General features: G+C 51.6%; 1 protein-coding gene and 1 long non-coding RNA gene across 3 annotated transcripts; one reads left to right on the top strand and one right to left on the bottom strand.

The window, feature by feature from the left end:
* Window positions 1-15,565: 15,565 nt before the first annotated feature.
* On the bottom strand, window positions 15,566-21,762 carry LOC134476035 (uncharacterized). Its single transcript, XR_010047463.1, has 3 exons — window positions 21,632-21,762; window positions 17,214-17,303; window positions 15,566-16,525 (listed from the first exon to the last, which is right to left on the bottom strand). It is a non-coding gene; the product is annotated as an uncharacterized LOC134476035 (long non-coding RNA).
* Window positions 21,763-51,044: 29,282 nt separating this feature from the next.
* On the top strand, window positions 51,045-61,839 carry Nkx2-2 (NK2 homeobox 2). Of its 2 annotated transcripts, none has more exons than XM_063248613.1 (3): window positions 51,045-51,184; window positions 58,930-59,615; window positions 60,422-61,839. In XM_063248613.1, exons 2-3 carry the CDS (start codon window positions 59,357-59,359, stop codon window positions 60,982-60,984), a joined length of 822 nt encoding a protein of 273 aa, XP_063104683.1. In that variant the 5' UTR covers window positions 51,045-51,184; window positions 58,930-59,356; the 3' UTR covers window positions 60,985-61,839. The 2 variants fall into 2 exon arrangements, with proteins under 2 accessions (XP_063104683.1, XP_003476493.1); XM_003476445.5 differs by lacking the exon at window positions 51,045-51,184 and adding an exon at window positions 51,879-52,004.
* Window positions 61,840-70,907: the final 9,068 nt, after the last annotated feature.

Raw genomic sequence — 70,907 nt, forward strand, 5'->3', positions numbered from 1 at the left:
AGGGGCTCTGCACAAGCATGTTACACATGCACCTGTTCTTTCCACCAATCGCTGTGCTAAGGAGGATGTTAACCCTCTCTCCTGTGTGCACCAACAGCGGCTGAGAGTGCACGGCAAGGCCATGGGCAACAGAGTGCCCACCACAGAGCCAGCCTCCCCTCGGTTCCACAGCAGGGAAACACAGACAGTGCGACAGGACACAGTTGGCACCAGCTTTAGACTGGGATGCTGTGTGTGCAAGAAGGTTTTGTTTGTTCGTTCACACACAGTGGCCTGCAGGAGGATGCTGATGACACTTCCTCCCAGAAAAGCACAAACCATGTGGCTGAAGACAGGAGGAAAGAGGGGTTATCATGTCCTCTCGTTGTCCTTGAGTTTTAGATCAGAGCACACAGTTTCTCTATTTCAAAATAAAAATAAAGACAGAAACCCCACCCCTCATTCATCTGTAGCCTTTCCTATCTACCTCAAGTTTATAAAATGCCCCATGTTCTGACGCTTTCTGATTGGACATGCTTTCCTGTCTCAGATGTGGTTTCAGTATGATGCAAGTCAGGAGGGTTGGGTGTGGTAGTGTTATGGTTTGTGTCTGGATGTCCCCCAAAGCCTCATGTGGTCGGGAGACAGGCTTCTAGAGTTTGTGATTAGTTCATGGTCCAGTGCTAGGATTATGGATGTGAGTGCTACACCTAAGTAGGTGTGACCTACAGACAATATAAGGGACAGAGTCTTCTCTCCATGTTCCTCCCCTTGGTCTCTCATTGCTTTGCTGTGTTCCAATGCCATGAACTGTTTCCCTCTTCCATGTGCCACCCTGTTTTGGAGCCAGCTGATTACAGACTCAAATGTCCCCAAACTGTGAGCTAAATAAACCTTTCCTTCCTTAATTTTGGGTGTCAGGTGCTTTGTCTCAGCAATGAGAGAAAAGTAACCAAAACTGGTGGGCACCATTGTTCAGCAGACATCACCCTGGGGCAGCCACAGCAAGGGTCTCCCAGAAGTCCATGAAGGGTACCCAAATGTGCCATGTCAGGAGATTAACTCAGGCATCAGGTTACAGTCCCCATGCACCGCACTGCAGCAGCAAAACAGCTGGGTCCTGATTACCTGTAGAAACTTTCCACATTTTCAGACTTTTGATGATATGCAGAAGTATATCACCAATACAAGCTTTATATCATGTTTATTTAAACATATTAGTCTAATATTTTCTTATTGTATACAGTATATTTAAAGTTTTAAAGCAGCTTTTACATTTGTAGATATAAAATGTATACATGCTTACATGTAAAATTCTGACTTCTATGGATACGTACAAGACATACTATCATACATGCACACGTAACACAGGCTTCTGTCTGCAAGTCCACATGCACAAGCAGAAATGCATCTGTACCCACACACCTGTGTCACTGAAACACTTAGGAAAATGTGGAGACCTCATCCGGGGGCAGCAGGACAGGGAGGAAAGAAAGAAACACAAGAGCCTTGAGAGTTGAGACTTTTACCCTACAAACTTTCTGTGTGGACAAAAACCTTATTCATGCAGGTTTCTATGACACAATCATTAAATCCATCGTGGGGAATTGCTACGGAGCCATCTCTGCTCACTTCCCTTCTCCACCACGCCTATTTCTTCTCATCTCTCCTTTAGCTTGAATTTTAGATTATTTATAGTTTGGGCTTCTCATACAGGGGAAACCATGCAGTCTGATGTCCCCCAGTGTCTTGGAGACCGTCCTAACACACACACACAGAGAGAGAGAGAGAGAGAGAGAGAGAGAGAGAGAGAGAGAGAGAGAGAGAGATGCATGCACCCACACTCATGTCGGCGCCTGGCCTGACACCGCTGGCCACTAGAGGGCGCCGGAGATTGCAGGCCTCGGCCGGGGTCCTCCTCCGCCATGCAGGGGACCACAGCCCGAGTGACCCCAGGGGGCAGCCTAGGCCACCTCACCTGCCACCTGCCGGCCCTTGGGCTGTTCTGGGCTCCAGGATTCTGCGTCCCCGTTCCCATGTTGCCACCCAGGTCTGCAGGATGCAGCTGTGGAGCTCCCCTAGTGACTCACTGACAGCAGAGCAAGACCTAGTACCTGGGGTCCAAGAGACCAGCACCCTCAATGACCCAGACACAGCCTGACGGCGGCCTCCTGTGCAGTCTCTGGGGCCATCCCAGGACCAGTGCTGCAGGATGCAGGCTGACCCAACATCTCACTGTCTGGGACCCTGGGAATTGCAACCTCTCAGCTGGTGGCATCTTGTTCCCAGGTCCCTCCCTCTGGGGGTCTGGAGCCTGGGATCCCTGGGTCTGAGGGAGAAGGAAGTCCCTTCATTTAATACTACTATGTTTCCAGAAAGGATACAGAGTAACTCATGCCCTCTATGAATTTCATCTCAAGATGGAAAAGAAATTACAACAAAACATTTGTGGAGGAGGCACATGAGGAAGAGATTCAGACCCAGGCACAGTGGTGCTCACTGGCTGTGCTATTGGAGAAGTGGAGGCAGGACGATCACTTGAGCCCAGGAGTTCAAGACCAACCTGGGCAACACCATGGGACCCTTCTCAAAAAAGAAGTGAAAGGGATGACTGAGCACTTTGGTGGCTGTCATTCCAAACATCTTTTGGAGCAGCAGTGCTTTACTAGGCCTCACACTGAGCCTCCCGAGAGGCTGTGAGAACACAGACGCCTATGAGCCCTGTGGGACCTTATAGGGACATGTCCAAGTCCTCAGCAGTGGCTGTGTCCTTACAGCTCCCAGCGGATTCTGACAGAGCCAGGCTCTGGGGACAGATGAGTGACTCCAGTGACACCTTGCGATGAGTTCAGAGCCAATTGTGATCCTACCCATCTGAGGCTGAGGCCAGCAGCTTTGTGCCTCCCTGACATGTCTTTCATTCCACTTAAATTCAGCTCCTTAGACAGAATTGACCGGAGCAAGGGCTGGGAGAAATGGCTTAGCCAGTGTGGCCACCTAAATGCAAACGTTAGACATTGTCTTCAAAACAAAACAGGCCCTCGTGGTTGTGCAGCTGCTCCTGTTCTACGCTTCTCTCCAGCGCTGATTCATTCTGCGGGATCCTGGGTTTCCCTGTAACGAGTCCTGAGAGAATCATCCGTTCCCTCTCTGGCCCCAGCAGTTCCCTCCTGGGGCCACGGCTGAGGGCAGCACTGTCCTTCTGTCCCCTGGTCCTGCATTTCCTGAGTCGGTGTTCCACCTCAGCTGCATGATCAGACAGAAACCCTCAGACCAGCAGTCCCACCTTGGAGGTGGGGTCTGAGCAGACAGGGACTCCCCTATTTGTCCCACGGACCAGCAGTGTGTACCTTGCACTGACACTCACAAGGGCGTGTGTTAATGAGGCACAGTGAGAGGACTGTACTCATGGAAGTCGGGGATGATCAGCATAGGGGAGCTGGCTCGGTCACCTCAGCATTCACCACTCCTTGGTAGCAGGGCATGGTGACCCTCTCTTGCAGCTCTTTGGAGACACACATGCTGGGCATCACTGTTGGACATGACACCCACCGGGCCCAGAACACCCGCACCACCCACTGAGCCTCTGCACAGGCTTCCCCACTCCCACAGGCTGCAGCCTGCGAGCCTCTTCTGAACAGCAGGCCAGTGTCCCAGTCTTAACTCACCCGAGAAGTCTCCCAGTTGCTGATTTGCTCTTTGCCCACTGTTTTTATTCACACAAGTGAGGTTTTTTTAAGAACTGGACCTAAAAACTCTCAAGAGGCTCCAAATGGATCCGCACTGGGGAGAGGCGCACTGCTTTAACGTGGAGAGGCATTCTGCAGTGGAAGCCCACCCAGCCTCCTCCAGCCTCCAGCGCCACACGTGCAGTGGCTCTGAACTTGGCCAAGACCCTGGGCATCCAGATGGTGGAGTTCACCCCTCCTCTGCCTGCTTCCCTCACCCACCCTTTGGCACTGCATTGGTGGGCATTCATCCTTTAGTGATGCCCACTTCCTCCGCATCGATTCTGCCCACTGGCATCTGACACCCCCACAATGGCAGGCTTGGCGGGAAGCAGGCAGGATGCCAGTGCTTCCCCTGGGGCCCAGAGATGCCTTGTCCCCATCCCAGGGCCAGTCCATACCCAGCTTAGTTACTAGCAGGTAATGTACAAACATCCATCCTGCTTTCTCTTCCAAAGTCCTGTGGCTCCATCATAGTTCTTTTTTGTTTTTAATCGTCCTTGGGTGGGCACGAACATAGTTCATTTTTAAAATTACTTTTCCAACACTTCCCATGTAAAGCAAAGTTTAGCATCCTCTTTTTATTCTGTAAATAAGACTAACAATGAACTCACATAAATATACAGAGCACATAGTGAGCAGTCATTACTGTTGAAATATTGAGTGAATGCCCATGTGTGGCATGCTTATCTGTGCTGTGTATCTTGTCTGTCTGGAGCTGTGTCTTCAACTCCTCATTCACAGAGCCACAAGTCTGTATCCACATAAGAATGCACTTGAGCCATCCAACCAGGCAACACATCAACTAAATAAGCCAAGTCCCATCTATGCTCCTATTCCTCAGCAGACCCAGGAGGTAAGCGTCATCCTGTGGCCGTGTTACATGGTCCAGGAAACCCATACTGGGGAATCAAAGTCATATCTGCTGGGAAACAAGGCAGGGTGCCACGATTTCCAAGAGGTGCCATGGACCCCTGAGTGTCACTCAGATGCAAGAGAGAGCTGTGTCCTGGTGGGGGGCGGTTAGACCTCAGGCCCTGGTTCCACTTTTAGCTGGCCGTGTTCTGCCTATCCTGCCTTCTGTGGCCTCTGAGCTTCCAAAAGCAGAGAGAAGCTAGGATTCTGGAGAAGATTTTGTGAAAGACAAATGTGATGGAAGCCAGGAGCCCTTGTCAAGAAATGCATCCAGGGCAGCTGGCTCAGGAAAAGCCAGGGGTCTGCACCCCACTTCCTAAAGAAACGACCCTTTCCTCTGCCGCTGCTTATGGGACTCTGGCAGCCCCCAGCAGAAGTAGCTATTTCTTTCTACTCCTTCCGGTCCAGCGCAGAAGGGGAGCACAGCGGTGGCACGAAAGATTTCTCAGCTATGTTTCCATGGAGACATCAACCTGCTGGGACAGCCTCTGAGCCCAGCATATGAGAGGCCATGTGCAGTTTTGCTTCCTGTTGTGCCCCCAATGCCCACATGGGGCCGGGCCTCAGCAGATGCCTGGTACCTGCAGACATGGACAATGGTGTCACAAACACATGTACCAAATGCTGACCTCGCATCAGCTCTAGGCTGCTGGTGCACATGCAGGTGTGCCTTGGTGAACTCCTGATGCCTTCGGGAGGTGGAGGGACTGTTAAACTCGTAACAGGCGACGGCACAGAACATGGGGACATCCACAGAGACAGCCCAACTGCAACAATTGTTTTGGGGAATTTTTGTAATCTTGTATTTATGTGATTTTTGTTAAAATGTATCTATGCAATTTTCACATGTGTAAGTTTCATAATTGCTAAAGTTGTGGTTTGTAAGTGTAATGTGACACTTTTACAACTTTGAAAAATTGAAACTTTGTACATCCATCAATATTTTAATGTAATTCCAGAGTTATCCTTTTATGTAATGAGGTTACAAATGTATAAATTTCACAAAAGAGTTAAGTAAAGAAATAATGTGAATGTTTTAGGATGTCTTTTGGAAAATGGAGCAAAGTATGTTCTTTAACTCATCTTGTGAGGCCAGCACAGACTTGACACTCAAATTCATAGTAGAAAGAAGGAAAATTGCAGATGACTACTATGTATGCAGGTAAATGCAAAAATCCTAAACAAAAAAACAAACAAACAACAACAAAAAAAAAAAACCAATCTGGATCCAGTGGTATAAAGCAAGAAGACACCTCATTACTAAATTTAGCTTATCTCAAGTATGCAAAGCTGTTTTAATGTTAGGAAGTCAATTGATGTAATTTATCACATTAAGAGTATAAAGCAAAAATAAATGTGATTCTTTTATAAATGCTGAAAAGCAATTGATAAAGCATAACACTTACTTTTGACTTGAAACAGACATGATCAGCTAACTAGAAAAAGAAAGGGACTTATCAGCCAGGCACAGAGGAGCCCAACTCTGTCCCAACTACAGTGAAAGCTGAGGCAAGAGCGTCCTGTGAGCCCAGGAATCCAAGGGCAACGAGCAAGGAACTGGGGAGGGGATTAAGAGCTCAGTTAGTGTGGAAAATGCCACCTACACTAAACCTGCAGCAAATATCAAAATTAATACTGAAATACACACAGGGCTTCCCCTCGGCAATCAGGATGGAGACAAATGTGCCCACAATAACCACTTCCTTCCACTACACACATTTAGGTGTCATCTGAGGAGGTGAATGTGTTCCAAGAAACATGTCCTTAGATGGTGCCATCACGCAACCACCTCAGAGTGAGCTTATACAAACCAAGGGCTCTGATGTCACCAGGCAACATCATTTTAGGTCCCACATCGTATATTCCATCCGCCCTTGGCTGAAATGCTATGTGGCATGTGACTACTATAGGTCTTAAGAAGATTGTGTTCAATTTTTTGTTGTTGTTGTACAAATCTGCAGGGCATCGTGGTTGCACTCACTGTGGGCAGCTGGTGCAGAAATATAATTCACCTTAATCCTCTTCTCATCCCCTTCCTCCTTCCCCTGTCCCCCATCTCTTCACACATCTGTAGAAGGTCTACCTCCCTGTGTTCTTTTATAGATTTTTTATTTTGAGCTTTTTGTCTCATTTATTTCAAAAGCAACCAAACAATAATGTGATAATGTGATTGTACACAAGAGATACAGATAATGTGATTGTACACAAGAAAACTGAAAGAACCCTTGAGATATCAGAAGTTGTACCAGAGTTCCACAAGCTTAGAAATTACAGAATCAATATGGAGAAATCAATTACATCTCTCTATGTTAGCAACAAAAATCTCAACCATGAAGTTAAAAGTTAAAATATCTCTTTTATTAACATTTAAAAGAATATCAAGTACCTGGGAATAAATCTAACAAAAGATTTCAAACGGTAGATTTTGATTAAAGGAGACTTAAATAAATGAGGAACATAATCATGAGCTGAAAGACTCAAAATCATAAAAATACCAATCCTACATTAAACTGGTGTATAAATTAATTTCATTCCCAATTAAAACCCTATAAGCAGATTCATAGAGAAATGGAAAGGACCAAGTGTAGTGATAATACTTCTGAAGAAGAAAGAAGAGAGTGAATTTACTTTACCCACTGACAACAGGTAACGTAATACATTAATTAGAGCAGCAGGCTATTACTCAAGCACTAGCGCCTCAGACCCTGGAAGATATGAACATTTGATTTATGACAAAGAAAAAAATTGAAGGACCATTGAGAAAGAACTGCCTTTCCAGTATGCATGACTATAACATCACAGTATCCAGATGAAAAATATCAAGATGAGATCCCTACCTCAAGCCATATACAAGGGCCCAGGTATCTTATCAGTGAAACACAAGGTGAAAAACAGAAAGGCAAAATTTTAGAAGATACTATAGGAGATCTCACCTTTCTAACATTAGAATAGAAAAAGATTCCTTTACATGCACAAAAATACCAGCCGTAAAGGAAAAAGCCTACAAATTAGACTACATTAAGAATAAGCCTTTAGGAGTTGAGCGCATAGCTCAATGGGAAAGTGTATGCTTAATCTGCATGAGGCCCTGGGTTCAACCATCCCCAGCACCACAAAGAAGAAAGGAGGAGGAGGAGGAATAACAAGAGAGAGGAAGTGAAGGAGAAGAAAAAAGAGTTGAAAAGGAAAAGCTAGAGGGAGAGAAAACATTTGGGGTGCATAAAACAAACAGAGCACTAACTACATAAAAATGCCCGAACAGCAACAAGGGCAAAAAAATCTCAGAAAAATGAACTTCCCAATCCCTGTATATTCACATCAGAAAAGTGAACCCAAAGAACTGATAGACATTGGAAAGATGCCAATTCCTATTATTAATCAAGCAATTGCAACATAATATAAACAGTAGTCAAAAACTGGAATGACCCCAATATCCATGAAATGTAATCAAATTGATAGGAAATCATACTACTTAAGCCTTGATAAACAAAAATAAATGAACTATAATCATAACACACTAATATGAATTGCAAAAAAATAATGTGAAATGTAAAATAAGGGGAAAATAAGTGCAAAATAGTATTCATATACAGCTCCATTTTTAGGAAGATCAAAATCAGGCAAGAGGACTGGGGATTTAGCTCAGCGGCATAAGTGCCTGCCTTGCAAGCAGGCAGTCGTGAGTTCGATCTCTGGTACCGGTAAAAAGGAAAAAGACAAAAAAAAAAAAAAAAAATCAGGCAAGAGCAAAGAACATGTTTAGAGATTCATGCTTTGTTGATAAAACTATGGGTCAGAGCAAAATAATGATTACAATGAGTCAGGGCTGTGGAGGCAGATGTGAGATTTTCTGAAGTGTGGACAGGTTCCTTTCTTGCCCTCTTTGGAAATCACACACACACACACACACACACACACACATACTCACCTCTGGTGGTTTCTGGTGCAGGATACAGGACACGAAGCCACAAAAAGGTCATTTATCTGCCTCAAAGAATCAGAACCTCTGCATAAATGCCCAGCTGCATCTACACAGAGCACCACATTTCCACCCAAAAGAAACCCAGTCTTTCCCAGTGTGGGGGATTTGGTTAGACCTCCTTCCCCTGCTTCCTGAGCCTTTTTCCTTTTACTGAGTTAATTTCTCGACACATGAACACTGCAGGTCCTGAGATCGTTCTTCCTTCTGGTGACCATGGCTCCCCAGGTCCTCCCCAGACCACAGCCTGAGAGTGCAGGAGGCAGTGGGGACTGCGCACAGCCAGAGGGGACCAAAGGGGACATGGACAGGTATGTCGTGGGCTTCGTCCCCAGGACAGCACAGTGCAGTGGAGGCTTTGGGAGGTGGAGCTCACAGAGATTTAAGACACTGGGGTGACCCCATCTGGCCTTCACTCTGTTTCCTGGCCTGAGGTGTCACCAGACACTACTGTGTGCTGCCTCAACAAGGGGGCAAACAACAGGAGGCCCCAGCCTCATCTTGGAATTGGACTCTCCAAAACTATGGACTAAATAAACCTTTCTTCTTCGAAAGTTTTCTGACTCGGGTGTTTCATTAGAGGGGTGGAAAACTGACTAAAGCAACAAGAAAAAAGGAGGAGGACTGGGAGGCAGACTGCATTTGGGGGAAGTAGAGGGAGATGAGGCTCAACCAGGGCAATGGTGGCTCCACAGAGGCGAGATGCTTTTCTAAGGCCCTGTCTTGCCCACCCATGCCCTTCCTCACTCTCCAGTGTGGGCAAGAAGCAGGACACATTATGTCCTCATCCCAAGCCGCCAGGCACCTGGCCCAGCCAACCATCCAGATTCACTCTCCCATCCTCTGCCACATGTTCCACCTGCACCTTCTCAGCTTTTCGTGTCTGTCAGGACCTGGTTTGTCTGTTGCCAAGATCTGGAACTGAGACACCTGTTCAGGCTCCCGAGTCCCCCTTTCAGACTCATCCACCTAGAATATCTCCTGTCCCTCACCAGACTCATGTTCTCCTGTCACAGAGCAACATGGTTTCTCACCCATCCATCACCACACTCATGTCCTCTTTCTCTTGTCAGAGAGCAACATGGCTCCTCTGCCATCCCTCACCACATTCATGTCATCCTTCTCCTGTCACAGAGCAAGATGGCCTGCCTGCAATGCCCTCCAGGCCAGGAGTCATGCTCACCAGCATCCTGTGTGCAGGCATCTAATATGGCCCATCCCTCCCAGCTTGTGGAGGCCCATGTCACTCTACAGGTCCACTCATGGGCACCATCAATGAGTCACACTGCCTCAGGAAGTGTTCCCTGCGCCAGGGACACCTGGAGCCATGGAGTCCTCCACCCACACACTGGGCAGGGGTCCAGGAGGCCTGGCAGCCTGCACCCTCCACCCATGCTGCCTCTGTGAGGATGGCAGGCAGGACCTGTGCACATAGACCCACATGGCTGCACTCTTGGGTTTTCCCTAGCTCCCTCCGTCACTCGATGTTCAGACTCTCACTGTGCCAGTTGTCAGTGTGAGCTTGGTGCAAATCCCCCAATGCGGTGGGGTCACATCCGAGGCCCCAGTGCACCAGGCCTGGCTGTGAGGCCTCCATCTCCCCCTGATATGTTGCATGACATTGTGAACATCCCTTTTGCGCAGCTGTAACAGTAACTGCAACATGATTTTTTCATTAAAAAAGTTAGTTTGCCATGCAATAATTTATTGTCACAGAAGGGCACACAGGGCATTCCAATCACCCCATACCCAACTCACTCCACATCCACATTGGGTGCAGTAACCACACGCGGTGGTCAAAGCAGCACAGTGTAGACAGTATTGCACCCCTCTTCCACAGAGCTCTCTTCCGATCCAGGGTCAAATCCAGGATCCCTGCTGTGTCATTGATGGAGTCTCCTTGTCCTTGTCTTTCATGACCCTGATGGTTCCTCCGAGTCCTGGCCACAGCTGCAGGAATGCTGCTCTGTGTGCATCATTTGCAAATTAGCTCTGTGACAGCACCCAGGGGATGCTCGTCAGGGGAGTCCTTGGCCGGTCAAGCTTGAGCACGGATGCCAGTTTGATTCTCAGATGACTGGGACCATGATTTCCCTTCCCCTGAGTACCTGCACAGAGAGGAGGCACTGCGGCAGTCTGAGAGCATCTTTAGCTTGGTAATAGCCCAGAAAGTTTGACCTCCAGGTGGGAGGTCCAGGGGTTCTGTGTCCTCATGTCTTACTGATGTGATCATTCCAACAAGCATCTTGGCTTTCATGTGCATTTCCTAATGACTAAGGAGGTAGCACTCTGCTTGGACTTCCCAGCTCCTTATGTATCCTCTTGGTCCCTGGCCTGTCCTAGTCTGGGCCTGCATACCATATCACAGGGAGAGCATGGCAGAGGGAAGTGCTGCCCTCAGGGTGGTCAGAAGCTAAGGAAGGGACTGGGTTTCAAAGTTCCTTCAGGGCTCCGCCTCTAGTAACCTGGCTCCTCCCACCAACCCCTACCTCTAAAAGTTCCTCCACCTCCTGATAGCACCTCCCACTGGGACCACACCTTTGACATGCAGGACTTTGAAGGACATTTATCTGAACACAGTGCTCCCTTTTAATACAGTGTCCCTTCAAAGCTCTTCCCCCTAGTTAAAAATTGAAAACTTGGATGGATTTTTTTATATTTTCAAGAGAATCCAGAAATTTAAATTTTTACATGGAACTTTCAGATTTTTAAAATAAGAACCCATTTTGAATATATATAGAGAATTCTGCTTCTCCTTGGTCACATGTTCTCCAGGGTAACATTTTCAATCCCAGATCTTCTGAATCCAAACCCAGTGCTCTTGCCTCCATACCAGAATACTCAGATGAACACAGAACACCATATGGACAGACCACATCCCAGTTTATGGTAGCTGCAGCATGCTGGAGACACCCAGCTCCCAAATACCGTTGCTGAATGGTGAGACATTTTTACCCTCATTATGACCTCCCAGAAATTAGTTGTAAAAAAGTTGGCCTCAAAAGTTGCATGTCAAACTCATGCACACAAAAAGTACAATGGTGGTTGTGAGGAGCGAGGGAGCGGGAACAGGTAGCTGTTGCTTGCTGGGTGTATTAGCATTTCATCACTAAGACACAACACCCAACACCCACAACTCAAAGGAAGAAAAGACTCATGTGGCTCACAGTTTAAGGGGGCTCAGTCCATGATAAGCTGCCCCAAGGCAGGAACATCATGGTGGAAGGATGTGGCAGACCAACTCTGCTGGGTTCACGGTGGCCTGAAGAGTAGGGGAACAGCACCAGAGAGGAAGTGGCCAAGGACCATGTAAGTACCCACAGTCACTTCTCTATGACCCACCCACCATGCCTAGGAGCAGTTCTTCTACCCTGCTAAGAGCTTCTTGATTCAATGAAGTCAACAGATCAGGAATACTGGCTGCACAAGGTGTGAAGTTTCTGCTGTGGAAGGTGGAAGGAGCTGGATGTGGTGGTGGCAGCATGACAGTGTGATACTGAGCTGCACACCTACCATGGCTAAAGTGATATATTTTTGTGCATTTTACTACAATTGTTAAAAGTGCAAAGCAATGTCAATAACAAGGAGGAACAGGCAAAGAAGAAAGCAAACACATATAATTCATTGCTCCACCTCAGAGATGTCACATCTACTGCCAGGCCATCATTGTGTCCTGCTGTGTAGTCAGAGGGGCCTCATGTGGTTAAGGCACCTTTGAAATCCATGATGTCCCCTGCCCCCAGGGACTAAAATCTCTCCGGAGCTTTTGTGCTCATGGGTGGCATCTTGGAAGTGGATGCGGGGAGATGCGCCAGCTGCCATTGTCTGTCACAGGCGAGTCTGTGTCTCCTGTCAGAGAGCCATCCAGCCATGGTTAGAAAAGGATCTGAACCCTTGAGGAAAGCAGGCTCCACAAAGCACTCCGGGCCCCTCTTCAGCGGGAAGGCGGTTCGCCGGCGGCAACAATGGTTTTCATGGATGTGGGCCAAGGCCGTCACAGCCAGATGTGTCAGACTCACCAGGGACAGCGGCTGAGGGCGGGGCTGGGGACAAGCGTGGGGGCCGCCTGAAATCCACGTTCACATTGTCAAGGAAGCCACGTGAGTCCCTGGTCCTCCTTCAGAATCCAGTTCAAGGTCGTTGCGGAGGCTCTGTGATTGTGAAGATTGTGGGGGCCCCAGCACACCCACCCGAGCACGTGACTGCTCTTCCCAGGGACGGTCCCACCATGGGGACCAAAAGCTAGTGCTTTATCTGCACAAAGGGGAGAGTCCCTCAGTCATTGCATGATCATCCTGAAAGATAGGAAAGGTCCTTCGATTTTAAAGTTTCCAACTCAGAACAGGAAAGTGGATGTTCAACCTCCATGTCCCTCGGCAGAACAAACACAGAACCATGAAGTTCCACCTGCAGATCCTGGGGGCTCCCAGACCGACGGGGTGCAAATAGCCCTTTGGGTGGGGCAGGCCATCCTGCCATTGAATTGCCATTTCTCCAGAGGTACAGGACAGCATGGCCATGAGTCCAGTCATTCTCACACAGACTTCTCTGTTTTTGTTCACAGATCACTTGTGTTTACTTTGCATTTTTTATCACATAGTTTTTGAACTCTCGTTTTGCACTGAATAAGCTGCAGGCAGGGGCTTCCTGCCTGGGTGGGCGCATGAACACCCTGGTCTCACTGGGCAGACTACTGCCCGCTCTGAATCTGTGGGTCTGAGGTGGGCTGAGAATTTGAGTCTCCACTACAGGCAGTGCCAATGCTGCTGGTCGGGGGACCACACTTTGACAGCTGCTGTTCCCAGCATACCAGTCTAGAAATCTCCAGTTCTGGGAATCAAGGCAAGGCCTTGAGGTCACCTCCAGCCCCCTTAATGGGCATTTTTATAACATTGCAATTAGAAAGACTGCGACATTAGGACAGGACAAGGCCCTTTCCACACAAAGGGAGCCCCCGGCCTACAGCAGTACGCTGTGCTGTGGCACTGCTGTCATCTCAGAGCACTGGGCCACAGGAGAGACCCTGATGGCTTTGTTGTATGCATGACTCAGGGCAGGTCCCAGGTTTTCGCATGTAGACCAGGGATAGATGGAACTGTGCAGCCTGAGAGAGTTCTGCTGCTCAACTCTGGGGCCCCACGGAAGCCATGCCTGGGTGCAGCCCAGGTCACATATTTTTGGGCAGATGTGCCATGATGCCCCATCTGACCAGTGTGCTCTGAGCTACCTGTGGCAAAGTCCTCCCCAAACTGGTTGAAGTGAAACAGAGTACATGAGCTCTTGGAAGGGAAAAATGCAGGCCTAAATCCAGGCATGGCTGATCATGGCATAAACAGCTACTGGTGAAGATGGAGTCCTGGGTCTCTGACTTTCCTTGTTTGCTCGACCACTGCCACGTTCTGCCCCAGCAAAGACCCAATGGTGCCCTGCACTGCAGCCTGATGTCCTGCCTGCTCACGCCTTGGCATGGGCTCCAGCAGAAGCCCTGGCGTCAACTCTCATCAGCCCCCTTTTGGGTCAGTCAGGTGGGGTCGTGAATCTTGCTGAGAGGTCAGCCAAGCTGAGCTCCTGCTTGTGACACCAGGCAGTAGGAATAAAGCCAAGGGTTCCCCAAAGGCATCAGGGACTCTAACCAGTCCAGGCTCCCCTCACTACGTCTGCTAGAAAAATCCAGAAGGAAGGAATTCATCTGCCTGGCAGAGATAGTGAGCACTCTAATTTGGAGACCGCCAGAGACCAGCATTTCTAATGTAGAAAGCTGGTTATGGGGGACTATGAGGGGACGCCCTGAAAGGCAGTGATCTGAGGGGGCATACCATGCTCCACGTCAGAGGCCTGAGACGCATGGCAGTTCTTCGTGATTGGCAGCACAACGGAGGAGTCGCAGAGGAGAGCTGCTCACGGTGTGGCGGGCAGGAAGAAGAACCAGAAGGGAGGACTGGGGTGGGGACACCCTCTGGGTCACGCCTCCACCTCCCAACATCAAGCCGGCTGCATCTCCCCCATAATCTAATCATCTTCCAAACATACCAGGCTCCAGGCACATTTTAGGTCCAAACCATAACAAACACCCACAAATCACCTTGAAGAGCTACCATCCCCAGGAGCAGTGCTGGAGTCATAGATTGAGGGGACAGAGAAACCATCTTCAATCACACAGCTCAGATTCAAGGCAAAAACCCAAAACCACTCCCCAGGCTTCCTATTGCCCAAAGCGAAGGACCCCGGGGCCATCTCTGCCACCCCAGCAGGGGCCAGGGCTTTCCTAGGTTAGAATTTAATAAGAAATGCAATCTTTACTGGTACGGTTTGTATCTGGATGCTCCCCCAAAGCCTCAGGTGGTCAGAGGCAGGATTTGTGAGGAATATTGGCTAGTGGGAGATAGGGCTTGGCCAGAAGAGGGGATCACTGGGGCGTGACCTGGAAGTTGTTCTTTCCTTCCAGGGCTCCTCCTTCCACTCTCTGGTTCCTCACCACCATGATACAGGCAGTTCTCCTTCACCAGACCCCTCTGCAGTGCTGCTGACCATGCACAGACTGAAGCTTCTAAACCCTGAGCCAAACTAAACCTCTCCTCCTCCAAGTAGTGGGTGTCAGGTATGGTGTCCTAGCTCTGAGAAAGTGACTAAGACACTTACTCAGGGTGGATTTTAGCCACATAGAGCCAGGGACAAAGTTAATAGCTCACACAGTTGTTTCTTGGTCTGGTATGAGCATTTATTAAGCAACTGCCATGTGCCAGACACTCATCACTGAGTGAACAGACTGGGATACTTGCAGGCAGACCAGGGACCAGGACACATGAGTAACAGGTGGGTGGAGAGCGGGTCCGAGTGTGAGTGGGGCCGTCAGCCCTGCAAAGTCCCAGGGGGCAGTGAGGGACATGGAGGGCTGGAGGCTGGGCCGTGTCGTGGTTGAGGACTAGTTCTGGTGTTAGCTCTGGCCACTTGAAGGCAGGGAGTGCGTGGCAGGCAGCTCTATGACCTGTCCACAAGGGAACCAAGAGCCGAAAGAGAGTCAGGGGCTCCACTCAGATGGAGTCTTCCCAGGGCCGAGACCTGCAGTGCAGCCTGGTTTCCAGCCGAGCGTGTTTCCCGGGGCGTCCTGTGGACTCTGCCCTCCTGTCACACACTCGGGCATTTTTCCTGGATCATTGTGTATATAACTTACTTCCCCCTGACTTCACCAGAGCAAAACAGTGCACAGCAAACACCGTCCTCAGCCTGGGGACGGGCACCCAGGGGTGCTACACAGGCCCTCCACCCCGCAGAGGCTCCCATTAAGCCTGAACCAGAGGACGGGGGCCCCTAGGGAGAAGCAGGGCTCTGGCATGAACAATGTTCCCAGCCTCACTTTTCCCTGGGACACAGGAGGGGCACAACCTAGAGGAACAGACAGAACACTTCCCAAGGGCCAGCACCACATACAGAATCCCCGAGCACCGCTCATCCCACCACAGGACTCCGGCCAGCCAGGGTTTTTTGGCTTCCCTCTCCAGTTCTAAACACACACTTAAAACTCAAGGCCAAACTTCAAATTGAAAGCTGTCCTTCCGATCTGGCATTTCTGATTCAAACTCAATTTTGCACATTGTAAACTCAGTAAAGTCCCTCACAGCTGGACTTCCATGGCACCATTTTACATTTTGAATGTGAGTCACCATCCCTCGAGGCCATGCAGCATGGAGGTGACTGGTCCAGCTGCCGCTGTGGCTAGCACAACTGTAATGGGGGACTGGAACCTGAATTGGCGCATAGCTGAGCGAAACCCCCAGGTTCAGGGACCAGGGCTTTGCCTTCAGGACAGTGAGCCCCAATCTCACAGCTCAGGAACTTGCTTTCCCCAGCTTTCATCTTCTTTCTGATGGGCATGTGATAGCTGTGTACATCCGCAGGGCACACCATGACGTGTTTGCTGTCCACGCTGTGTAAGGGTCAAACCAGCAATGAGCACGTTTGTCATGTCGAATGCTTATCATTGCTTGGTGGGGAGAATGTCAGGTCCCATTTGCCTATGGAGCTGCTTAAGACATTACAGTGCATTCTTTCTCACTGAGGCACCCCAAGTACAAAAGGACTCGGGACTCACCCTCTGTCCAACCTTCGCTTCCCACCCCAACCCACCCCTCCCTGTCTGCGTCATGCCTCTTCCCAGTCCTGCTGGATTTTATTCTATACTCAATTTCTAGGAGATCTGCTTTTTTAAGATTCCAGTGTTCACAGGTATAGAGTCAACCTTAGGACACATAAATGGAATACTGGATAAGGAAAACCTGATACACACACCACAGAATACTATGAGGCTGTTAAAAACAATAAGAAATGCATTAGTGGCACATGCCTGTAATCCTAACACTCTGGGAGGCTGAGGCAGGAGGACTAAAATTCAAGGCCAGCCCCGAACAACTTAGCAAGACTCTATCTCACAGTAAACAGTGAGGGCTATAACTCAGTATGGAAGCCCTAGAGTCCAGTTCTCAGTACTGGCAATAAAAATATGAACCCCAAGAACTGTCTCAAAATTAGTCATAGAATGGGACATCAGCTCAAGGATAGGCAAAGGGGCCAGCAGGACAGAACAAGGAGCCCAAAAGCCCAGAACCTCACCACACCTGACGCATGTCCTCCAGCAGGTCCCGTGAGGGTGCAGAGCAGTTCATCCATATGCAGAAAGAGATCTCACACTCCACTGGCATTTAATCCTAGACAGAGCAGAGAAAATGAGCACAGGCGTAAACACTTTTCAGAGAAACCGTAAGACATCCGGCCTCAGTGAGGACAGTTTTCCACAAAAATAGTGCTAGCTGGCTAAGTCTAAAACATAAAAGGTGCATAGTTACAAAATATAAAATGCCAGCAGCTCAGGAGGCTGGGCCAGGAAGATCACAAATTTGAGGGCAAGTTAACAAGACACTGTCCATAAAACTGTTTTTCTTTTTATTAGTCCACGTTTGCAGGACATAATGATTACTACCATCGCAGAGCTGGCATGTGTCCACAGCACAGTTTAGTTTTTCTTGATTTGTTTTCCCGCCCTCCTGCTCTCTGTCTCCTTCCTGTTTGCAGAAGACCTGCATTCCTGCTTCGAAGGCCTGGGGTGGAGCTCAGAGGTAGCACTTGTTTGGCATGCCTGGGACTCTCATGTCAACCTCCAGCACCACAAAAGGCTTTAACTTCTAATTGGTGGATGAAAATGCAGCTGACTCCCCAGAGCAGCGCAATGAAGGCTGCTGTCTAGAGAATGAGGGTGAGAGTGTAGTTTCCTGAGAATGGCTGAATGCTGCCAGGAGGGTCCAAATCGGTGGAACCACTTTGGAAAACAAGTGGGTGCTGTGTTGGAAAAACCAAGTCCACATGTCCTGTGGCCAGCAATCCCATTCCCAAGATGGACCTCAGTCCTGTCCCTTGCCCTTCTGGGTCCTCACCATACTGCTCGCCTCAGCACCTTTTCAGCAAGCTAGTTCATACCCTCAGCTCAAGGTCAAAGGCCTTTCTGAGTCCAGAAAACCTAAGTCCCAAAAGGCTTTCCACTAAACAGCAGGAAAGACCACCGCACCCTCACCTGCCCCGGGGCCCAGCGGTGACATGGATTTGTACCAGCCTGGGATGCACCAGCGCCAGCACCCGGGACAAGCCCTCCTGTGAAGAAAAGACACCTAACACCACCTGGAGCCAAGTGCCTGAACCCAGTCCCTTTTGCAGAAATCGTGAGGACATTTACACCCAAATCACAGCAGTGTTTACCAGGGAGAAGGGGCAGGGAACACATGCCACGTAGCTTCATTTCACTGCATTTCTTACATTTTAGAAACAGAAGGTGGTGAGGGAAAGAAGCCTCCCTTCCACATGGGCTTCAACTTTAAAGGTCACAATTCAAGGAACAGCCTTGGGGAGGGGGCCAGGGTGAAACCGCCCAGACGAACCTCACTGGAGAGGGACGCTTTTATAGCATCGTCGCCGCGCTCATTGTTCGGCCTGAATTGCCCCTATTTCCGCATTCACCGTGGACAATGAGCGCTTGTGACATTCTGGCATACATTATAGTGCAGGAAAATTCAACCTGCTTTATTTGTTCCATTTTCTGCTTTTAGGCGTAATGGAAATGTTGACACGCGTGACACCCGCGCCCCCAGGAGGCTCGCTTCACTTTTGGTGGTGGCTGTCGCAGGAGGAGAGGGGCCAGGCGGGCCCACACCCTGCGCCCTGCTGGTTCCTTTCAAGGCTTGCACGCGGAGCTGGTCTCCATTATGATTACAATGATCTCCGCTGTCCTTCGGAGAAGAATGTCGGGCTTTGACAACATGCACCAGTTCAAGGGAACTCTCCCAGGAGTCCAAGACGTGGAGATCTCCTTCTTGAACCCTTTTATGGGCCCTCCATGACACCTGGTTCCATGGTGCTTACTCCCCTTGGCTGGATGGGTTTCCCATACATTAACTGACAGCACCTGAGTGTTTAAGCCCACGTTCACACCCAAGGTGAGAGCCTGCTGAATGAAAGATTTCAGCCTCACAGAGGAGAGGGAAGAGGAGGGGGAGAAAAAAGGAGAGGGAGGAGGGGAGAGAAATACCCTTCCCTATATTTCTTTGCAGGACCATCAGAATGGCCATTCCATTGCAAAGGCCTGCTTTTCCAGAGAAATGGATGTCAACGTTTTTTAAAAGTATAGAAACATGTCCTGGAGCCAGAACCCCACACAAGCCAGCAAGCAATATTTACTGCTAAGCTGTTTCCCTGGCCTTTTGCCTTTGGTAAAGGGGAAGTGCCCACCTGATAACAGATACTTCTTTGATGGTGACTCTCGTTGACCATATTTACAAACCTCTCTACCATCACTCAAATAAGGGGTGCATTTGTCACTTCCTGTCTCCAGGACACAACACCTGACCCCTGAAAGAGGGATTTTCTTTGGCTCATGTTGCAGAGGCTTCAGTCCATGGTCAGCTTCAAGGCAGAAGCACCATGATAGAAGGTTCTAGAAAGCTGCTCATCCCATAACAGGCAGGAAACGGAGAGAGAAGCTGGGAGCAAGAATCCACCCTTCTAGTGCCCCGCTGTGACCACTCTTCAGACCAGGCCCTAGCTCCCAGCACATGCAGCCATGACTTCCCTGGAGCTGAGCCAGAGAGGGGCACGGCGCCCATGATCCAGTGCCTTCCCAAAGCCCTGCCTGTGGGGATGAGCTTTCAGGCACAGTTTAGATCTCAACCCCAACAGGATCGAGCTCACTACATGTAAAACCTCATCACACACACAGAAGCCTCTTTTTTGAGGCTCAGACAGGAAGCACGAGGACACTTCTCAGCCCCCACACACCAATGCAGAACAGATGAAGCCCAGAGGGCACTGTGCTGCTGGGTGGATGGTCAAGTGGCTCAGTCCTCTCAGGGCTTTGGTGGGTCCCCAGGACAATCCAGGCACCTGGACTTGCAGGTCTAATGAGACCATATAGTCACTATATAGAAGTAAACAGGAATATTACTCAGCCTTGAACAGGAAGGAAACTCTGACCCAGCTTGCAATATGGACAAACCTTGAGGACACTGTGCTGAGATCAGCCCACCACAACACAACAGACATCAACTCCACTTACACAACGGACCTAGAGTCACTGAACTCACAGAGTCAGAAAGCAAAACAGCATCTCCCAGGGACTGTGCCCATGGGCAGGAAACAGGAAGTGTTTCATGGGTATAGAGTCCCATTTGGGGAGATGAGAAACCAATGGTGATGATGGTGGCGATGGTCATACAGCACTGTGGCTCTACTTGAGGTTACTGTACTCAACACTCGGTGAGGGTCAGGGGTATCTAACCACAGAGCTGTGTCTGAGGGCTGGGGGATACAGCTCAGGGTGAGCACATGCCTAATGTTTGAGACCATGGCTTCCATCCCCAGCACCACAAGGACTATTAAAAAAAGAAAAGAGTACATAGGTGTGACTTCCACTAATAGGTATTTCCCCAGGATTTATGGTGGCTCTGAATTTCAAGCCCCATCTTGTCCTTCAGGGTGGGCCCAGCCCCAGCCCCAGCCCCAGCCCCAGCCCCAGCCCCAGCCCCAGCCCAGCAGCCCCTGGCAAGGAGACTAACATGGCTCTCCTGCCCTCCCTGGCCCACCCTTGACTTCATCCTGGGTTCTGCCTGTGAGCTCCCGGGGCTGACTGGCCACTAAGTGGGCACAGAGATGTGGCACTTCCTCTTTGCCTCAGTTCTGCTGTCTGTAGGAGCTGTGTGCAAAAACACCAGGGTTGCATAGCATAATACTAAAACACACTGAGCACGTTATAAATCCCTGTCCCGTGAACATTGCAATATGTTACAATCAATGGATGCATGCATGTCAGCCAAGGCTGAAAAGAGGAGGCCAGGCCCCCCACTGCCCTTCAATCAAGGGCACAGCCCCTGTGACTCGAACCTTCCCAGGCCCTTCTTAAGGCTTTGCTGTAGTCAGAGGTTGTAAGGAGAACAATTAGAATCAGGACACAGAATTTATAATATTGTTTTAAGATGGTCACCCACCCTTAAACACAGAAAGTGCAGGACATCTGTCCACAACACTAAAGACTCAGAATATTCAACCCACAAAAATATCCTGCATGAGTCTAGATGAAAACCTAGAGCCCATGACAATGCCTCCCATGAGGCCAGCTGGAGATCCAGAACCTATGACAAGGATTCACAACAGTCTGTTTTATGGATCTGCACTGGGAAGGCCCGAAGTTCAGCGGTGGAAGCTAGAAAGTCTATGCCAGCAGGGTGAAGGAGCTGTGTTGGTCGGTTGAGGATTCTACACTGGAGCTGAGAAGTCACGCTCATAATAAAGACCAGGGCTATCCTGAAAAGTCCCACAGCCATCTTCAGCGGCACGGAGGTCCTGAGCTCCTCTGACAATACCAACAGTTGAGTACATCCCAGAAAGCCAGCATGACAATGGAGATTAAATGGCACACGTCTTCCCTCTGGAGCCAGGAAGGAATGCTCGATGTAAGGACCAGAGCGCCCCCAAAGTGAACCACAGCCACTCTCACCAACAAGATCCCAAGCTCCTCCAGTGACAACGGTCATTCTCACACTGGGGAAGCTAGTCATGACGAGCTCCTCCAGGAGAACCAACGGCTCAAACAGCAACACAGAGAAATCTACAGCACCTTGCTTGTCCTCGCCACATCTCTATTTATGCTGGCAACTTTCCTCAGGTGGAACAGCTACACTCAGCACCATGCTGATTTAATTCAGCTGGCGTCAAGTTGACCACCAGTTTTTAATCTGTAACAGACTTCGGCTCCCAACAGCACCCAGCTGGGCCTGAGCCTTTCACACATGGGCTTCTGGGGGACAGTCAGGACCCAAGCCACATCACTCCAGCTTCCAGAGGACCTGGGCCTCCGCGGCCCTCGGTATGTCCTCTGTCAGCTCTTCCGCCACCTGGATCCTCCAATGTCGCAGGCGGTCCTGCTGGCACTGCCCTGCCTTCCTGTGCATCTGCCCCCCACACACACACCTCCCTTCTGCAGCGCCAGTTCCTGAGCCTGGCTATTCTGTGTGCTTAATTTGAGAATATTTGTTCAATTTGAGTATGTTTTTGACCTGCCAGGTATCTGTGAAACAAAATAATTCCTCCTGATAGCTTCTTATCAAGAGTAATTTGAAACATCCATCATCGACTGCTGGATGTCAAAAGAAAGGTGGAGAGAAATTCCCGTTTCCCTAAACATGTTTTCCTCTTCAGTCTCGGCAGAATCACTGTCAATCCTGAAATTGCAGTGGCCTCGGACAGCCTCAGAAATTGAGGCTGCAGAATTGGTACGGAATTGCTACGGCAGGGACACAGGAATCAGCCATAGCCCAGGGCCCCATAGCCCAGCTGGAGGCCAGAGCAGCTGGCCCTGAGGCCCAGCAGGAACTGAGATAAGGCGGGCCCTGGGGAGGCGTGGCCCTGCCTGGGGTCCTGCTGAGAAGTCCTCTAAATCAGTTATGCCCAGCTCTGGGGATAAGGAGCTGCAACGCCCCCTCCCCTCGTGAAGATGAGGAAAACAGAGAAGAGCCCTGTTGGTAGCACCTGCTACTTAAATGTGTCATCACAGGCTTGGAAGCTGTGGTTTGGTTTTTTTTTTTTTTTTTTGGGGGGGGGGTTGTTTGTTTGTTTTTTATCTTTTTCCTTTTTATCAGTACCAGCAATCGAACTCACAACTGCCTGCTTGCAAGGCAGGCACTTATGCCGCTGAGCTAAATCCCCAGCCCCAAAGCTGTGTGTTTTTAGTTCTTTCTTTTTGTTGTTTGCTCATTTGTTTTGAGATACAGCCTTTCTATGGATTTCCGATTAACCGTGAACTCACTATGTAGCCTGGGTTGCCTTAAACTCAATGTAATGCTCCTGCCTCAGCCTCCCCCGTGCTGGGATCACAGGTGTGCGTCACCACGCCCAGCTGTGCTTTTAGTTCTTTCTCTTGCCTAGGAAGCCACTAAGTGTCCTCCAGTGCAGTGGTGCAAGCTGGGTTTGGAGGGAGAGACAGCACAAAGCCTCCAGCCCTGAAGAGCTGCTGTGTCACAGTGCTGGTGTCCTCAGCCCTCTTGGGAGACAGCCCAGCCTACCTGTTCTGCCAGACAAGTGCCACCCTTTCCCGGCCCTGTATGCCCTAGCATAGCCGGAATCCTCAGGCCCACACACAGCTGCTTGCCCAGAGCCGCTCTAGACCTTGGCTTCCCAAAGTGACAGCCCTGTCCTCCCAACATGTGACTCACTTGTCACCTTCAGCACGTTCCTGGCCCCTCCTTCCTGGGACTGAGCTTCCCAAGCTAAGGGCACAGAAGTGACCACAGTGCCAAGTGTAGTCTCTGAGGACACACTAAACCAGACTACACTGCTTTTCCTCGGTGGAGCTATAAACGGCGGTTTATCTTGAATTGTTGTTTAAATAATGCACTATGCAATGTACAGACTTAACTGCTCCTAAGTGAGCAATTCAGAGCAACAGGTGCATCCACATTGTTATCAACTCCTCCCGCTTGCAAAACTCCCCACGTGCACGTCTGCTAGAGCCTGGAAACCACCATTCATTTGATGTCCTGCTTCCCTGAACTCAGCTCCCACAGGGCCTCCCATGTGCCCTTTTGTGACACTTAGCCTAGTGTCCTTAAGGCTCACCTGTGTTGTAGCAAGTAGACTCTCCTTTTAGGGCTGTGTAATATTCCATCGCTTGTCTGTACATTTCTTAATCCACTCATCTAGTGATGGACATTTGGAATCTTGTTTGAACAAGTTTTCATTTCTTTTATCTTTCAACCATCAACCCTCCTGAAACTTGCAGTCTGGATCTTCTCTCAGCCCACAACTGTTGGCTTCCATTTGTTGAACATCACTGCCAAGTGTTTAGGATCACAGTACAAAAGCAGGATGCATGGAGAGCCAAGAGCACCAAGGTCGGCAGCTGCGAGCTTTCTAAGCCACAGAGCTGGGAAATCAACCTACCATTTCAAGACAGCATTTGGGATCGCTAACCCCTGGAAGTGACTGTGTTCTGTCCTGTTCCCTGAAGTTAAGAGTGTGCTTGCAAGTTACAGGGGATTTTAAAACAAGGCCATCCATGTGGTTCCTTCGCAGGAGGGGGTGTCTCTGTCCCTGTCCATGGCTCAGGCCGGCTTTGACCAGTGCAGGATGACATCTTCCACAACATGGGGCTCAGAGGAGAGAGCATGTAGCAAGGGACTGTGATCCTCTAGAGGGCAGGAGCAGGGGCACGTCCAGGGATTGAGGCGGCTTGGAGTTTGCAGGAAAGCTGAGCTCAGGCTACACCCAGGGGTGGGCACCCACAGGACTAGCGCCAGCCACACCCACCCCAGTCCTGAGCATGGAGGAGCACAGGGTTTCAGGCCCTGTGTTGGGGGCAGCTGTTCCCCAGCAACGGTAAACTCAGACTTGACGCAGGTGCAGAGTTATCTCGGTGCACATATTGCATTTTTAAATACAGTTTGTTTTTTGTTGAGTAAACAATAATATATGATGTTGGGCTTTTAAGACAAGGATCTTACCAAGAGCTATGAATTTGTCCTTTATATGGCTTTCTTCTATGCCTAAGTTATTTTCACTCTAAGAACTACAAACCATGTGAGAAAATGGTTTTCTAGAAACTAACATGCTTGATTGGATTTGTTCTATCGACTACTCTATTGTGCACCCACTGGTTCTGAGGGCTGGAGCGCAGCTCAGCAGTGGGTGCCGGCCTAGCATTGTGACACCCCAGATTCTGTTCCCAGCCCTGGGGGGACGGGGTCAAATGTGCCATCTCACCAGCCTCGGGCTCAAGCCAGCCAGGACCTACAAAGCCACTGTGCTACTCACTATAACAGGAACAACTTCCTGGAAGTCTGCTTCCTTGGTTTTAAAAAGGCAATGGCATTATTTGTGGAATTATCGAAGCTATGAAGATGACAGTGTGGGGAAAACCTGAGGCTGCAAACTTGGAACAGAATCAGCATTTGACAGGAAACCCTTTGGGTACACGCAATCCTGGGGCATCAAGATCAAGGCAGTTGGGCTCGATAACCCCAGCCAGAGCCAAGGTCCTCCAGCACAGAGGCAGCTCTGCTCAGAAGATTCTCCCCACATGGTGCCAACATCCATCCCGCCCTGGCTGTCCACTCCTCTCTCCTATCCACCTTCCCATCTGAACAAAGTGAGCATGGTGAGTCCCGCCCCACTCCCCCAAGGGAGCTGCATGCCCTGTGCCACCCCTACAACTAAGGAATGGGGCCTTCGGTTTAATTTTAATTCATGTTCCTAGTCCTCGGGCTGGTAGGTCCACCACTGCTCAGCACAGCTGTGGACACAAACGAAACAGGAGCAGCAGCGTGTCTGCCATTCCCTGCGCCAGATCCTCATGTCACCCGAGTCTTTCCTGTCCTCCTTCCTGTCCCCATGAGTGCATTGCATCCGAGCTGAACCTGTCTGTGCCTCCCAAGAGGGATGCCACACTCCAGGGATAGAGCAGTGGTGCCTCTCCAGGGTCACCAGGTGTCGTCCTTTTGTGTCCCTGGTGTCCAGCACAGGCAACAGTTGGTGGTGAACCATGAATGGGGCCAGGGCGGGAGATGTTGGCTGCATTGACCTAACCAACCCCCAGAACCCCATCCTGCCTGTCATCTCCACCTGGTGCATCTACTGTGCCAACCCATGCCGTGGGGTCTGTGGGTTTGGGATTCATGCTGCTGCCATGGTGTCCCTGAGCCTCCACCAAACAGATGTGGTACTTCCCCTTACTGATAGCTCTCGGCTTGCCAGTGAAGAGTGCCCAGGAAGATTTGGAAAAGGCACCCTCTCTAGAAAAATGCTGCCTAGTTGCTTTGTGCAGGTCCCACATCCCCTGAGAGGTGGGGTTTCATGGCTCTGAACAGACACAGAGTTCCAGAGAGCTTGGCCTGGGAATGGACGAGTAGTGACTGGCGGCAGCTCTAAATGTTCCTGGGGAGAAGGACAGTGAGAGGATGACAAAGAAGAGACAAAGCTGGAGCCCTCACTTTCCTGATGGGATAGAAGGAACTACTCAACCACTGTAGCACATTTATTTATATGCTCCAGAGGAAGATGCCCATTCCAACCCCACTTCCTAGCAACCTGTTTGCCTGGCTGGCCTGGGCCCCTTGCCTTCTTGGTGCTGGAACAGCTTGTTTACGTGGCTGGGTTTGAGCTCTCTGTGTTTTCAGGGCTGGTCTTGCTTTAGCCCCACACATGTGATCTATTTCCAACTTCCCACACATTCTTCTTTGTGTTTTATTGTAGCATAGACAGGTGGTCAGTTAAAGCTGGAGGAGTTGTGTTTGAAGAACTCTGAAGATCTTTTACTTGAAATGCAATTCAAAGATTTTAAGTCCGTCCTTACATTCTGGAATTGAAACCCTGTGCAATCCATTAATCCATAACAGTAGTCCACTACCAGTGTAGTTGGCAACTGTCACAAGGTGTTACTGATTTGAATTTCTTTTATAGCATATTACTTTAGCATTGTTTTATATACCTCTAGAAGTTATATATTTTCTGCAGGATGTTCAAGACCAAATTAAGGTGAGACCTGTTTTAAAAACAATTAGTTTTTTGGTTATCTATCAAGGTCAGTTCAGTCTCTTCGGGAAATTCCTTGGAACCCTACATAACACCTCTTAGTTCTTCCATCAATGTCAGCTGTTTAGATTCATTACAGCCACTGCTTGACCAAGTTGCTTTCTGTGAAAGCCTGGGAGATCTTTTCTACTGGTGACTCTCCTTTGGTACATCACACACGGATGATCACTTTCCTCTGTGGTCTCATAGTCCTCTTGATCAGAAGATCAAGGACTTACTGAGTATTGGATGTTACAGGAGAGGTTCTCTTACGTCCTGGGTTCTCATTGACCTCAGAGAGCTAAGGCCAAAATATTGGTTATCCCTCTAGCCCATCTATCTCTCTAATTTTTGGTCTCTAACCCTCAGTTGTTGAACAGCTAGAAGAAAAGATAATAACAGTACAGTGCAGTAGAGGCAATAAGCTTAACAAAAGTCAAGGTGTCTCCCATAAGGCTATGGACATCACTGGGGCTCTGATCAATGAACAAGAACTGGTTAAAAATGTTACCAAGCAACTGCTTTCTTATTCACCAATTGAAGTCCTGTCCAATAATTTCCCTCCACCCTAAGGGGTTTTGTTTAAACATCTTAATAATTTTTAATGACTTGTGAAAAACTCAATCACAACATTTGATTTATTATTCTTGAACAATGAGAGACTCTCAAGTTATGATAAACAATGTATATTACATTTATATAACCAATTTTAGCATCATTTTGACTAACTGGGAACACCAGTAGAAGCATGTTTTTTTCTTTTTTAAATCTATGATCCAAATTGAACTTTGATTAAATGATCCAAAAATGTAAAAGAGAAAAACTTGTTGAGCTCAAATAAAAGGAACAGCTGTTCACAGACAAATGGACAAACATGAACAGATGATCTGTACAGATTCAAACAGAGTTGGTGTTATCTGCAAGAACTCTCCAAGTTCCCAGGGGCTATTATGTCCCTTTGATGAACTAGCTCGCTTCTTACACCCTGTGTCCTTGGGCTTGGAACACCTGTCACCTCCAGCATCCCAGCCCTCAGGGTGTTTCTTAGGCACTCCGAGCCACTTGGGCACTCCTGTATGGGCACTTGTGTTTTTGGGTCTGCATATGTGAATGATCACTAGCTCGGTGACTCCCAATAACAACTTAACAAACTGAACAACAGATACACAGGCAGACTGACAAACATCTTACACAATCAGAGTGCACTCAAATATATTTTAGCCAAATTGAATTACACTAATTTTTTTACAATTGTACAATCTGTAACTATAAATAACTAGTCAGATTTGTAGTAGATTGATTAGCAGAGATCTCTCTTAAGAGATTTTTGGGAAGTACAAAATCTTATCTATAATTAACATACATGTTTGTCATAGGACTTAGCCTATACCCTTATCAGCTATTTAGACCTTTGGTTTTATTTTTGGTTACCATCTCCTGGGAATCCTGGATCAATTAAGGTAGGTGCTAGCTTCATCTTTTTTTATTGGTTGTAGTGTGGTCTCTGAGGCGTCTCTGTCATAGAACTGAGCATCTACTTCTCAAGAGGTGAAATCAACTCCTTCTCTGGGTTTGGGTCATGATAGAGCCGGACACACTGGCATCCAGGTAAGGCCATTTATCATTTCCTAGAAAAACACAAGCATACCCTCAACCCAAATTAGCCCTGAGCAGGATCCCTTCCATTGTCTAGTGTAAAGATCTTTCTGAAGGACCCTTCCTAGTTTCTTTCTTTCACTTGAGTGAATTGTCTTGCTGCTATTGTAGTTTCATCCTTAGTAGGATTTAAAAATTTAACATACTGCCCAATGAAGTCTAGGTAAAAATCCTCTTTGTTGTTTTTGTAATTAAACTTTAACCAAGTTTAACAATTTTTAGCTTGTATCCTGTTAAATGGTGTTGTTTGCATAAGGTAGAAACACTTTGCTGCAAGGTGGCATGGGAAACAGAAGCCTGCTGAACATTGTCTGAGGGAGTAAGAGTTCATGGCAATGGAAGGCAGCAAAAATAGCAAAGGCAGGAAGCCCTAGCCTCCCTTTTTCCCTGCTACATTGTAAGCAGGCAGCAGAATATCATCTCTTTGCTCTGCTCAATCACAGTGCACTAAGGTCTACAAAATGAGAACCCTCGCCCATCCCCAAAGGAAGTCACTTTGCCAAGCTTCCAAACTTCAAAGTGACACAATGTATCAACCACTCCAAGTCACCACTGTCAACTTGGCAACCAGACACATTGCTTTAAACCAATTTCTAGCTACAAAGGCATGCTTATTTTTTAACATTTTACAGCTTGAACATTTAAACTCTGATTTAACAATCCTTAAGAACCAATATTAAGTTTATCAACACTGTATTACATTAGAACTCTGAGGTTTCCACCCTAGAGCTGAAACAACCAACATCATTTCTCTTTGTGGTCTAGCAAGCTCAGGGCTGGTGGAGCTCTCTGGTTTCCTCCCCTGTTTGAGGGCCTGTGAGAAGTAGTGAGAGGGGCAGAGAGCTGCAGTTTTTCCCTGTTAAATAACACTTTAAAGCCTACAGAGGTTCAGAGAGATTTGTGTTGGTTTGCTTTTTTCTAGCCTTGCTCTAAACTGTTTTCCCTTTTTCTCCCAAGTATGTAAATTTACAATTTCTTCTTTTGGAACAAAAAAGATATTTAACAAGCTGTGTAGTGTCAGTGAGTTGAAAACTAAAGTTGACTTGAGAAAGCAAAAAAGACCTAAATAAACATAGAATTACATTGGTTGCCAATTTGAAGCAAGCGTGCCTGTAGTAAACAATTTTGAAAAACAACAGAGTTTGAGAATTTACATTCCCAGATATCAAGACTCACTGAAAGGCCACAGTGAAAGAGAGTGATATGCTGGAGCCAGCCTATTACCAGCTCGTGAAAGCTAATTGTTGAATTTTTAGAAGTTTTACAGGTTAGTTGTTGTCCCAAGAAGCTTATGATTATTAAGATCCTGACTAATCCAAATCCACCACAAAAAAGGGAAAAACTAGGATCAAGCACACAACCAACACTTCCATATACATTTGTGATTTCTTAGAATGTATTTACCCCACATCTAACAACTGGTAAAATCTATACATGTCTTCCCTTTGGTTTCTAGTGAACCAGTTTTCTCCTTGAATTCTCTTAAGTCTGTCTGTCTCTTTGGCTTCTCTCAAATATGTCTTCAGCTTTTTTCTTTTTGTTTTTCTAGCCCTAATGGACTCATTTTTTTATCCTCAAGGGTTTTCACATGACAATGTCAACATCAGTTCACTCCAATGATGAATATTAACCACTACCTATACCTGTGTTGCATGCAAATGAGAAGTGTTCCCTCATTCACTGTTTCTTCTTACCCCAGTCCCTGTTCAGTTACCATATGTAGCTGGCTGCAGCTCTAGAGGTTCCCGGGGAGAAGGACAATGAGAAGATGAGGAAATAAAGAAGAGAAAAATCTGGGATCAGGGGGCGCTCTTACTCTCCTGATGGGAGAGAAGGAACTGCTCCCCAGTATAGCATATGGATTTATATACTCCATACACTCCGGAAGAAGAATGTCAATTTCCACCCCACTTCCTAGCAACTTGGTTGCCTGGCTGCCCTGGGCCCCTTTCCTTCTTGGTGCTGGAATAACTTGTTTACCTGGCTTTTTTTGATCCCTCTGTGTTTTCAGGGCTGACCTTGCTTTAGCCCCACACATGATCAATCTCTAGCTTCAACTGCTCACTACAGACTAGGGATGGGTCCGACTCCTGTCCTTGTAAATGTACTCGTCCCATCCTTCTTGCCACTTTCTGTAGAGGCTCTGGAGTCCTTTTTCACGGGGGTCTTTACACAGTATTATAGTCGGTATTTGCATGGGAAATAGTTTTAATGCAGACACAAAAATTCATCAGATTAGCTGACAGTATCTGCCCAGAGTCAAATGTAGAAAAGTGCAAGAGATCTGTCCTAGCAAGACCCAAAGAATCCAGCTGAAGACCTGGAGCTGGTGGCAGCGTCCATCCCACGCAGTCTACTGAAGGCCTGGAGCTGGTGGCAGCGTCCATCCCACGCAGTCTACGTCGGTAGCGGAGGAATCTGTGATGGGAGACAGAAGGGGTTACACAGAAAGCCTGGGAGCCACGCTGGAGGCTGGAGAGCCCACGCCACTGCCAAAGGCAGTGCAGGAAGCTGAGGAATCTGCTTCAAAAACCAGGAGACCACGCTGCATGCTGGAGGAAAAGGCGAAGACTGACACTCCTCCCAGACCCTCCTCTCTGGGGCTCCTCTCCAGCCCCTCCTGACCAGTCCCTCCTCCCAGCCCTCGTCCCACCCCTCCTCCTGCCTTCCTCCTGCCCAGCTGCTCCTCCCCGGCACCCCCCTCTCTGGCTCCTATTCCCCAGCTCCTCCTCCCTGGCACCCCTCCTCCCTGGGCCCCCTCCCTAGTTCCCTCCCACCCCACCGCACCCCTCCTCCCCACTCTGCCTCCCTGGCCCCCATTCCCCAGCCCCCCTCACCATTCTCCTCCTTCCCAGAGTCCCCTTCCCCAAACCTCGTCCTCCCAGCCCCTTCTCCCCGCCCTCCTCCCACTCCTCCTCTCCAGCACTCCTCCCTGACCCCTCCTCCCTGGCCGTCCTTCCCAAAAGCGGAAGACCAGGGCTCAAACAAACAATTCAAGCTTCTCTGGAGAAAGCACCCAGAAGGAAAGCCAGCAGCAGCGAGGCCCTTCCAAGGGAATTGGGGTGAAATCCTCCCCTTTTATAGCGTTCTGACAACAGAGCCCCTTAAGTGAGTCTTCCACGCCCAGGACCACGCCCACTGAGATCAGCTGGGCGTTCCCACTCCCGCTAACAATTAGTCAGTTAACCAGCATATGAGGTATGGTCAAAATTCCCTGAATACTGCCGCCAAGTGCCATCCAGCAGAAGGCAGCTCAGAGAAGCATCACCCTGCTACCTCATCCACCTTACTCACCGGATGTGGCACCACGAGATTCCTGCTCCTCCCCAAATCAAAATGACTAAAAGGTGAGTGTTGGAATCAGCTCAGGACAGTGACAGAACAGCTAACGACTCATGGAAGGGGACTTCCAGAAGTGTTCCAGAAAGTGGCAAGAATCACGGAGTAAGTGTGTTCATTGCAAAGGGCGTATTCTGAGAGGGACTTGTGACAATATGTCCTCTAGGGTACATTTTAAAATATTTAAACATACACTATTTCCCAGTGAAACTAGAATGTCACCCTAATTGGACAGACAGCAGTATATTTACCTGGCACAGCACAGAGCTAAACTGTCTCTAGTTTGGCCCTAATAACACTCAAGGTAGGACAGCCAGTCCACAAAGGCACATTTCTAAAAGGGAAAAGGAAGTCTTTAAATTATTTCGAAGGCTTCACCATCTTCACTTTAAATTCCTGTTTCACAGGAAGCAAGGAAGGCTTCATTTTCAAAATTCATTTTAACCCTTGGTCAGGAGCCAGTTATAAAGCTCTGGTCTGTAAAGCTGGAGGCTTGCCAGTAGCAACAGGTACTACTCCTATGGCGAGGTCACAAAAGACTGGCTTCTGTCTTTGCTCACGAACTCTTCCTGTGCTGGTTTTGCTGAGCTTCATTGCTGTGCCAGGCAGACCCATGGGGTGAGGAAGCTTGCACTGACCCACGAGTCCAGAGGCTAGAAGGGTCCTGCCAACAGCTCCAGCAGGAGATGGACCCTCCTCCAGGGAGGCATCAAAAGAGACCCAGCCCCAGCCCATGCATGGACTACAGCCCGGTACCCAGCTGAGCATGTGTGGGCACCCATCCACAGGTGAGGACCACGTGCATGTTCCTGGAGGCTGTGAGATCTGCGGCAATTGGTGGCACAGAGTCTTTGTGCCTTCTCTGTTGTTTTAGCGGATGACCTGCGGCTGGGTAAACTACTTAAGACTGGAGTCTGACCTGGCTGGCAGTTCTAGACACTGGGCATCCACAAATGGGCAGCACATTTCCCAGACTCCTGCTGAGTCCTCCTGCTGTGATGAGTCAGGCAGAAGAGCAGAAAGAGCTAGCGCTCCTTGCAAAACAGCGGGAGGTCCCAGCCTCCCTTTCCACCACACAAGACAGCAGTGCCCACCTTCCACCACCACCACCACAAGGGGAACCACGTGGCCACAGGTGTGGCTGCGGGGCAAACCATATTTCCAAAGCATAGCATACATGACAGGTAACTAAGGTAGATTTTGGCACTGGAAGTGGGGTCCTTCGCAATAGATCATTAAAATGTGGGGCAGCTCTGGAGGCACAGCAGTGGTAAGCAGAAAGGAAGCCTTGGAGCAGCTGGACAGAACAGTCCAAACATAAAAGATCTGGCCACTGAGGGCACTGCCAGGGACGTTGGAAAGGGGAGTGAGGGGCACAGCAGCTGGAGGAAGGAGACAGAAGGCTCAGCAAAGCTGTTGTCTGCTACTGCGTGGAGAGAACTATGTGCACCTGATGAATCAGCCACCCAGGAAAAGACTTCCAGGCAGAAAACTGAAGGGACCACCGGTTCCCATCTTACTTTTAGTAAAAGATGAGGAGAAAAGTGTCTATCACCTGCCTCGAGAAGGGCTTATCTGCTGGCTGGATAAGCCTGGGACCCGAGAGGATGCCAGAAGAGGCAAGCACCTGGCAGTCCTTATCCTCCACTGAGCTGGAGCTGGAGCTGGAGGAGCCCAGGGAGCTTCCTGGGGTGCTGCTGGGCCCACCCTGCCACTCTCTCCTGCAGCTCTGTTTTAGTTACTTTTCTCTTGTTGCTGAGACAAAATATCTGATGCTTAAAATGAAGCAAGGGAAGGTTTATTTCTCACAATTTTGGAGATTTCAGTCCATACTCAGCTAGCTCCAAGGCAGGGTGGCATGGCAGGACTACCATTCATGGCCACCACAAACAGCAATGTCAGCTCCACCTCTGGGCAGGTGCAGCACTTACATCACCAATCCCAGTGCTAGACAACAAACCAATCACAAATGCTAGATTCAGCCTTGTCTATGATTGCATGAGGGTTGGGGGCATCGGAACACAAACCATAACAAGCTCCCTTGGCCCAGCCTTGCAGCTCTGTGCCCAACAGCCCCAGCCCAGCTCCCTCAGCCCCAGAGACTACCCAGGCTTACATAGAACACTAGCATTGATTCAGTGCCTCTGTCAACTTGGGGTCCTAGCACATTTTCCCTGTATTGCTTTATTAATAGAGTGAACCCCATGAGGAGATTTCTGCTATATGAAAATGGGATTTCCCTATATGTTAGTATTTTTAATTAAATAAGTGAAAGTTTATCTGCCACTAGTTGTTTCAATAAATGAGTACTGGGTTTTATTTTTTCCAGTGTGGTTGGTTTACTGGTTTCTGATTCACTAATTTCTGGTGTTTTATTTTCTCTAATCCTGCCCTTTATGTTTTTTTAAGTTTTGTTAATCTGGTTTTTCTAACATTTTGAAGAGAATTCGCTCTCTTTTTTTCATTCTTTCTTGTATAATAATGAAAGTGTCAAGCATAGTGGTGCACACTTGTAATCCCAGCACTCCAGGAGGTCAAGGCAGGAGCTCAGCCTCAGCAACTCAGCAACTCAGAGACTGTGTCTCAAATATAAAATACAAACAAAGGATGTAACTTGGCGTGAAGGCGATGGGTTCCATCCCCAGTACCAAAATAGTAACAAAGACGATGATGGTGATGATGGTGACAGTGTTTGCTTTCCACATTCTGAAATGTATTGATGAAGGATTTCTTTGTGACTCAAAGTGTGGTTGGCATCTTGTGGTTGCTGCCGTGGTGTCTAACTAAAAGCGCAGATGTTTGGGTGCAGATGAACAGTATAGTTTATCCAGCACATGCAAATCAATCACCAATATTTATGTTTTTATTTTGAAAAAAACTCAAAATTTCAGAAAAATCACAAGGATTGCAACAACAAAAGCCTCTAGGCACTTTACTAGCTCTTTATCCTTTGCTTGTATGCACATATGTGTGCATGTGAATGTGCACGTGCTTGTGCCCATGAATGTGCATGTGAATGCGTGTGACTGCAAGTGTGTATGTGTGTATGTATGAGCCATTTGAGTACAAGTCTATAGATTTTTTTTTTTATACCAGGGATGGAATTCATGACCTAGCACTTTCCAGACAGGTGTTTATGCCATTGAGCTAAATCTCCAAGTCCATAGATTCTAACTATGATTCACCACCGAGGCACACTTCTGGCTTCCTTCTGGTTTTAGATTAACAGAGTATTGCATTCAGTTATGTAGCTTAGTTTTTCTATTTTTATTTCAAATTTTTCTGTATTTATACACGTACCTGTTTATTTAAAATTGAGAGCTGAGCAAACTGTTAGTCATTGAAACCTGTGTGGAGTGAGATTACAGAAGTACCTTCACCTTACATTTTATGTTTTTGTATTATTTAAATTAATTTCAGCAAGCATTTAATTTTCTTCTGATTAGTAGAGAAAATATTACTCTACTTCTGCGTTAAAGAAAGAGACAAACAATTCGGGGCTGTTGCTCAGTGGCAGAACACCAGCTTCACACACACGGGGCCGCAGGGTCCATCCCTCGCACTGCTAAGAAACAAACCAATAAAGCAATAAACGAATGTGAAACCTTAGAGGAGGATATTATTTTCTCTTTTGGTCATTAAAATTATACTCCAACCTTCTCTTCTCCACTGTAAGAAAACAAATGCACTTTGAGACCATAATGTTAAGTGAAATAAATCAGAGACACATTATTTCTCTTATATGAAAAAACCAAAATATAAATTAAAAAAACAAAATAAAATGTAGATAGTGGGAAGCAGATCTTTTGCAAATGGGAAAGAGGATCAAGAGACAGCAGGAGGGGGAGGGAAGAGAGAGGAGCGGGAAGGGCAGGAGAAAGGAATGAAGATGCTGTGTGTGTGGGCCAACTCCCCACAAGGAATGTGGTCATTGTGTCTGCAAACACACACTCATACAAAACAAAAATTTTAAAAGAAAAATAGAAAGTCTGTTAAAAATAAATAAGATGCAATAAGAGGAATTGAAAGAAAAACTTAAAAAAAAACCATTTACCATCACCTTGTCAAACAATGTTAAATTTAATAAAGCATCCTTTATTTTAAAAAGACAATCTTAAAAAATAAAATAAGAAATCTGAATTCTTGCTGATGAGTGGAAAGTCCTGAGCTATAAAATGTGTACAGCAGCTCTAGGACACATGGGACAATTCAAACAAGAAGTAAAACCCATGATATGCATTTCTAGAACAGTACAGGGATAATCACAGGCTGAACCAAAATCATTTATGTACTACAAATGTATTACTTGCTTATCAGCTTCTGATTCATTTACTTTGAAAATTTGCTTCTTCCTCTGTGAAAGCGGCGCTGGCCCATCAGCGGCTCATCTTTCAGAGAAAGCGTGTGGGCTCCCGTGTCATATTGATTTCTCAATGTGTCATTATGGTTAAGTTATTCTCCACCAAACAATGCTAATATTCTGAAATAATAATAGATTTCAGCCCTGCGGGAGTATTAGCTTCCAACACGGGGCTGTCTTTGCATGTTAAGAATTAATACAGTCGGCCAGTGTCTCTCCTCCGCTCAACCCAGGTCTCACTCTGAGTCTGTTGTCAATCGGTCGGATACATCCAAGGGTTCCTCAGTGAAGCCAGATTCTAGAACTGCCAAATAAGAAACCTCGATCTTCACGTGGGGAGCAGCCTTCTGGCTGCCATAAGGAACAGAAAGTCAAAGTGCACATGGCAACAGGTCCCCTGACACTGCCACAGACAGCACCCTGGCCATCCTTCCTCACAAGCCCCACCTCCTCTGCAAGAAAGTGCTGCTCTGGGCTCTGCTGACCTGGCCTGTCGATGTCCGCTCCCGGCCGGCAGGAAGGACACACGACAAAGTCTGGCAGTGGACAACCTTTTCTTTTATTTTCCTTCTCCGTACAGCCTGCCCTGGGATCGCTCCCAGCCGAAGCCTCCTCTGGTCCGCTCCCCGCGGCTCCTTCCGGGCTTCGCTCCGAAGCCTCTACCGGTCCGCTCTCCGCGGCTCCTTTTGGGCTTCTACTTCCGGGCTTCTTCTTCCCCCCCAGGGGTGGCACCAGTATATATACGGATACAGTGTCCAATCATGTTAAAGTAAGCAAGGCAAGCTGATTGGCTAACATCATCAGTTGCCAGGCAGACTATATTGTTGAGCGGGTTGCTTACGCGGTAAGCAGGAAACTAACGTGCTCGATGGGAGGGGTAATCTACCTCAGGCTTTGCTCTTTACTACAGGCCTCACGTCCGCCAAGTGAGGCGACCGGGCTCGGGGCTGCGGCTCCCAACATCTCCCCCTTTTTTATTTTTTATGAATGTGCGCATCGTAGCCCTTTTTGGACTGGGTGCAGAGGCTTATGCCCTATGCGTAGGCCCACCGTAGGTCCTTGGCTTAGACCCTGGTCGGCCGTCCCATGGTCTGTCAAGGCCCTGAGGCCCTCGTCCTTTTTCTAGGGCCAGGCACAAACTGGACGGAACCTGGATGCACACAAGCTTGTACTCATTTCCTCTCCGTAAAGAAATCCCCTCGGAGAGAAATTTAGACCTGGGCAGCATCTAACAGTCCAGCGGCTTACGTGCAGGATGGGGTAGGGCCTGGCTTAGGTTGAGTCGCACCGGGGGAGTACGCTCTTACCCGTCATTGACTCTCCTACCCAGCTATGTCATAATTTTTTAGAGGAGGAGTGTGGGAAGCTCACCGTCCCTAGACTCGGTCGTAGGCTAGGCGAGCGAGCCATGCATATGCCTGAGGATCTTTTTGTCCATTTTGGGCTACCGCTATTTTTATTTATCTTGTTGGTTGGTCTGTGATGGATCTCCGGTAGGGCAGGTCTGATCTTTAGTCGAGGGCTTTGTCGCCCGTGTCAGTCTCTCCGGTACCCACAGTGGTTCTCGTCCCGATTCCTGTGGGAAAACACAAACCGCGCCTCGGTTCCAGCTGACCACTGGATCCGGGCCCATCCATTGTCCTGTCAGGACATCTTTCCACTTCACCCACCCTTTATGGTTGGGGGAAGGGTTGCAGTGCTCCACGGCTGGGGAGCGATTATCATTATTTAAATTTAAAAAATTGTGTGTGAATAGTGCCATGGATAATCGTGCCTTTGGGGCCAGGCCTTGGCCTACTCCCCCTTTTTGTTTTTGTAAAATTTTTTTGAGGCTTCTATGAGCCCTCTCAATGATTTTTTGACCTTGGGGATTGTATGGGATACCATGTTTTAATTGAACCTCCATCATTTTGCAGAACTCATTGAAGGCTTTGTCTATATAGGCTGGTCCATTATCAGTTTTTAATATTTTTGGTTTGCCCCATGCGGCCTAAGCCGCCAGGCAATGATTGATCACATTAGACACTTTTTTATCTGTTTTTGCTGTTGCGAATATGACGTGAGAACAGGTGTCTGTGGAAACATGAACATATTTAAGAGTCTCAAACTCCTGTATATGTGTGATGTCCATCTGCCAAACATCACCAGGGATCAAACCTCGAGGGTTTACTCCCATCGGTATGGCAGGTTTGTATGTGGCACAGGAGTCACATAGTCGCACGATATCTTGTGTATCTGCTCTGGAAACATGGAAATGGTTTGTTAGTGTCCTGGCATTGACATGAAACTTATCATGGAAGGCACGGGCTCGCTCGATTGGTGTTAGTAAGGTAAAAATCTATAACGGGCGAGTGGCAGTGTCAGCAGCCGCATTCCCCTGTGCCATAGGCCCTGGCAGGGATGTATGTGCTCTTATGTGGGTGGTGAAGACCTTATGGTGTCTGTTTTGAAGCAATGTCTGGATAGACAGGAACAGCCCAGCCACTGTGGAAGTGGATCTAATTAAACCGGCAGTCTCAAGCACTTGCATAGCATTGACCACATATCTAGAATCGGAGACAATATTAATGGGTTCTGAGAACCGTTTAAGAATCATTTTAACGATCTGCAGTTCTACCACCTGAGGCTGATCAGGTTCAAATTGTATGGTAACCGGGGGCTTGCCTAGGATCACATAGGCGCCTATCCCCATCTTGGAGCCATCTGTATATATTGTAGTTGCTGGGACTAATGGCTCAGAGGCAGTAACCTTTGGAAAAATTATAGGGTGCTGAGTGACAAATGACAAGATAGGGTCTTTAGGGTATTGATTGTTTATATCCCCATGGAAAACACATCTCAGAATGGCCCATGTATCTATGCAGGCAGCCAGGGTCTTGATCTGGCTGGCGGTATAGGGTACTCGGATGGCTTGTGGTCCTGAGCCAAAATGTTGGACAGCTCTATCATGCGCTTTAAGGGCCAATGAAGCGACTGCCTCCGGGTAATGCTCTATGACTTTTGCAGGTGAGACCTTAGGGTGTATCCACAGTAGTGGTCCTTTCTGCCAAATCACCGCTGTGGGCTGTAGACTAGTCTGTAGCAAACAGACATCAAAGGGTCGCCCTGGCTTAATTCTGTGTAAGGTAGCCCCACCTAAGGCTTTTTTTACTCTCTGTAAGGCAGCTCTTGCCTCAGGAGTGAGCCTCCTGTGGGAGGCTATATCTGGGTCTCCCTTTAGAAGGTCGAACAGGGGTTTGAGATCTGAATTTGGTATATGTAAATATGGCCTAATCCAATTAATGTCTCCCAATAGCTTTTGCATGTCATTTAGGGTCCTAACGCCATCCGTCCTAATGGTGACCTTCTGTATAAGTCTGGAGGCGACACTGAGGTCTACACCTGCTGACCCAGGGGTGGCCCTTGTTGAAGGCTGCCATCCTGAGCTGTCCTGTCTCTGGGGCGGGGGCCCGCCTGTGAAGGGGGCCCCCTCTGGCCGTTTTTTGGCCCTCTAACATCTCGTCCACAAATATGGTTGCCCTGAGCATTAAAGACCGACCTACACTCCTCAGCTTTGTGTGATCCCCTCTTGCATCGCCCACAAACATATGGTTTTTCATTCCTAGGGCGAGGCCTAGCATCTGCATTGTTTGGGCAATGACGTTTAATGTGTCCTGGCTCCCCGCAGGCAAAACACCCTTTAGCCTTACATTCCCCTTCTAACCCGCAAGGTCCCCTCTGCTGTACAGCCGCAGCCAGGAGAGCAGCCACTCCCGAGTTGGAGAGCGGCCCCCCTATCTCTCTGCATATCCTAATCCAGGCGTTGAGGTCCTTGTTCTTATGAGGAGCTATCGCTGCCTTGCACTCTTTTGTACATTGCTCAAAAATCAGCTGCCTTACCAGCGGTCGAGCCACTCCCGGATCAGAAAATATCTTATCGGCAGCATCTTGCATTCGGGCCACAAAGTCAACAAATGGCTCTGTGGTACCCTGAATTACTGGGAAAAAACCCTGCGACTCCTTATCGAGCGACTTAGGCTCCTGACAGCTGGTCTCTTTGGCCTCCTTGCCATTTAACTTTCCCTCGTCCTCGGAGTCAGACGACTCCGAGGCTAGAGCCCCGTCCTTCTCCTTAGCATCTTTGTTCCCCTTGACGGGCCCCTCTCGGGAGCTCCCTGACTGGGCCTGCTCAAATACCCTGCGTACTTTTGTAAGCTCTTGAGAGCTTTCTCCACAACCACCCTCGCTCTTAATGTTACTACCTAGCATGTTTCCCATTTTTTAATATGTTACTCACCGCGTGAGGCCCAAGGAATCCGCCACTTACGCGTGAGCCTGAGGGGAGTCTAAAAGCCCTGTAGGTGCGCGCCACCCAGAGCCCAGGCTTATCCCCAACTCACCTGTCTCGCAGCTCTGTACTGGAGCGTTGTCCGCTGTCACGTCTCGGGGGTGATCAGTCCCCGTACGGGCCACCAAATGTCGATGTCCGCTCCCGGCCGGCAGGAAGGACACACGACAAAGTCTGGCAGTGGACAACCTTTTCTTTTATTTTCCTTCTCCGTACAGCCTGCCCTGGGATCGCTCCCAGCCGAAGCCTCCTCTGGTCCGCTCCCCGCGGCTCCTTCCGGGCTTCGCTCCGAAGCCTCTACCGGTCCGCTCTCCGCGGCTCCTTTTGGGCTTCTACTTCCGGGCTTCTTCTTCCCCCCCAGGGGTGGCACCAGTATATATACGGATACAGTGTCCAATCATGTTAAAGTAAGCAAGGCAAGCTGATTGGCTAACATCATCAGTTGCCAGGCAGACTATATTGTTGAGCGGGTTGCTTACGCGGTAAGCAGGAAACTAACGTGCTCGATGGGAGGGGTAATCTACCTCAGGCTTTGCTCTTTACTACAGGCCTCACGTCCGCCAAGTGAGGCGACCGGGCTCGGGGCTGCGGCTCCCAACACTGGCCAAGTCTTTCCTTGCGGGGGGTGGGGGGAACCCGATTACTGGGTAATCTACACCCTGTCCTCCGAGATTCCACTTGCCATTCAGCAGGCTGTGAAGTCACCATCACACTGGGCCACCTCCTGTGCCCCCCAAGTGTGTGGGTGCTGTGGCCGTGTGGGGCAAGGAGCTTGGCATTTCCACTGCTGCTCCATTTCCACCTCTAGTGCCCTCAGTGCAGCAGAGACCACGCTATCTGTGCCGCTGGGTCCCACTTTGGAACATTCGAGATGCCATGGAACTGACGCAGCATCTCTGCCCACAGCAGCTTCCGCCAGGTGAGTCACACCGGGTAGGGGCTGCAGCTGCTCCGGAGAAGGGACCACCAGGCCCCTGAAGCCATGTGCAGCTGCCCCTGGACTGGGGTGCTGTTTCAGAGCTCAGCTTAATCACTAGAAGGAAGGACTGAGGCCAGGGAGGCAGCAGGTGTCGCTGGGTCTCGTGCTGGCCAGCCCGGTCATGTTTTGTGACACCTATGATGTGCACAGCACACACTCAATCCCCGTTCAGAATCATCATGCAGCTGTCAAAGGGAGTTTCAGGCGCACACATTGTCCTGGGGAAGGTGATGAGACCCAGAGTTAGGACTAAACCCATGGAGAGACAGCTGCAGTGTGGCCTGTCCCAGACGGCACTCGTCTGTCATCGAAACCCTCACACATGTGCTCCCACCTCCACCACAGATCTGAACCACTTAGGTCAAAAACTAGTGTCACCAGCACCTTAACAGAGGGAAATAGGGCCGCCCACCACTGTTTTGTGGAACTAGCAAGATGCTGCATCTGCACCTGTGACACTGGATCCTGGCTCCAGGGCAACGAGCAGCCCCTATGCCTCAGCCGGCAGAGGGCTCATCCTCCCCTGCTTTCGGAGCATCCTCCCGGGGCTTAAAATAATGCTGGCGAGAGGCCCAGGTAGACACACACGTACACACACATGCACATGCATGGATGTACACACACGAGTGCACTTCTGCTCACCTCGAACAAGGCACTGAAAGCCTGCTAGTCAAGGCTCCAGAGAGCAGCCCTGAGTTAAGTGAACTCAAAGCAATCAGCTGCATGGATGGGGCGTTGCTATGGGCTCATTAAGGGAATTCCCACCACTCGTGCCTGGCAGCTCCTTCCTGCGGCCGCTACAGTCTGCTCTTTCCTAGAGTTCATCCGAGAGCCCTGGTGCCCTCACTCCTGGCTTCCTTGGCCACACAAAGGCCTCCACTCCAGGCCTCCAGAGGCCACACAAAGGCCGGCACCACCTTCTCAGGTCCCAGCCCCATTCTGGCTCTGTTCCCAGTACCACCTGCACTCCACACCTTGTGATCAGGACTCCACTCTGGGGCACTCTTTCTCCAATTCAGCTTAGCCTACTGAGCTCTTTGTCCACCAAGAAACCCCTGAGACACTGTTCTCTTCCAGAGAACTCAAGAGCCAGGCATGGGAGGCTGAGGCAGGAGGATTGCCATGAGTTCAGCTACATAGTGGCTACATAGTGAATTGAAGACCAGTCTGAGCAACATATGGAGACTCTGTCTCAAACAAGACAGAGACAGAGGCGGCAGTAGGGGGACTGAGAAATGGAGAAATGTCTTAGACTGGTGAGAGTGGGCCACACGGTCTCTTGGCCAGGGCCCAGGACTGTGAAGTGGAGGCCGTCCCTCCCTGTCCATGTCTGTGTGGGTGGGGCCCTATGAGGGCTGTTCTGGCAGCAGAGCCCTACAAGGAAGGGGCTTTTTGCATGCCAGGAAGAGGTCTCCAGAACATTGCACACTTTAGTGACCCTCTTGTCGGGCTGTAGTGCAGCTCAGGGTTGGAACCCATGCTTATGCATGAGGCCCTGGGTTTGATCCCCTGTAATGAAAAACATCCACTTCCTACAGTAATTACTTGTAGTTTCAACTGGAAAAAAGAAAACATTCAAAGTACTGGACATGTGAAAAAGTAGCTGATGAGCAACTCCATATCCAGTGCTGAAGACTTGGGGTTCAGCCCCCAGGCCACGCTGTCCCTCCTCCCACCCCTCATCTGTCCCTCATTTTTTGCAACCCAAGATGCTTCAGACATCATTCTCCAAATCAGTATTAACTGTCGCAGGGGACAGGCCCCAGGGACACTTCTGAATATTTATCGCCCTTCACTGCTGGAACACAGTGTCCCCTCCGTGTGCTTCAAGCTGTCCCCAAATGAGTCCCTTTCCTTCTAATCTCTCCACAGCACCAGCCAGGAATCCCATTCCCTTCCTGCTAATGCTTTTATCCAGTCCTCGAAATTGTTAGTCTCTCTTCCTTCTCCAGGAAAGTGGGGGCTGTCTACCACCGCCCTTCACAGCACTAGCAATAGAAACTGTCATTAGCCACGATGAATAGTACTGGGCGTTCACCTGGACAAACGGTTCCCGCAAAGCCCCAGAGCCAGCCTGCATATGCATCCTCAGGGCCATCTATATTGATGCTGTGTCTACAGAGTGAACCACCATCAACCAAAGTCTTCTTGGTCCCTCCGGCTCCCCACAGGTAAACACCACTGTGCATCAAGTGTGAGGTTTCCAAAGAGCAACACTGAATAGCTAATCCTCTGCTCAGACATGGAGACCATCCATTCCTGCCCCTGGGCCAGATGCTAGTCTGAAATTGTCCCTGGAGCTTTTTTCCCCTGTGAAAAACCTTGGCCCTGCACCTAAACGACCTGCCAGTTCTGCAGGCTTGGACCAAGAGAAAAGGTGTGTCCAACATCTGGCTGCAAACAACACAAGCTCTGACAATGAAGTGGTATTTCCCCGGCTGTGGAAACACTGGAAACACGTGCTCAGGAGAATAAACAAACCCTGAATGCTATCTGCTAGAGCTCCATCTGCTGGTTCCCAGATAATGTTACAGATCTGACAGGTGGCCATCGATCATATTGATCCAATAATAAACAGTACTTTGTATTGGAAGCTTTGTCGTTTTTCTTCTCAATTCATCCAGAACTGCTCAGGCCCCAGACACCAGCCAGCATACACACAGTGACAGGGGATGCTAACATAGAGAAGGGATTGCTTTGGAAGACAGTCTGGCTAAATAGGGACTGTCCAAAACAAAGGGCACTGTAAAAGGACAGTATGGCCCTCCTGTTCTTCTCTGTGGCATTGGACAAAAGCCCTTCCTATCCAGTTCTTTGGGTTCCCCTCTCTGAAGACAGGAGCCATGATACTTGCATCTTGGGTCCAAGTGATCCTAAGAGAGTCACAGGAATGAGCCCAGTCTGGATTGCAAAAGATCCCAACCTGTGTAAAAGTGTGCTGTGACTCCCTAAAACGCATGTGTCCTATAAAGACAGAGGCATTATAATTACATCTCAATCTTCCCTGGCAGTATTAGCCCCAAATCTCCCATTAATTCAGTGAGAATTAGATGTCTAGGAGAGACATAGTTAGATGTCACCAAAAAAATAGGCTTGGAGAAAATGGAAGGCAGAGCATATAGCTGTCTTGTCAGTACAAGATACAACTCCAGGTGATTTTCTTGCCTTTTCTCCACTATTTAATATACATACATATGCTCCTTTTCCTAACAGGAGTTATGGTAGCTTGTTGCCACTATGAAAAATACCTGAAATAAAATAAATATACAGAGCAAAAGGGTTTCAGACAATGAGGAGGCAAAGCCATTGTTTTTAGGCCTCTGCTGGGGATGCTGGATGGCAGTGGTGGGGAACACAGAGTGTAGCAAAGTTACTCGCCCAATGACCAGGAAGTGAAAGACAAAAAAGAGAAAGAGGAAGGAGTAGGGTCACAGCATCCCCTTCAAGGCCACACCTCCAATGACCTGAAAATCTCCCATTAGGCCCTGCCTTTTAAAGGTGCACTTCTCAAGAGCACCACTTTGGAAACAAGCCCTCAATGCGTGGGCTCGAGGATCTTTTACAGTCCAAACTCCTGCAGGCTCCTGCAGTAAATAATTTCATCCCTTCATAGCCCTGTGCTCCCATATCACACTGTACTCCCAAACCCAAGTCTCTTCAGTCAGGCAGGCACTAGAGCTGAGCACTGAGCACCACAAGGTGTGTGTGGAAACTGTGACCCTCCTTGCTTTGCATCATCCTGGCCCTAAGCTACCCAGGGGTCGGGATGAACTATGTCCCTAAAAAGAAATACTACAGCCCTAATTTCCATACCTCAGGATGTGACTTATGTGGAGATGAGCTTTTCAGGGATAATCAAGTTCAAGCAAACAGGTCAGTAGGGCTGTGTTTTATCCCATATGACTGTGGTTCCTGTGTGTTTTAGAGCTGAAAGGCCAAGACGTCACACGGAGGGATGGCACCTGCCTATTATGAACAAGGCCCTGGCTTTGAATCTCAGCACTGAGAGATGGGGCCCAACCTGCACAGAGGGACAGTGATGTGAAGAGACCTGGGGAGAAAAGAGTGTGCATGGAGAGAGTGCAAGATTGAATTTTCCACTCGCTGCCCTCAGAAGGAACCGACCAGCTGGCACCTGGGCTCTGGGTTTCTGGTGTCCACTACTATGAGGTGCCACATTTCCCCATGCAAAACACTGTTTGTGCACCTGTTACTGCTGCTCTAGCTGTTCATGTGCCAAGTAAACACACAGCCTAGGGGAAAACATATATCTTATGAATGTAATGATTGAATTACTTCAGAAGGAGCAAGACCAGAGTCATTCCAGCTCCTCTGTGATAGGCAGAAGGACCACTGTAACTCTTCTTACATCAAACCCTCATAGTATAAAAAGTCCATATGGGAAAAAAGTGTCCATGTATAGGAAGTAGAGCTGGGGATGTAGCTCAGTGGTAGAGCAGTTGCCCAGCATGTGGAAGGCTCTAGGTTCTACCCCCATGAGAGGAGGGAGCGGGGGGGGGGGAAGACAGAGACAGAGACAGAGAGAGAGAGAGAGAGAGAGAGAGAGAGAGAGAGAGAACAATGATTTTAAGTCTCAGAACCAACAAGGTTCACAAATTCTCTGATGATCTTTAAATTGACAAGAGAAAGAAGAAACCTTTTATTCATTGCAAGCCCTATCAAATTCACTTTCCTTGATGCCTCCCATTGAAATTGAAACTGTCAAAAAGTCACTGAGATTTATGATGTGGTTTCTCTCCCCCACAGCAACCTTGGCTCCAGTTAAAATTTGACAACCACAATCTAGATGACAATCCTGTGATTAGGTCCAGGTGTAATTTTCTCTCCCTCCACTGCCATCATTGCCCCAACCTCACCGATTACTTTATTGAGATGTTGGCCATGATACCTTTTCTCCAGGAGATCACTCAAGAGCTACACTCCCAGGGTCAGAGAACAGCAACCTGAAGAAAACTCTGGTGAGCTCTGCAAAAACTCACTGTGCAACCTATAGCCAGCCCCTGCCCTGTGGAAATTCCCAGACATGGGGAACATGGCCATGCCCACTCCCTACCTCTGTTCTGCTCTTAATGCACTAGAAGTCTGTGGCTGTGAATCCATAGTGGCCAGAGGAAATGCTAATCTCCCACTCTTCTTTATCTAAGGGTAAAGGTGTAAACCTGTACAGCAAGAATAGTTAGGCGCCTTCCCAAAAAACCCAAGCTATTGCCTCCTCTGCTTTGGAAACTCCCAAGCAATGTGTCTCTCCTTGGATACCCCCTCCATTGGAGGAACTTGGAGATCCCAAGTGTGCCACCCTGGTGCCCAGGCAGCAAGGGTGATAAGGAGTTGGCCTTGGTGGACCCACTGCAGTAAGAGATGGTAAAGGCCACCCTTAGACTACTCAGAGCCTGGGCCGGACCACTTGGGTGTAAGCAGAAACAAACCCGCCAGCTAGCACCAAGGAACCAGACCAACACTTTGGATGCAGTGCTTCTGGCCGGGGCTGCAGGCCAGCAGTGGGGTGTGCACTCAGCCATGCCCAGCATGCACACATTCACAAACACCGTGTTCCCCTAAACCAGTGGTACTGAAAAGTGACACAGTTTTCCATTTCAGGCTTTCAGAAATTTCCACCATACTTTGTCCTGGGAAGCAATAAAATGACCCATGAGTTAGCCATCTGTTTAGTCCGAAATGACGGTGTCCTCGCTGCCATCAACAGAATGGGCCAAGGAGAAGGAGATTCTGGGGCGGGAAACCAAGGCAAAAGGCACAGGAGCAGAGAAGGGAAACCCCACACTGTGAAGGGAACAGTAGCATCTGAGTCATGGATGCCAAAAGCCGTGGGGAATGTGGTTCATAGGTACACAGTATCAGATGATATTGGGGCTACCCCCACGGGGTCCCTCATTCCTCATGTGCCTCACGAGTCTCTTACTCATTCTCAGGGGTGACCAGGGTCACATTGAGTGATCAAACTCAGTCACCATGGTAGAGGCACATGGTTCACCTCTGGCAAAGAAGCAGGGGGGATGTGAGTTTTGACCAGACTTGAGGCATCACCTTACTGTGACCCCAGGCCTTCTGTCCACTTCATGGCTGTGCTGTTTATGGGGATAGAATAACAAGGCAAATGACACAAAGAAAAAAGTAGTCTGATAAACCCAGAGCTAATATCAGGCAGTCACTGTGAATTTCCTAAAGCACAGTAATGGTTTTGTGGTCATAATGAAGAATATATTCCCAGGAGACACAGGCTGAAATGTTCAGTAGGAAGTATCAAGATGTCTTCAAACTTAGCTCCACATGGCTCAACAAAAATAAAATGTTCTGAGTATAGGAAAATATTAGCAAATGTTGGGTCCAGGTGGATGATGATACTATTCATTCAACTTCCCTGCACCCAAGAGCACTCAGAATGGAGACCAGGGAGATGAGGGGCTCCTCCCAGCCCCCTCTGCCCCAGCTCTTCCCCATCTCCTGTCCTTTATTGCCTTTGTTGAGATACAATTCGAACATCACATCACTCTTCACCCCATAGCCGTCACTCCCCAGCCTGGACACAGTCCAATTCTAGCCTGCCACCACTCCTGCTTCTGTCTCAGATGTGTTTCATTTTTACTTCTTGAAGACCAACATGGGTTGCCAAGTTTTGAGCTGAGGCCAATTCTTGAACACAGCGCCCTGCTGCATTTGCCCATGCAGGAGGTCAGAGGGTGCCAGCAGGTGTCACCCCTGGACTCTGCAGCCTGTGAGCCTAGGTAGACAGTGACTCGGCTCTGCTTCCTAGCTCTGCTTAGGGAGGGGCTGGAGGGAGAAAACCAGGTGCTGGCTCTCAGTGATGCATCAGAAGTCAGTCCATGGCAGCCAAGCACAGCCAAGCCCTTGGCAGGTGGGGGCTCTGGACAGGCACTGTGGTCTCCAGTACCCCACCATATATGCTGCCCACACAGCAGACACAGAACTTCCAGGCAGCCCCCTGTTGTGAGGGGTGGGGTGCTGAAGTTCCACACTACCTCTCACCCTCAAAGGAACTTCCCAATGCCCATAGACAAAACATGCGCAAGATTCCTTCATTGATCGGAGGCACTGTACAGCAGCTCAAATAGCTCTAAGAAGCAAATTGTGGTGGTGCATGCCTATAATCCCAGCACTCTGGGAAGCTGAGGCAGCAGAATCACAAGTTCAATCCTAGCCCCGACAACACAGTGAGACCTTGACTCAAAATTTTAAAACTAAAGTGCTGGGACACAGTATGAAACTATTGGGTTCAATTCTCAGACTGGGAGGAAAAGACTTCTCCCTGGGAAAACCACTGTATAACCTTTGCATGACAACTCAGCTGTGTCCTAGGCCAGCTCAAAGCCAGTCTAGGACATTAGCTTCAAGTTTTACACATAAGTCTTGAGACCTGCTTGCTCCACAGAGGAACAACAGAGACCTGGGGGAACTTCATGGAGCAAGGCTTTTCCAGGGCAAAAGCAAGTCCATGGGCAGAACAGGAGAGCTTGGTAACAAAAACAGCATCAACAGCTATGGAGCAAAGAGCTGCCAGGAACCCGCTTCGGTCCAAGGTTGCTCTGTGCTATCGAGTTCAGCACCAGCCCTCTGGACAGGCATAGGGGAAGAACGCTGAGCTGCATCTATGCAGTTATATTTCGCTTCATCCTTGCTCTTTTCTGTAGTGGAGTTGACTGTCCATTACCTCGTCCATGCCTTGGTGCTCACCCTGTTGGTGAGCAGGGCTTCCCAAGCAAGGAACCATGGTGGGCCTAGCTGACACCCTCTTTGCCTCTCACTGAGGTCCTGTGTGCATCTCAGCCTCAGGAAGGGACACAGCCCTTCATGAGTCAGACAGGGCCCCCACCCCCAAGGGGACCACAGAAGTGAAGGTCCACCTCCAAACCTCTTGTCCAACCCCATGCCAGTGGTGCTAGAGTTTTCCCGTGGAGGTGATAAAAACACAATGACTTGAAATCCAAGAAAAGGGCTGGGAGTGTGACTCAGTGGTACAGGGCTGGGCAAACTGATGCAACTGATACATTACTTAATTCCCAGGACTGAAAAAAAAAATAAAAGTAATGAAACTACAATAATAGTCCAAGGTCAATGACCCCTGCAGGCCGAGGGGTGGCCCTGGATTTTTCTGAGCTATCTTACCAAGGCTTACAGGTCTCTTTCACAACTGTTGGGTAGGTTCCACCCCCAGCCCAGCCCACAGACATCCTCCCCCTCCCAGCCCATCTCAAAAGCATCACTTTCCACCTTAATAAAGCCACCTAAGGACCGTTATCCAGTGAACACAGACCTGGGGTAACTGGTAATAGTAAAGTCAAATGCTTATGTTTTTCCCTGCAGTAGGGTAACATTTTCCATCTCCTATTTCCCCTGGCCTGATGGAAGATGCCATTCAGGGAACTCCAGGCGTTTTGAAGATGAAAAGGAAGGTAGGGGGCCTGGCTCAGTGCTTATTAACCACAGAGAGAATTGGGTTCACTTCAAGCAAGAGAGAAATAATGGCAAGGGGAGCTGATGACTCTTAATGAATTCATGCGAGGAGAGTGTGGGTGATCAGCTTGGGCATGCGAAGCCCCAAGACCATCTCAGGAAGGAGAAAAACAAAACAATTGTTTTCTATTATGACATAAAATTCACTCGCCTCCCTCTAAGTACCCAGGGCTGGCGGGGCTTCCTGTCCACTGCCATCCAGCCTGGCTCTCAGCATGTGATGCTGTTAACTTAGAGGGAACAGGCAAGGCCAAAGGCCTCAGTCAGGTGAAGGTTCCACTTCCTGTCTGCCTCCCACCAGGGATCTGAACCCCTCACCCTCAAGTCACACCTACCCTTGGAGTCCAGCTTCCCAGTCTCCTCTTTCCTGTGTCAGACCTAAGTCTCATGGGAGCCTGGAAAATGAACCCCTTTCCTAGCACCCCTCTTCACCTCCCACCCCGATGGCAGAGGGTGGGGTCAGTACAGAAAACCCTAGTGGCTGCCTCTACCCTAGTGGCTGCCTCTAATCCTGGACAGGTGGCCCTTTGGCACGAGAACCCTGAAATCGCTTCCTTCCTGGGCTGCAGGGAGCCAGGTCCCTTTCCAAAACCAACGCCCCTCAATCTGGACTGGAGGGGGTGCACACAGGGAGGAATCTGCAGCCCAGGCCAGAGGTCTGTGACCTCCCCTAACGCGTGCTCTCTTCCTGGGATCTCGTATCTAGTGTAAACGCGGTTTCACACATAAATAACGTGCCACATCTGGCCCTTTGGTTTTATGGCGTCTTAGCGACCGAGCAATTTCTAGATGGCGACCTTGTTAACCAGCAGCCTGGGCTTGCCAGGAGCTACAGGGTCCCAGGCACTGATGAGGATGGCGGAGAGACAGGGGCAGAGAGACCCAAGTCCCCGTCGCCAGGTCCTAAGGGCGCTGAGAGGCAGCCCACGCGCCCCTAGGAGGAAGGGACCCCTGCACAGTGGAAGCCCCCGCCCCCCCCCGCCGGCCATGTGGCAGCTGAAACAGCCATCGAAGCCCAAGTGTGTTTGCGCTCGTACCCAATTTATTACCGCTGAACATATGGCCAATATTTTGACTCACGTCAGTCGGGTAAGGAAAACAAACAGAGCGCGCGCGGCGCGGGGGAGCGGCCCCCTCCGCTGGGGCTGCGCGGCGGCCGCGGGGCCCGGAGCTGGGAGTCGAAGCCGGAGCGGAGCACCCGGAGCAGGAGCGGGAGCAGGGAGCTGGACGCTGAGCCATAGAAGCCGCAGCGGGGTCCCAGAACCCAGAGAGGGAGCCCGCGACAGGGACCCCGCGCCCAAGAGGCTGCGCCCAGGTGAGCTGCAGCTCGCGCGCTCGGAGGGCGCGCGCGTCGGGCGCCGGCAGCTAGGGGCACAGTGCGGCCGCGAAGGGGAAGCCGGCGTCGGCCTCTCGCGGCCAAGCACCAAGCGTCTGCTCATCAGTCTCCGCGTCGCCGGAGACAGGGACGCATTCGGGGCTCGGGCCCCGCGGACCGCTCCTGAGAGGAGTCTCCAGGCCCCGAGTCCCCGTGGGCCGAGAGGGGCTCTCAAATCTAGCACGTCGCGCCCCTCCCTGCCGTGCTCCCGACCTGGGTCCTTCGCCGCGCTGCGGAGTTGGGAAGCAGCAGGTGGGCAACACGGGGCGTGTCCACTTCTCCCTAGACTTCGAGGGTCAGTGGGGGAGGGAACCCCGGGGAGGGACAGAACTCCCTCCCTGCTCCCCCTGTGTTACACCTGCAGTCGGGAAAACTTTTACCTGCGCCGAGACGGGTGCTCGCGTTGGGCACCCTGCAGCGGGTTGGGTACTCCAGGCAGCGGGGGCCAGGCCGGTGCGGGGAAGGGGGGCAGAGAGGGAGAGGCGCGGGGCCCAGGACCCCGCCCGCCGGAGCGCACCCCCTGTAGCCCTGGTCTGGAGGGCGTGCGGTGGGGGAAGGGCGTAGCGGAATGGGGGGGCGGTCCTGGTAGGTGGAGGACTAGATAAAGACGCGCCCGGAAACGCGGCGGGGTTGTCGCTGAGGCCGGGGAGAGGGAGCGGGAGCGGGAGGCGGAGCGGGCACTGAGCCCTCGCCAGCCTCCTCCCCGACCCGGCGCCGGTGCCTGACGCTCCTGGCTGTCCGCGCCACCCCCACCTCGCCGGTGAGTCCATGTGCGTGCGCGCGGGGGTGCAGAGTAGAGGGAGCTGCTGCCGAGGCGGAAGTCCCAAGATAATTTGGAGCTGACTCCTCTTGGAGAAGAGGGTTCTCTTCTGGCGGCGGAATGGGGGCGGTGGGGAGCGGAGGGCGAGTAACAGGAGTAGCGGCCAGAAGCACCCGCCCCGGCTGGAGGCTGCGGAAGATGCCTGCGATTGCTGGGGAGGCGACCCAATACTGAAGTGGGAGGGGGTCGCCTGGGCCGCACCTGGCGCTGGACAGTTCTCGTTCGCGACAGTAGAGATCGCCAGAGGATCAGAAATGCGCCTCGGGGGGGTCTGCCTAATCTGAGAGGGGCGCCTGCTCCCCCAACTCGGGCGACCACGGAGGCCCATCGGTGCGCCCCACGCGTGTCTCCGCTTTGGTGGCACTTGGGGGTGGGAAGGGAGCGTTGCATCTAGGGCACAGGTGCGACTTTTAGTGCTCCAATGAAAAGATAACAGATACCCACGGACTCGCGCAGTGTCCTGGTCCTTCCTGCCAGGCCCTGAGCGCAGGCTGAGCGGCCTCTTCTGCACACCCAGGGCTGTTGCGCTGGCATCAACCCGCCTCACCCGGCGTTGAGTTCCCCGACTGTTAACCAGCTAGGAGACGTCGCTTGTTTTCCTGAAGTCTTGTAATGATTTCGTCACGTGGTGAGAAGTAAATTCAGATAACAAAGTGCTTTCAGTACCCTCGTTCCTAGAGAAACCCAAATCTCCCGCACTGAAATCTCCTTTAACAGGGGAAGGTCGGGCTAGACCGGGAGATCGTTCCTGAAGGCAACGCTGACGATGCCTAATCTCCTTGTAACATATTTAATCATCAGTGCAGCGAGAACGAATAAAGCACAGGGGTTTGCCCGGGGGGATGTGGTGTTTGGTTCCCCAATAAACCAGTGATAAAAGATCGGCTGGAGCAGGCTGCTTTGGCCCGAGGGGGGCTTAAAGGCACATTTTTAAAGAAAATATTGGAAGGAGGCCGGTTCCATTTTGTAACACGCCCCAAGCCACATTATGTGTTCAATTTAACATCCATGAAAGTTAAACGGCTTTGCTGGCCTCTTATTTTATTGGATGCATTTTCAAAGATCTCATTAAAGTGCATTTATCAAAGTCCTAACATATGCCCGCGGGGTCTTATATGCACACAATGAGGCTGATTAATAGAAAGAGAAATCCTAATTTCTATTACAATTTATATACTCAGGAGATACTTTCCTTCTGGAGAGGGAGGGGGCAAATAGTCGGGAAAGTGTGTTTCACCTTGCAAAAGAATAGAGTTACCTCCCATAGATGTAGTCCTCCTGCACCCGCAACTAATTGCTCCTGGCTTGAGTTCCCCAGCTCTGAACCTATCTTCATGGTTTGGAAGCATTGTGCCTTTCTGGTAGGGTACGCACCCTGGCTAGGAGACTTCCTTGAGACAGGGTGGAACCATCTCTGGGCTTGAACTCCAAATTTACCCAGCACCTACCTGGTGACCATGGGTAGGGGGCCTGTCTGCAGATGGCCTTTGCTCTTCCTCTCCTGGTACTGAAGACTTTATACCACAATGTGGGTTAAAGTGGGACTTGAAGCCAAGGTGGGCTGAGATGCTGTTTGCCTGGGCTAGCCCTCACTCTCTGGTCCCAAGGCTTGGGGCCCCTCCAGAGGCCTGCCTGGCCAGATGTGACCTCCCCTGAGGTGTAACTCCTCACACAGTCACTACTCAGACAGCAAAGACTTCCAGGCTTCTCAACTTTTCCAGATCAAGAGAGGTCTCTGTGTGGGGTGGTACTGCTAGGCCACACACCTTGATTACTTTCACTCTAAATACCAGAGCTCAGGGCCCTGCTTCCTGCAGCCCTAAGCCCTCACAGCACAGGGGCCCAGTCTGTAAGACAATGTCTTTATCGCCTTATTCAGGGACCTAGATGGGTGACATTTTCCACCTTCACTGATTTTAAGTGCCTGCCACTCCTGGAGAAGTCTCCAATGTGACATAAAATAAGCCTTTCCCCTTCAACAAAACCTTTCTGTCCTCGTGTTAATCCCCAGTGAAGCAGGAAGCAGGACGGTGCCCTGGGCTTTGTTTCAGGAGTGAACGGAGGAGCAGGCACCTTGGTACTGAGCAGGCGAGGCAGGTCGTCTGAGATACAAGGTGCAGAGGCCTGAGCACTCAGCCTTGGACTGTACCGGGAAGGGAGTTTGCTGCAAGCCCCTTTCATCCCACAAGGGAGAAACCAAAGAAGAACAAAAATGAAATCAAATTGGTACTTGCAAAGAAAGGAAAGGTGCTTGTCCTTTTGAAGATCTGAGTGTGGGTGCAGAAGGAAATGTAATGTCAACCAGGGTTGCAAAGCTTTGGACTCCTCAAGTCTGCCCCAACTCCCTCCACCCCAGCCCAGGACTTTTTCCTTAACTCCCCTGGAAACTAAGCCTCCTCAACAAGCTTTGGAGGGGGGGCGAGCACTTTGCTCAGGGATCCTGGAGGCCTTCAGCGCCCGGTGCAGAGATGGTACAGGGCTGCTGTCCCCAGACGGGAGGAGGCTGCTGTCTGGGTGCTCAGGCCTCTCCCCACACCCCTCGAGTATCTCTCTTGCTCTGTGTGCTTGAGTGTAGTCCTTACCCCCCAATAGGGGGCGCATCGCGAGGCGGTACGGGGAGCGGAGCTGGAACGCTAGGCGCATGATGCGCCCCCACCCCAGGCTACGGGGCGCAGAAAAGGCGCTCATGTTTGAGCTACCTGGGAAGGTAAACACTGGGCAGACTTAGAGGGCCACTTGTCCTGGAGTGGGGCCACTTAGGCTGTGTACATTCACCTCGCCTCCTGGGCCTCTGCAATTGTTTAGCTCCTTCGCCGTGCGCTCCGCACTCCTGCGAAGGCTGCGCTCCGGCCCTGAACCGAGCTCTGGATGCCCTGAAGGAAGCTGTGCTCTGGGCTCCGGGGACAGGTCTTCTTCCTCCCCGCGGCCCCAGATGAGTGTAGTTATGCCTGTCCTCGGCCGAGAAAATGCACACGGTTAGAGATTCTCGCCGAACTTGGAACCCCAGCGCGGAGCATGCAAACCTGGCGCCCTCCGGGCAGGACTCTCGCGGCTGTCTTGGTGCGAGTTGTTCCCGACCCCCAAAGGAACCCGAACTCGTCTCGCTCCGTGCAGGGCAGCTGGGTTTAGGACTCCAACACGCACCTAGACATCTCAGGTTCTCAGCCTCAGATCCAGTGCTGAGCGCGCACGAGCTCCCCAGACCGCGGCCACGGAGCCTAAACTGGGCCCTATCTTTGAGTCTAGCTTGAACCTGGCAGCGATCATAAAGAACTCAAGTAGGGAGAACCGCGCACATGCACTTTCAGCGGAAACGGTGCGCGAGATGCTGATAGGTTTCCAACCCGCGAGGTGGGGGCGGTGGGGACAATAATAAAGGACTCTGTCGGGAGGGAAAAGGGGCGCGAGGCTGGGCCCCCTCCGACTGCCGGATCCTTCGGAAAAAGAGATCAGAATAGCAAAAGTCCTTACTGAGGCAGGGGCAGCTTCTTGCGGAGGCCTCGGCCAGAAATCACCTGTTTCATGTGGTAAGAAGAGGTGCATTTGGCGCCTGGCCCCTCAAGTTTGGCGGCCACAATCCCAGCCCACGAAATCGAGGGGACTGGAGAGCAAGCTCGAGGCACGGGACTTGCCCCGGCTGCCAGCTGGGCCCGCACGGCAGTCCACAGGCCCCTCCTGGGGGACTTGCATTTTATGATCTTCCTCTAACAAGCCCAGTTTCTCCCCCTCAATTACCAGCCTCCCAGCGGTCTCCCTGCCCCTTTTCAATTGCAAATGATAACGCTTTGGAAACGGACGTGGAAACCACAAGGGCAACAGAGGAATGGGGACACGGACGTGCTGAGTCCCCAGAGGGAAACCCGGCTGGACCCACAAGGTGGCTGAGGAAAGGCCTGGCCTCTCCAGCTCTCTCCTAGGCTGCCTGGCCTCCTCGGAGCTAAGGCAAGGCCACAGCGGGGCCCAGATGCACCGTATTGGGGCTGGTGGAGGCCAAAGGTCAGGAGCACAAATCTGGCCTTTCCCTACTGGGCTGGGGATCTTGGACTCAGAGCCCTCAGGCCAGGCTCCCTGCCCCTGTCCAATTCCCGGGGGCCTAGATTCCAAATGGAAAATGGGTAATTCAGAGTGCTCTGAGTGCCTCACTCAGTCCATAGGGCTAGAAGAGGGTATCATCTTGGGGAAAGTAGGCCTGCTCTGCCTGGGAAAGTGAAAAATATGTGAGAACTGCTGGGAAGCAGATCATTCCACACTGGAGCCCGCTTGCTCTTGGAAGGTGCCTGGGGGCAACCCCACCCCCACCCCAAGGGTCCAAGGATGGCTCTGGGGATGTGCAAAATGAGGTTCCTCCTTCTCTACCCAAACTGAGAATTCAAGAATTCATTTGGTCTAACTGGGCTCTGCTCTGGCCTCAGACTCCAGCACGGATGGCTACTGGAGTCCCCAAAGGAGCCCCCACCCCCAGCACGGAGGACTAAGAGGAGAAACACAAAATCTTCCTGCAGTGCTTGGGTTGGGGATCCTTCTCTCACCAGTTACTTATTTAGCAGCTGAGTGACCATAGCTAGGGCAGGCTCATCCCTGTATCCAAACTCAGGCTTCCTGGATTCCTGGAAAACTGACTTCCCTCCTGCAACTGGACAGGCCCAGGAACTCCCACGTTAGGGGGAGGAAGGGGGGGAGGGACAGGCAAGAGGGGAGGCTGAGAAAGACAGTCTGGGGAGAGCAAAAAAAAAAAGGCACAAAAAATAATGTGTTTGAGGAACACGATTCAAACCAGTTTCTAATTCTTGCAGGGGAAAAGGGGGAGGGGAGCAAGGAGAAAAGAAAAAGTAGGAGGAGAAAGAGGAATCGGGGAGCGACGACATGAAGGGGTTTCCTTAATATTGTGGCCGGTTCCGAAATGAATGAAGAGATAGTCCATTGAAAAGGGTTGAATGCCATGACAACTAGCAACAACCTTAGATTTATTCCAAACAGTTAGGACACATTGAAAGAGAGCGTCAATCATGTATTATTTCGCCACTGAAATAAATGCAAAAACCGAGCCGGGACAAAGGCTTCCAACGGGAGCGGGACATTTGTCTACATTTCGCTCATTGTCCGCAGCTTAGCAATCGGTTTGTATTTGTGTTTGCCCGGGTCCGACCACCCAGGACGCGCCGACGAGGGGCTCGCTCCACCCTGGGCCATTGTCACCCACGTCACATACTGAAGGCGAGGCCGCTAGGGCTGCAGAAAGCCGCCGAGCGGCTCGGAGAGAGGCGCCCTCACCGGACGCTGGCAACCCGGGGTGGAGGGGGTGCCACGGCGGCCCCCGCAGCTGCGCGCAAGGAGAACTCGGGCCTTGTGCTGTACTCTGCCTGCGCCAAGCGGCCCGAGCTAGGGTTTGGAGGAAACAGAGCCCGAGACCCCCGCAGGCGGCCTTCTCTGCCCTGCTAAGCCCCAGGCCGAGCTCCTTCCTGGCGCTGCTTTGGGGTGAGCACCCAATAGGGAGCAGCCCTCTCTGCCCAATGTTAAACTGGACAGAGAGCGGAGAATCGCCTTTTCCTCCCCGCGCAGAGCAGGGCTGTGCCAGGAAAGTCCAGCTCTGGACTGGGGCAAGGCTGCAAAGTTCCTTCCAACCTAACCTAGAACTGCGAGCCTGGGGCGCCTCCTGGAGACACGCCCCCGGGGGTGCCGAAAGGAGAGGAAATGGAGAGACTTGCAACCAGGAGGATAACTCGGGAGAAAGCACTGCACCCCGGGCCCATCCTCTGACCCGTTCCCCGTGGCTTCGTGGAATCCTTGCCCGGGTGGGGCCCAAACCCACTTCGCCCCACCCCCGCCTCAATCCCGCCCTCCGCTTCCCACCGCCCCACCTTTCGCGGCAGCCGGAGGGGAGGGGGCCGGTGGGGCAGGGATAATAGAGGCCGGGGGGGAGCGGGGCGCCTGCCCTTCAACTCGGCTCTCAAGGAAAAGGCGGCCAGCCCGAGGCCGAGCTGGAGTCCGATTGCCTGCGAGTTGGAGCTCTAGGCGCAGAAAGTGAACTGCGCGTCCCTCCCAGCCGCGGGGAAAGCGGGGATATGGGGCAGCGGGTGAAGGAAATAAATGAGTCCTCAGCAAATAAAGCTAGGCCGGAGGGGCTGGAGGGCTCGCGGCGGCGCCGCTGGCCGGCTTGCACCAGGCGCTCCGCTAGGGTCTCCAGCTCTGTCGCGGTTAACTGGAATCAATTACTTGCCTCGTCGTTTCTAGTACTCATCCTTAAGCCTCAACCAAAATATTGACCTAGGAGGCTTACAAAAGTTGGGTTCTTGCCATTTGAACTGGATCTTGTTTGGAGAACCAACAGCGATGCGAAGCAAAGATTTCCGCGGCTCAGCACCCCCCACCCTCCAAAGGCGCCACAAATCGCCAGTTTGTGGCTGGGGGGTTGGAAACCGGTGAATGGTAAAGAGTTTTTCCTCCTCCAGGCTCTGTTTTGTTTTCTACCCTACCACCACCCCCTTAACACGCAATTTGTTAAAACGGCCCTTTCAAGTGCTTGGACTCTCGAGCGACGCGGTGGTCCTTTGTATGTAAATACTGGGTAAAAAAAAAAAAAAAAAGGCCCGGCCGGTCTTTGCAATTAATTGACACGTTACACCTCTCATCTCGCTCTAGAGGGCCGTTCGCTGGGAGCGCGGAGCTCCCCAAAACCCACAATTTCACATCTGCAAATACTGTCTTCATCCACTTGACTCCCAAGACCCGCCCACACGTGGCCAACCTTCGCGTTTTTAACGTCTCTTCCCCCTTTTTCCACCCTTCCCTCGCTCCCTCTCCCGCTCCCCTCCCCCCTCGCCCCCTTACCCTCCCTCCCGCGTTCTCCCCCTCCCCTCCTCCCCAGGTTCGTGCGTGGAGCCCAGCCTTATATGGACTGATCGCTCGGGCAATGGCCCATTTTTTCCTCGCCACCAGCCGCCACCGCGCGCCGAGCGGCCGCCGGAGCCCGCGCTGACGCCGCCTTGGCACCGCTCCTGGAGTTGCGAACGGGCCGGGCGCGCGCTCCAGCTCTTGCGCCCACCGCCGCGTGCTTCCGCTGAGGACCGGGCTGGGGTTGGGTTTCATTTCTTCCCCTCCCTTTCCCCACTGTTTCTCTCCCTCTCTCTCCCTCTGGTTCTAAAATAATAATTATCTCAATAATTAACGCCGTCCCCTCCCCTCCCCCGTCCCTCCCCCCCACCCCTCCCCCGCCCGCCGGGGCGACGGGGAAAGCCACGAATTGACCAAGTGCAGCCACAACTTTGCGGCATAAATTGCGGGGTCCCCGAACCATGTCGCTGACCAACACGAAGACGGGATTTTCGGTCAAGGACATCTTGGACCTGCCGGACACTAACGACGAGGAGGGATCGGTGGCCGAAGGGCCGGAGGAGGAGAACGAGGGGCCGGAGCCTGCCAAGAGGGCCGGGCCGCTGGGGCAGGGCACCCTGGAAGCGGTGCAGAGCCTGCCCCTAAAGAGCTCCTTCTACGACAGCAGCGACAACCCGTACACGCGCTGGCTGGCCAGCACCGAAGGCCTACAGTACTCCCGTGAGTAGCGCAGCTCAGTCGCGGGCGCCCAGGGGGAGAAGCCCACGGAGCGCAGGTCCTCTGTCCCTGGGAAGGTTTCTAACACTTGTCTGGGATGTGCTCGGCTTCCAGTCCCTGCCCCTGCGAAAGACTCGGTCTCAGATTCCCCCCCAACCCAACGTGAGTAATTAAGAAGCAAGAGGAGAAGGGAACCAGGACTGGTCGCATATGTCACCCGTGTGCTATGGTTTCAGCCAGGCCCTGGAGCTTTGGCCAGGGAGAGACTGGCCTGGGACCTGGCGCTGGCCAGCGAGCCTGGTCCAGCCGCGGGAGAGGGTGGGGGAGGCTTCGGGTGGCCCGGGTATAAGTAGCTCACCCTGCCCCCTGCGCGATCATAGAGGACGCTTTGTGTGGTGCGGGGGTGTCGGGAAAGCCCTGGAGCAAAAGCGAAAGCCCCCAAAAACCTGCCTTAAATGGCCTAGCGGATCAATGCTGGGATTGTGGAGTTTTTCTTTTAAAAATCTGCCCACGTCTCTCCAGAGAGGAAACAACTTAAGGGGGCCGGAGCCCTTAACCTGCGAGGATCTCCCACGCGCCCCTCCCCGCCCAAACCCTCACCCACATCTTGCGAACCCCCAGAACGGCAACCCCAGGACACTACTCCTGCGGGTTATTCTCTTTACCCTGGGAGACCTGGGCGCTTTCCCGAGCATCCAGTGCGGCTGGGCCGCTGCGCCCAAGGCCAGGGCGCACGAAAGATCCGTGGCGCCAGCGCGACCCGGGCTGCGCGCTGCCTCCAGGTGCTCACGCGCTTCTCTCTTCTGCAGTGCACGGGCTGGCAGCCGGCGCGCCCCCGCAGGACTCCAGTACCAAGTCCCCAGAACCCTCAGCAGACGAATCCCCGGACAATGACAAGGAGACCTCGGGCAGCGGAGGGGACGCTGGCAAGAAGCGGAAGCGGCGCGTGCTGTTCTCCAAGGCGCAGACCTACGAGCTGGAGCGGCGCTTCCGGCAACAGCGGTACCTGTCGGCGCCCGAGCGCGAGCACCTGGCCAGCCTCATCCGCCTCACGCCTACGCAGGTCAAGATCTGGTTCCAGAATCACCGCTACAAGATGAAGCGAGCGCGGGCCGAGAAAGGTATGGAGGTGACGCCCCTGCCCTCACCGCGCCGGGTAGCCGTGCCCGTCTTGGTCAGGGACGGCAAACCGTGCCATGCGCTCAAAGCCCAGGACCTGGCCGCCGCCACCTTCCAGGCGGGCATCCCCTTTTCGGCCTACAGCGCGCAGTCGCTGCAGCACATGCAGTACAACGCCCAGTACAGCTCGGCCAGCACACCCCAGTACCCGACTGCACACCCACTGGTCCAGGCCCAGCAGTGGACTTGGTGAGCGCCGCCCTTGAGACTGCGTCCCAGGCCAAGCCCGCGCCGGCGGCAGTGGCGAGGAGGACTGGTCCTGGGTGATTATTATTATTATATTATTATTATGGGAGAATCGGTCGCCCCTCGGCTCCGCGGTAGAGGCGCCGCCGCGAGGTTCCATCCGCCGACTCCATCCTGCCTCTCACCGTCCTCCGACCTTTGGAGGGGATGGACCCAGAGCCGTGTTTACAGCCGTGTTCGCGCAGCTTCGCTTCTTGCCTCCCCCGGGGGGAGCAAACCACCCCAGAGTTAACGTCCTCTCTTGAAAAGGAGAAAAAGACCGACCCCCAGCCCGCTTTCGTGAATTTTGTAAAATATGTTTGTGTGAGTAGCGATATTGTCAGCCGTCTTCTAAAGCAAGTGGAGAACACTTTAAAAATATATAGAAAATTTCTTCTTTTTTAATAAGAAAATGCTAAATATTTATGGCCATGTATACGTTCCGACTACTGGTGGCAGATTTGGCTTTGGGTTGTAAATATCGGTGGTGAATGTTGGTGGACTGACCTTCCTGAGGGGGCCGACCCCTCTGGCCCAGCGCCCTGCTATGCCCATTTGTTTTGGTTTGGTCATATTTGGGTTACCCCCGTTTTCTTCTTTTCTTTTTCATTTTATTCGGTGCAAACTTTTTTCAAATATATAAAAGGAGAAACAATGTGTAGGCGAGAAGCCCCCCTTCCCGTGCCCCATTTTCTGGGTCCTGAGGCCAGAAATTGGAGCTCAGCCATTCAGCGCGGTTCCCCAAGAGCGCCGGGCACCGAAAGCTTTCGATTTTTTAAATAATTTTAATAAAAATCCTGTGTTTAAAAAAGCCAACCAAGAAGCCCAGCCCTCCGGTTTGTCTGACTGTAGCTCTGCTCCAGGCCCGAGGCCTGCCTGCGCCAAGAGCGGGATGCCGCCATGCGGACTTCCTCTTGGGGTGGGGAAGGCTGGCACCCGGGTGCAGGAGGGGACCCCAGCAGGCCTCATCTGGCCCCACCAGTCGGACCCTGCAGCCGGACCAGAGCTGGAGCACACAGCCTGCAGCCCCCCAGCCCCAGAGGCCTTCCCTTTCTAGGCCTTTCCACCGCCTCGGTCTGCACCGGGGCTGCAGCATCCGGGCCTCGGGTGGAAAAGTGTTTCTGGGAAATGCTGAGGCCAGGAGAGCAAGCCCCCCTTGCTAGCCCAAATCTATGAGTGGCTCCTTCAGCCTGAGAAGCTGTTGAAGCCACTACACTCGATGACTTTCACTTTGTTGCGTTTAATTTCCCTCACGCTAAGAAGGGGCCTGGGCTGTGCGGTGGAGACAGAGACGGTCCAGCTTTCTTTCTGCTCCCCACCTCCTTTTCCAAATGTGCAGCTGTATGGAGGCCTGGGAGCTGCTCCATTTGGGTGTAGGGATGAGGGTGGGTTCGGTGGTGGCATTGGGGAGGGACACTCAGGGTCCTGGCAGTAGGGGAAGGCAGGACGCCTGAGCCTTCCTCGGTGGTCTTTGATCCTGGAGGAGGTGGGGAGTGTGCATCCCGGGTGACCCCAGCAAACTCTCCCCCTCTGGGGTGTCCCAAGTCTTTCTCACTTCCAGACTTCTCTCCAAGCTGGATCCAGGCCTGGTCCACTCCTGGCGCTGGGCAGCACAGTGCCCCAGGCTGGCCATCGGGTGTCAGGATGGGGATGCCTTGGGAAGTAGAGGTTGCAAACAGGGTGGGGTGTGCTGGCCTCCAGGGCTGGGCTGGGGCTCGAGAAGTGGGCAGAGCCCTGCTCAGTAGGCCCTGGAGGTGGTTCCTTGCTCGCTGCTTCCTTGCTCCCTTCTTTCCTTCCTCCTTCCTTCCTCACTCCCTCTCTCCCTTCCTGCCCCGCACTGATCCCTTCCCACCCGGTCGCTGGAGTACAGCTCTTGGGCTGAGGCTGGTGCTCACTTGACTATGCGGGGGAGCGTCTGAGGGGGCAGGAAAGGCTGGCAGAAGGATGTACCTTTTGGCCTTGTTTCTCAGCTTTCCAAAAATAACCTCAACTGGGAGCCCAGGGCCTCTCTGGGATGCCTGAGAGGGAAAAGTCAGCCCTTTTGGAAATAGTATCTTGTTTTCTCCAAAGTGAGAGCTTCCACCAAGCCTGGGGAGGGGGAGGCATGGAGGCCGGGCAAAGGGAGCGTCCCAGCTGACTTTCCACTCCCTCTGGTTGATGATCAGATTTAATTCAATATCTAAAGCAAACATGATTATCCGTGTGACCAAATCTGCGCGTCAATAGCACTCAGCGCAACGCGGCCAGGGAGGTGATTACACTTTATTCCCGTCTTGCGCTTGGCCCCTAGGTAGTCAAGGGTGGGGGAGGCTGTCTAATACCCCTCAAAGGGCCTTCCCACCTCCAGGTTTGTCCCCAGTATGGCAAAGTTTTCCCAACTGTTAACCTGTCCCCCTTTGTTCGCTGCACTAGCTTGGAAATGTTTGGTTTGGTTTGGTTTTCCTGTTTGTAAAGGCCGGAGAATCCCTGCCCCCTAGTTGTCCAGTGCATAGAAATCTGATGCCCAATCTGGGCTGGTAGAAACTACCCAACACCCCTCTGAGGTTCCGCATTACCCCTGTCCTCTGGGAAGAAAGTTGGGGTTCAGAGTCCAGTGGAGCACCAATTGGAAAACAGTAGGTTTGGATAGTTTGGGGCCCCCAGCCTTCCCTGGAGCTAAGACTAATCCCAGGAGTCCTCCAGGCCCTCAAGGGAAGGGAGAGGCAAAGAACACCCAAACTTCTAGTTTTCCTTGAACATGGGTGGGTGGAGGGCACTTGGAGCTAGGCCAAACCCACAGGCCTGCAGCCGGGGTGTGTGCCGGCCAGGCCCCAGGCTGGAGGGTGGGCCCAGAGCCCGCCTCTCTCTGCACTTGGGGGCCAGGGAGTCAATAAAAGCCTGCGGAGCCCTGTGTGGCCCTAACCCCAGCGCCCTGGGAGCATTCCCGGCGCCGGGTCCGCTTTGGCAGTCTATCTTCGCCCAATCTACAGCGGGCTGCACAAAACGGCACAATGGGCGAGCTGGGAGCCGGAGATGTTAGAGGCGTGCATATTAAAAAGGGACAGAGAAAGGTTGTCGGGACCGAGAAGGGAAGCAGGAGAGGGGCTTGCTCACCCCACCCCGCACCATTCAGCGCGCTTATCTCGGGCAGTGAATCCCGGAGTCAGGCAGAAGTCTCCTTGGGGTTTTGTTGGGCCTGTCACTGGGTCCCTTTGTCATCCACGGACTCCATGCTGGATTCCATATGGCCAGCTGGGCCGAGGGAGCGCGAGGAGGGACCCGCACAAAACCCAAATTGTGTCCAGCTTTCAAACCCTGTATTGTTGTCTGTGAAAGGAAGACGCATTAAAAATTCGTGCTATATCTATTGGGGAGGAGGTTGGAGGAGGGGAAAAAAGCCACCCCTGTCTTTGATGGCTTCAGAGGGCGCTTGCACCACCAAGGCCCCGTGACACTCTAAAAGCTGGAGATCTCTCCCTCTCCTCTCCTCTCCTCTCCTCTCCTCTCCTCTCCTCTCCTCTCCTCTCCTCTCCTCTCTTCTCTCTTCTCCTTTCTCCTCTTTCCCTACCCTACCCAGGACTGGCGCCAGTGTTCTGGGTCTGGGGCTCAGGGCACCACTCTGCAGCTCCCTGGGATCCATGTGGGAACACATGGCTGTAGCCTCTCACTCCACCACCCTCTTCAAAGCCATCTCAGCTCTGAAGGTCACTAAGGTGCCCAAGGTGTCCAGAGTGGATGAAGATCCAGTTTCCTCAGAGGATGCTCCCAAGCCCCCCCAGACTGAGCATCCTTTTCCCCTCGCACCCTGAGACAGTTGGAGAGTCACAGGGCCTGGCTCGGTGTACAGCCAGCCTGACTGCAGCCACAGCAGGGCCCCATCCCCACTCCAGGAGCCAGTGGCCATTCTTGCTGTGCATGGTGTGGGAATCCTACTGGCATCTTAGGAAAACAGTCCGGAAACTTCCTTCACATTGGGGGAGGAAAAAAGTCCTAATACCCGCTGTCTGTTTAGTTGGCAAAATTCAGTAACAGGGGTCCCAAGGCCTTTCCCACTTTGGCCCCCTGACCCCCTACTTGGTGGAAGTCAAGCTGACTTGGGCCTTGCTTTGTCCCTGGTGACAACCAGGTCAAAATTCCCATAAGAAGCCCCCAAATAAATAGCACGTGGCCCCACAGGAGCTACAGGGGAGCTGGGGGGATAAAAACAAAATGAGATATTTTCCCTGGAACAGTCAGACAAAATTCACACCACTGAGTGGGTGGAAATTCCAGCAAATCCAGCTTGGGGCTTCCCTGCCTCTTCTCATGGAGCACTGCTATCATAATTAGTGGAATCAAGTGACCCAGTGAGACTGGGGAGCCACCTTCTCCACGCTCCCCACTCAAGCCGGGAAATGACTTATTTTCTTTACCTATTGACTGTTGGGCTTAGCGGAGACCTGGTGTGGATTTCTCGAGCCTTTTCAAGAGCCTGGTCATTGAAAAGCTAATCCAATATTTACCGAGAATAAGGACAGTTCTCAGACGTATTTATTAGGGCCATGGCTAAGTGATTTCTTGGACCAAAGACAAAAGGCCAGGCAAGGGCGTCTGGCCCAGCCCTGCACGGGCGGCGGGAGAGAATTCAGCACCCAGGACTCCAGCAAGAGGCTGAGCTCGCCTCCCAGCTTAAGTGGCCAGTGGATTAGATATTGTGCTGGGTGGTATTTCAGGAAATATGTACTTGTGGCTCCTGAGAGGCCAGGCATAGTGACACTCTAAACCGTGTCGATATATCATCCTTTATCCAGGATCTGCAAATAAACCCCTGATCCCCTCGGCGCATTATAGCCGCCGCTATCTCACTGAGGAAGCGATCTGAGTTTTATTGCTTTTGCCAACGCCCCAACACACACACACACACACACACACACACACACACACACACACACACACACACGCACACACGCACACACGCACACACGCACATACGCACACACGCGCGCGTATACACGCGTACACGCGCACGCACCACATGCACTCCTCTCTCACCCACTCTGGTTTAAAAGCTCTGTATTTCTCCTTCGGGGCATCGTTTTTACTGGAGGCGAACAGGCCTCAGCGCCGCCATCCGAGCGAGCCCGGAAGCGCGTGGGACCGAGTCTCCTCCAGACGTCCGGGACGCAGAAGCCCTCCGGTCCCAGGCTCCGTCGCCGCTAGGGGGCGCTCGAGGCCGGCTTTGCCCAGGCTGCCGGCCCCGGATTCCCAGCTGCGACCCTGCCAACACCTTCGAGGCGGGGCCCCGGGTCAGAGCCCGGCGAGGACCGTGGAGAAATCAGGGCGCGGGCCGGGGCGGAGCTGCGAGTCGGTCGCGGCGGGGGCGCGTGCGGGCACCGTGGACGTCGTCCGGGATGTCACCCCAGCTAGGTGCCGCCTGCCGCCCCCACCTGCGTTCTCGTTCCCTTGGGGACCAAACATAGCAAGCGGGCGCTGTGGCTAAAAACGCGCTGGCCTGGGCGCCCGCGTGGGGGACGCTGGTGCACGGGGACCAGGTTTATGAGGTTTAGGTCCCGGGTTTATGAGATGTAGAAAGGTGGAGCCCTCACACGCCGCGCACGGCGGAGTCGGGGTGGAGCTCCTCCTGGTCATCCCCAAGTCCAACCCGGCGACGAGGCAAACACAGCCCGAGGACTTTGGAGAACGCACAGCGCGCACCAGGCAGGCGCGGCCGCCGTCTGGCCACCAGGGGGAGATGCCGCGCCCCTCCGAGCTGTGGGGTGCGGGCCAGCGACGCAAAAGCCCCCACGGCCCCAGAGCGCCGATCCTGCGCAAGATCTGACCGCACGTGACGCCTCCTCCACCTGCCCAGACCGGAGCCCGCGGCTCCTACTCGCTCACCGCCTAGGCGACTGCCTCCGTCCCAGCGCGAGGCGCCGACCTCCGGCTCCGCTCCTCTGCGGGCGGCGAGGGCGCACTGCGCGCTCTGGCCGCGGGGTGGCGCAGTTGGATAAGGAGAGGCCCGCGCGCCCCGAGAACTCGTGGCCCGAGTCTAACTCTACTCTGCCCGACACCGCCAGCCCTGCCTCTCCCTGTCCGCTGCCCCAGGCGCCCCTCCTGCGGTGCTCCGCGTGGGCGACAAGGCGACGGCCCGATGCGGGGTAAGTGGGGAATCTCGCCCTCCCTCCCCGGCAGCGGCCTCCTCTGGGGCGATTTTTCCTATCCAGATGGAACCGCCGGCCCGCGGACACGAGTCCCAGGGCAATGACGGCGCTGCCTATTCTGCAGAAGGCAGCAGCGGTGCCCAGACGGCCCAGAAGCTGCGCGCCAGCTTCTGCGGTCTGTGTGGCCGCCCGGGCCCGGCGAGCGACCTGTGTCGCTGTACTGGCCGCAAATGTGGGCGGTGTCTGCTGTGGAGCCCCGGGTCCCTTCTGCCTCCTGGCGCTGCAAAGTGAAAGGGAAGCCAGGAGAACGAAGAAGCAGGATCTGTGGCTTCACCTGGGCTGCGGCCCAGTGCGCCCCACACCGGGCCTCCTTGCTGTAGATCACCCCCATGATAGAAGATTGGAGAAAAATAGATTCTCCGTTTTGTTACTTTTATCTTCTTTTGTAAAAATACAAGTCTGTGTTTTCCCAGCTCACCTCCAACTTTGCATCCTCCTGCCTCAGCCTCTCAAGTACCTGGGATTACATGGGTTACATCCCACATCCCTGCTGATCTTATCTCTTGGATGAAATAATTGTCTATTTAATGAGGGAGGGAATTAAAATAATATGTTCTTTGGGGTGTGGTGCTATTGATTTATAATGGAATTTCCTCCAAGTGTTGACTTCCAGAGCTCTCCACATTGCCTGAGTCAGGGCTGCAGTGAGAGGCTGGTTAGCCACTGTTGGCAGGGTGCACCTCACTGTGCAGAACCGCTGGGGGGGGGGGCGGTTATAAAGCAGGTGCACAGCCACCTGCCAGACGTTACACAAGAGCACCTTTCAGAGGTCACTGATCCTCTCGGCCAGGGCTCAAGCCCAAACACCTGCTGCTGGGATCTGGGGTTGCGGAGTCCACAGTCTCTGCCGCTGGTGCCTGCTTCCAGCTTCCTGCAGCCCGCACCTCCCTGCTTCAGCCCTAGGAGGAGCAGGAGGGGCTGGGCAGAGCCTGGAGAAGGCTACTGGAGAGAGTGTGGCTTCGAGCTGAGCAAGCTCTGCCCCACTCCGAGGCGGCCCTGGCCGCCCCACCATACGCCAGGCTGGTGGTCACTTTCGGCATCGCTGGCCATATCAGTCGTCCATTCGCTGTGGCCACGCCTCGCTGCAGGATGAGCAGTCAGGAGCCAGGTGCTGTGCAGACTCTCGGAAGCCACCAGAGTCTCCCCTCACAGGACCAGAACTGGTGCTTCAGGCCAGCCTCTTCCTGGAGACAGAGCCCCTTCCAGGGAGGACAGGTCAGCTCACCTCACAGGGACCTTCTGGTCAGGGTCAGGATCAAACCCATGGCAGGCAAGTGGCTTCTCCAAAGTCCAGATCACTTTGTTTTGTTGGTTTCTAGTTTTATTAGTCCGCAGTCTATGATGAGAATCTCTTCATGGAGAGCTGGTGCTGCTCAGGACACTACTCATTCTCTTTGCATCCCCTTTCTCTCCCCTCCTTCCCGCTCTGTCCATCCCCCGGTCTGTCATGGCTGTGTCTCGATGACCCCTCAAACCTCATGCGGTCAGAGAGTTTTTCTGGAGTTGGCTGAATCCAGAGTATGAGACTGATTTGTAGTGCAGTGCTGGGATGAAGGGGGCAGGATGATGGATGGTGACTGCTGGATCAGTCCATTGATGGGATGAGCACCGCCCCAATCCCAGCAGCCCAGGTGAGATAAAGAGCAGAAAAAGGCTGTCGACCTCTCTGTTCTCTCTTATTGCTTTTGCCCCTCAGCCATGTGCCACCCTGTGCCTTGGGGCCAGCTGTTTATGGATGGAAACCTCCACCAACTCCTCCAAACCTCTGAGCTAAATAAACCTTTTTCCCTTTAACTTTGGGTGCTGGGTATTTGTCTCAGCAAAGAGAAAAGTAAGACAGTCCCCTTCCCATCTGCAAAAGAGTTACCACCTCTTTCTTAGCTCCCTATTCCTTTTATTTTGCTGTTTATTTATACATATAAGAGAAACCACGTGATATTTCAGGTTGTGTGTCTGACTTATTTAACATTATGGTTTCAAGGTGCACCCATTATCCTATTCTTCTTCGTGGCAGAGTAGTGCTTCATTGTGTGTAAACACCACGTTTTCTTTATCCATTCATCTGCTGATGGACATCTAGGCTGCTTCTAAGATTTAACTGCACTGAATCGTGCTGCTGTGAATGTGGGTGTGCATGGATCCTGGGATATGATGACTCTACCTCTTTCAGGAAGACAGCTGGTATGGGTGACACAGGCCCAAGGCTGACAGCCTGGTGCAGAAGAGCTGTTCTCTGTCACCTGCAGACAGGGCTAGGAGAGGTCTGTGTGCTCGGTGGTACACAGGCTAAAATCCAAGCCCTGGGTCCCCGAGTGCCAATGTGGTTGGGGAGTGCCTCAGAGAGGTGACTGCGTCTGGGTAAAGTTGTGGGGGCTCATCCCCGAGGGCCAGGAAGGAATCCTGGCCTGGGCAGCCCCAGTGGGGTCCAGGGAGCAGGTGCTGTCTGCATGCCCCCAAACAGTAGCTGCAGGGAGAACCACCTTGTGCCCCTGTGCTGGGAAAAGTGGATTGGGTGCAAAACGCATCAGTAGGAGCGTGATCAGAGGCCATCAGCCCTGCCTGGCTCTGCTCCCTGCCTCGGGCTTCTTTACCTCTCAGCCTCAGTGCTGGTTAGTGGGCAAAGGATATGTCCTGGGACAACACAGACCAAGACAAATGGCACAAGACTACTGCCTCTTGCATGGTCTTGCCCTGCTGCCCGCAGCATCCAGCTGTGCAGCATCTGGCAGGAGTAGCATCAGGCTGCTCTTCTCTCACGGCCCAAGACACTGGTGGCTTTGGGTGCAGCAGCTCCCTGAGTGGTGGGTGCTGGAAGCTCAAAGGCAGTGTCTGGTGTCTCTGGAGGACGGGCTTTCCCAGGGCATCAGAAAGACACACACAGCAGCCAGGGCCTCTTCTCTACCACCAATGGCTGCAGGAATCGATTTTATTTTCTCCATGATGTGCACTGGAATACCTTCCTCTCCCATCTCCCCACCATGAAGAGGTGTGCGCATGACTGTGTGGCACAGGTGGCCTCACCCAGGTACTTGTGATCCTGTGTCCACCAGGTAGGGAGGCCTGGGAGAGCTCACATCCAGCCACCGGCTTCTGTCACAGTTTGGGGCTGTCCCAACACAGATGGCCCCCATCCCCAGATGTCAATGACTATCAGAAATAGACAGAGGCCCATAAGGGTGCACACACACATCCATCTACAAGGACGGCATGAGACACTGCAGTGTCTGTAGCTGGACCCCTGCCCTGTTCTTGCCTGCAAGTTGACACAGCTGAGGTCAGGCACTGTGCACTTCAGGCCTCCCAGGGATCAGGGGTGCCCCCATGTCCCCAATGTCCAGAGTCCACCCAGCTGTGGGTGCGTCTTACGAATCCAGCACTCTGACTTTTCTGTGCAAAGGTCTCCCAGGACCATGACATGTGTGAGCTTCCACTTGAGAATTAGTGAGACCAAAGGGCATCTGTGAGCAGATGGAGGTCTCAGCCATTCCACAAAGCCATGGTGTCAGAGACAAAGGCACGAGGAGGCCTCAGCCGCCCGCCTATGGAGGGAGCTCCAGCTCCAGCCAGAAAGGCCCTGCAGGGTCCACATTTGCTCCCTTCTCCCTGAGCCCTGGATCACAGGTTCTCACACTATGGGGAACAAATGAATTGCCTGGGAATGCAGACTCTGACACAGTAACCCTGCAGTCTTGCGTTTCTAATAAGCACTGGG

The sequence above is a fragment of the Cavia porcellus genome, unplaced genomic scaffold (genome assembly GCF_034190915.1).
Source record: "Cavia porcellus strain 051 isolate PalLab524CR breed Dunkin Hartley unplaced genomic scaffold, mCavPor4.1 scaffold_5, whole genome shotgun sequence".
Classification (NCBI taxonomy): Eukaryota; Metazoa; Chordata; class Mammalia; order Rodentia; family Caviidae; genus Cavia; species Cavia porcellus.

Coding starts and splice junctions, on each gene's coding strand:
- Nkx2-2 (XM_063248613.1), top strand. CDS start 59,357: ATGTCGCTGACCAACACGAAGACGGGATTTTCGGTCAAGGACATCTTG. Junction 59,616..60,421: donor CGAAGGCCTACAGTACTCCC/GTGAGTAGCGCA, acceptor TCTCTTCTGCAG/TGCACGGGCTGGCAGCCGGC.